The 67724-nt window shown below is 25.0% G+C and overlaps 2 protein-coding genes across 2 annotated transcripts; one reads left to right on the top strand and one right to left on the bottom strand.

Moving 5' to 3' along the window:
• Positions 1–16400: 16400 nt before the first annotated feature.
• On the bottom strand, positions 16401–18856 carry LOC145842981 (uncharacterized). Its single transcript, XM_082950453.1, has 2 exons — positions 18824–18856; positions 16401–16721 (listed from the first exon to the last, which is right to left on the bottom strand). Exons 1-2 carry the CDS (start codon positions 18854–18856, stop codon positions 16401–16403), a joined length of 354 nt encoding a protein of 117 aa, XP_082806579.1.
• Positions 18857–34937: 16081 nt separating this feature from the next.
• LOC145842980 (nitric oxide synthase 1-like) lies at positions 34938–63845 on the top strand. Its single transcript, XM_082950452.1, has 28 exons — positions 34938–35064; positions 36135–36245; positions 36684–36987; positions 41423–41543; positions 42919–43067; positions 43777–43939; positions 44965–45056; positions 48289–48436; positions 49111–49250; positions 50937–51108; positions 52973–53074; positions 53334–53528; positions 54184–54266; positions 54805–54949; positions 55479–55583; positions 55870–55910; positions 56107–56250; positions 57002–57176; positions 57310–57439; positions 58515–58593; positions 58854–58963; positions 60162–60331; positions 60760–60970; positions 62163–62250; positions 62482–62597; positions 62684–62826; positions 63028–63222; positions 63654–63845. Exons 1-28 carry the CDS (start codon positions 34938–34940, stop codon positions 63810–63812), a joined length of 3918 nt encoding a protein of 1305 aa, XP_082806578.1. The 3' UTR covers positions 63813–63845.
• The last annotated feature ends 3879 nt before the right edge of the window (positions 63846–67724 follow it).

Here is a 67724-nt window from a genome sequence, read left to right as displayed (position 1 = left end):
TATATTTAATTATAAATCCAAAATATTTGTATGTTTAATTTATTACTGACCTTAAATCACAATTCTCTCAAAACTAAACAACTACTAGGAGAATTTTATAATATTATCAGAAAATTACAATTGTAAATTTTCAATGTCTAGTTAAGATTGTATTTAAGCAGGTATTTACTTTAAAGCTATAAAAAAGTTTGTTTATAACATGTTTACTATAAAAGTTTGTTAAAGTAGATTTTTTATAACTACTATGAAGGAAAATTTTAGCTTTGTGCTTAAAACTGCTATAGTATAAAATGTGTTTTTTATTGTGTTATCATTTAGTTTTACAAATCTGTTTATCTTTAACTTTCGACAAAAAAAAAAAAAAAACAAGTGATTGTTTAAAAACTATTTGGAACTTATATTATGTAGTTATTATTGCTATAAGTTGTATTTAGTAATAGTATCAAAACATTTACTGCTGTTTCTTACTTTGTATTTTAGAAGACTTGGTACAGCTTTTAGTTAAATAACAGATAATTTGCACTTTATGATACTTATTTAACAAGCTATTTTTTATCGAGTTTTTTAGCTTGTTGTTAATCTTTGCTTAAAAACTTAAACTTATTAAATGATTGTAATTTAAAAGTAATTAAATTAAAGCTGAAAAACTTTTCTGTGTACAAAATTTAGACTATTCTACTTATTTTACTTCTTTAATGCTTTACCCTATTGCTTCTATTAATTTTACTAATTCTAAGATAAACAATATACGTATAAATAAATTATTTTGTTAAATAAGTACAATGAGTTTTGTCAGGTTTTGAAAATATAAACGGTAATTTTCAAAAAAGTAGTTTAAAAAAACATTTAATAATTTATTTCTTAAATAACATCAGGAAATTTCAAAAAATTGTTTAGTAAGAATTTAAAAAGAATATCAATAACTTAAACCCAAATTCTACAAAGTCTTACTTTATTATAAGTATTAACGTTAATTAAAATTTTAAAGTAAATTTTGCAGTTTTATGTTAAAGAATACTTTACTTATATGTTTTTTATTCTGCACCACTAAAAGTTTCAAAATATATACAACTTGTCATTTTTTACTTAATAATTTTTAGAAGGCTATTATTTCTACTAAAGTTCATCAAATTACTTAGGAATGTTTTTAAAAATGCAGCTACAACACGTAAGAACAAACGTAAAAATTACAATTTTATAAACATTAAAATAGTACCTAGTTTGATAAAAAATAATAAAAATGGATAAACAATTTTTCTCTGAACGGTTATATGACAAGTAAATCTCTAAAAAAATTGTTTTAAGGGCCACAACTCAAAAAGTTATATACAGTAACCTCTCGCATCTTTACGCACTTCTGACGTTACGCACTCTCGTTTAGTTAGGCATTTTAGAATTCTAAATAATTCAAAAAAAAAATTAGCTTGTTTTTATATTGCACAAATTAGGTTTATTGTATAATTTTTATTTAAAATATGCTTTTTAATGCTAACTCACCTCTCTATATCTTTAGACTTTGTAAATTAATGTTTCTTGACTTATTGATAAATATTTAGTAAATATATCTCTAATACAATGCAAGAAAAGTTTATCCTTATGTGGGCAAAGGTAAAATAAAATAAAAATTCTAGTAACATAAACAATTTTTATTAAATATTTTTCTTATATTTTATATATTTTTGTTCAAATGAAGAAATCTATTACAGCACCAAATGAATATTTTTGTAAAAGACTAGAGAAACAAATTTTAATATAGACATCACACCATTTCTTAGTTGTAAACAAATGCTTAATTATGAATTTGCTAAGTAGAATAGAATATTAATGTCATGTATCAAATAAGTCACATATAAATAAAGATAAAGCAAATTCTACTTATTATTAAAACTAGTAAAATTTTTCAACAAGTATTACTATTTTACATAAATTTAAAACTTTTTTTTTAATAAATGCATAGTTTTATCTTTTGTTTTCGTATTTATAAATAAAGTAAACCATGTGTTAAAAGTGAAAAAGTCCCCGGTCCGCTTTTAACTAGAAGTAATATCAAAAAACAGTCATTATAGTAAGATATTTGGTACCTCTCGTATCTTTACGATCTCTAACATCTTTACGCACTTTTTCTGTGGACACAATGTGCGTAAATAAGCGAGAGGTTACTGTATATATATTTTCTAATTTGAAAAGTAATATATGTATTTAGTTTCTTATCTACTAAAGTTTTTATAGAGTAATAAATGTATTTTTAGGTTTCAATATATTTGCAAAAGTTTGTAATTTATTCCGGAAACACAAAGATTTTTTTGTTTTTCTTGTTAATTACTTTCATAAATTGTAATAATCTTAAAATTTAAAATAAACTTTTGTATTTTATTTTCCTCATACAAAAATGTAATTGACTTAAATGTCAAGTTCTACAGCTAATGTTTTGCTTTAAAGTAAAAGTTTTTAATGCTATAGTATTTTTTATACTTTGAAACAGTTAAATTAAATTAGTTATATGTACCTTGATTACCAATTTTTTTCTAAAATAAGTCCACTGACCATAATTATAAGCATCAATTTTATTTTTTCTTGATAACAATTAAGATAGACTGTTTTGGTCGTATTCAATAAGTTTGTTAATAAATTTTTTGTTAATATTTTGAACAAAATATAGAGTAAACATTAGTAAAAGAAGGTCTTTTTTTAAACTCTGTAACATTAATTTATAACCGGTCGTTGTTTTCAGTAAAGGATGAGTAAATTATTTTTAAATAAAAAGTATTTAGTTACAAGTTTTATTAATTAAAAATTGCTATTCTTTAGTTTAGATCGTGCTTCTATTTTCTTACAACAGTTTTTTTAACATATTTAGAAAACAATTTAAAAAGTGTAATTAAAATTAAAACGAAAGCATAACGTTTCAAAAAAACATTTTAGAAATATTTATGACTTTAAAACAAAGATGTAGTAATATTTAATCCTTAACTAAACTCTTTTAAATAAATGAACATTTTTTATCATCAATCCAAAATATTTGTATGCTTGATTAGTTACTGACCTTAAATCACAGTTCTCCCAATATTACACAACTACCAGGAGAATTTTCTAATATTTGCAAAAATCAAAAATTGTAAATTTTTTGATGTTAAGTTAAGAGTGTATTAAAGCAGTTTTTTACTTTAAAACTATAAAAAAGTTTATTTAAAACTATGTTTACTGTAAAAGTTTGATAAATGTTAAACTTTTTAAACTACTATTGAAGAAAAATTTTAGTTTTGTGCTTAAAACTGCTATAGTATAAAATGATTGTTTTTCAAAGTGTTATCATTTAGTTTTACAAATCTGTTGCTCTTTAACTTTCGACAAAAAAAACAAGTGATTGTTTAAAAGTTCATCGGAATTTATTTTTAGTAGTTATTGTTATAAGTTTTTATTAATAATAGTATCAAACTTTACTGCTGTTTTTTACTTTGTATTTTAGAACACTTAGTACAACTTTTTTGTTAAATAAAAGATAATTCGCATTCCATGATACTTATTTAACAAGCTATTTTTAATTGAAATTTTTAACTAACTGTCAATCTTTGCTCAAAAACTTAAATTTATTAAAGGATTGTAATTTCAAAATAATTAAATTAAAGCTGAAAAACTTTTCTGTGTACAAAATTGTTGACTGTTTTACTTATTTACTTCTTTAAAGCTTTACCCTATTGTTTCTATTAATAGTACTAATTTTAAGAGAACTAGAATGTATATAAACTAACTTTATTTAGATGTACTATGAAAACTTTAAATAAACTTCTTTTTTTTTTTTAAACAAGCAAAGTTTTAAGACTTTTTGTTGAAACTAGTGAAAAAGTATAAACTTTACACATAATTTTGTAAAATAAGTACATTGAGTTTTGTTTAAAAATATATTCTTGAAAACATCAACGGTAGTTTTCATTAAAGTAGTTTGAAAAAAACATTTAGTAATTTAATAATTAAAGAACACCGGGAAACTTTAAACAAGTTTTTAGTAAGAATATGTAAAAGTTGAAATTGAATTAATAACTTGAATCCAAACTCTATAAAGTCTTACTTTATTATAAAAGAAAATAACGCTAATTAAGATTTCAAAGTAAAGTTTGCAGTCTTGCTTTTATGTTAAAAAATACTGTACTGGTATATTTTTTATCCTGCACCACTAAAACTTTCATTAAAAATACAACTTGTCATGTTTTACTTTATAATTTTTAGAAGGCTTTTATTTTTTACTAAAGTTTATCTATTTACTTATAAATAATAAAAAATGCAGCTATAACACGTAAAAATTACATTTTCATAAACATTGAAATAGTAATTAGTTTGAAAACATAATAAAAATAAATTAACATTTTTCAGAGGAAAATAAGTGCTTTTATATTAAAACTAAAAACATCGCAACTAAAAAAGAGTTAAAACAATGTGTAACGTTTAAACTAAAAAAATAATCTCAAAGTTTAAAAACAAATAATATAATCATATTTCATGATGAAAATGTAAGCATACAAATACAAAAAATATATAATCGATGTGCAAAAAAACTTGCATACAACTCGTTAACTTGACCGATGACTGTTACAGCATTAAAAACTAAGTTAATTGGAATTTTATTTTTGTTGCAACTTCTATTTTAATTTTGAGGTTTAAAAACAATAAGTTTTTGTGTAAAATTCTCTAAAACTACGTTTTAAACTTTTCTTATTATGTCCTAAAATACCTTTTAGTTTCTCATAAAATTATGAAATACTTTTAGATACTGAACTATAATACTTACAATACATAAAACTTTCAAAAATTTTTAAACATTTAATTATTTATTATGTTCAAGTTTAAAAGTTTCTGGGTAAAAATTTTGCAAGCGTTCGTTAGATGTAAACAAACAAATAAGTTTTCATTTCCAGCCGTAGAACCGCTAAAAACCGCAAAAAAAGTTTTCACCACACCATCACTTTATTACTGAGGCATGTTTCTCACATAAACAAACGATAGAGCAAAACTCTTTTTTGCGTATCTGGTTCTTAATAAAGCAACTGGCAACACGACACTTAATTTTTTCTATTTTGGAGAGTTTAAGGAAAAAATTCCTAATCCGCTATATAAAACAGTATCTTGGAAAAATTTATAACATATGTGTTTATCAACACAGGTGTAACTAAATAAAAGTTTTTTTTTAAGCTACTACATGTTATGTATACTTAGTTATAGCTTAAAAAATAGTTGTCAAAAAATATTTTGAAAACAATAACATTCGTTATTTTCAGTTCTATAAAAACTAAAACTTCGTGACTTGTAATGATTTACTTTACAACTCAAACTCAAAATGTTCACAAAAAGAAAACTTCTAAAGTATCATTGAAAGTTATAATACTTTTTGCATTGTCTGTTGAAGTCGTTAACTCTCTTACGTTTCTTAATGATTGCAACATCGAACCAAACAGCTGTAATTTCCACGGAATCTGTAAAGAAGAATTTAAGAGTATAGAGAATGCAAGAGGTCAGTATGATCATTACAGAATACACTCCTGCTCCTGCAAAATAGATTGCAGAGTACCACCAATAAAGTTTAAAGCCGACCGTATATGTGACAATCGACACCAAAAGTAAGCTATTCAAAAATTGTTTTTATTTCTGCGGTTATCTTATTTTTGATTTTTTTCAGAGTGTTTCACAGTCACTGTGAAGCAGCTAGGAAAAGTTGTTTCGATCAAGTAGACTACAGACCCACTAAAAGCCAGTGCGAAAACCGTAAGTTTGTTTTTGTTGTAGAGTTTGTGTATTAAGTTTCAAAAATAAAACTAGAAGAACATAATAAGTAGTTTGAAACTTATAAAGTGGAACTTTGATAAGTTGTAAACACTAACTTTTGTAAACGAACACTCTTCACCTACAAAATGAATGAAATACGCAATACTAATTTATTTTTTTTTCAGGAGAGGAGAGACCTTCCTACCGTTGTTCGAGACACTTATGTTTAAGAGGTCATCCAAAAAGTGATGGCTTTGGAGTTTGTTATTGCGAGTAAGTTTTTTTTTAATTCTTTGAAATACTGTTTGAATTACTCGAAAGTTGTTACAATACGTTTTTTAAAAACTAAAACACTTACTAAAAGTACTTCTATAGTTGTAGACATACTACTAATAATAGGCATCATTGTCAGCTTTAGACAACCTTTTTAAAGTAATATTTAATATGAAAATATTTATTTCCGAGAACAACTCTACAATACTTAACAAATTTGCGATACTTTTAATCTAATTTTAAAAACCAAAATCGTATTACTTAGTATTTTATTTGCATATTTTTAGTTATACATGTAGGCTATTTGTAACAAAAATGTTTGAATTTGAAAAATATAATATTAAAACAAAGCTCTGATAACTTTTAAAGTAATTCTGAATCTGTTTTACTGCAGGTGCTTCAAAGGCTATTGGGGTAAAAGATGTGAAAAAATAAATCCGAACCAAAAAAGAAACACCATATTTTGATAAAAAAATATTGCTATCGCTACTAAATACTCTGAAATTAACCAATTATTTTAATACTTGTATATTTCACTGCCACCTGGTCAAAATGTTATAAAAAATAATATATTAATTTTGAAGAGCTGCAAAAACAAAATGATTAATATTTTAACACTTTTAAGTTTGTTGGTACTAGTATACCTTATTCTTCATTTTAGTTAACTAATCACTGTGATGGTTAGATCAACTTTTTTTCTTATTAAGCTTAATAAAAATTTCATCGAAATGCTTATAATATTTTAATCTAAACTTGTTAGAGTAATCATTATATTGAATTATAATTGTTGTACTGTCTTCGTTTGTATTTTATAAGAATCGTTGTTTTGTCCAATTCGTTATAGGAATTTTTGCATCATAGTTAAACACAATTTAATCAAGGTTTACAGATAACTATTCATCATTAAAACTTTAACAAGATAAAAAGTTTTAAGTTGTGGGATTAAAACACAAGCTTAAAGTATAGGTAGCAGTGATAGATGTAGTTTGTGATAATGTTTTTATAAATATGTTGTAGTTTTGTCTTAATAAATACAAACTGATTCATTATTGTGTGGTTTATAAATAATAAAATCCTCAAATTAAAATAATTTTTGTACCTTAAACGATACTAAATTTTATATATTTATGATTTAAAACATTAAAAAACAACGTTTTTATTTAATTAACCTAATTTAAAAAAACCTTAAAATAAATACAAATGTTTTTGAATAAAGTACAAATGTTTTGGTTGTATTTTTGCCAAACTTAACTTTATACTGTTTACATACGTTGAAAAATAGAAGTTTATATTAATAAACAAGTGTATAAAAACATTTTATTTAATAAATTTTAACAACAGTTAATAAGTTAAAAAGTACCAACAAATTTTGTCTCGTAAAGTTTTGAAGATAGGATAGTATTTGAGCAATATAGTTTGTTACTAATAAATATTTCTAATTTTCTTCCATTTAGAGTTTAAACAAAGTGAAAATGTTTTTTATTTATAGAACTTGTAAGTGTGTTAATTAAAATTCAAAACTAACTAACTGTTTTTATTAGTTTTTATTAATTTGTCATTGTAACCTATCAACATACTTTAACATATATATCTACAGTAAATATTTATTTCAAGAATAACTATGTCAATAAATTTACTTTTAACATTTTTTTAGTAAAGTAGATTAAGTTAACACAAACTAAAAAATAAAATAAAATTAGAAAATAATTTAATTTATTTAAGGCTAGAAGAAGTCAAAATAGATGTATTAAAAAACTGAAAATCAATTAAGTTTCCTCAATACTTTTCATTATTACACATATTTTATTTAACAAAATCAAATCGACGAAGTTTTGCTTATAAGCGTCGTATATTATTTTGTATATACATAGAACAAATCTCTGATTTTTTTAATGGTATAATTACTTTGTAAACTTTTATTTGTTAATGATAAAAAAAATGTATATAAATTTAAGAACGTTTATTGTAATGGTAAGACTAAGTATGAGATATATAAAAAAATATAGCAACAGAATAATGATCCTTAAATTTAACAACTTTTAATTTTATTCTTAAAAATGTTGTTTTTAACAACGTTTTATGATAATAAAACTAAATTTACATTGTAAAATTTATAACTACGTCAGTTGAAATGAAGTAGTTGTACACTTATAAATCTAACTTAAAGCTAAATATTTTTTACAGTTTTTACTACCTTTTAAAAACCAATTTTATTTCGATCTAAATTAATTAATTTTAAGAAAATATTTTATGTGTAACTTTAGATAAGTGGTTGAATTTAAATAATATTTAATCTCTGTTACTTTATATTTTATATAAATTTCATACTTATCAATTTAAGATACAATAGCAATTTGATTCATAATTATAAGTCATTGCATTTTCTGAAATTTAGAAAAACATTACTAAGCACTAAACCTTGTAAATTAAAAAATGCAATACGTTTGTACTTTATGTATGTTTTACAAACCACTTGTAGTAATATTTATTCCAAAATATCTACAAACTTTTGTCAATGAGTGCAAAATTTTAACAAACTGATTTTTAATAAGATTTTCAAAATAAAAAGCTTACAATTTCAGTTAACAAATTAATTTACTTTTAATTTATTTGTGGCATAGAACACATACAGGTAACTTGATAAAACATTAACGCACACTTCATAAACTATATCGCGCGCCTAAAAAGCTCGTGAAAACAGCTAATATATTTTTCTATGGTTGCACAGGTATTAGAAATTAATTAAAGTAAATATTAAATGTTGAAAAAAAGTCGTGTGTAAAACCACCCTGTTTGTTTAGCTAGTTTCTTAAACGTTTCCAAATTACTAACAGTTTAATGTTCTGAAAAAGAAATCGAACCAATTTACTACTTACAACTTTTACAAAACAATTTATACTTTATTTATAAACGATTACATACGTATAAAACTTTAAAAAAAATAATTATAAATGCATTAGTTAGTTAAAATTATCTCACACTTCTGCATAAAAGACCACTTCATAGAAAAGTAAAACAAAAAGAGTAATTTATAAACCTAAAAACGATTTGCAAAAAACTTCTATAAATATAAGTATTATTTATTTAGATAAGTTTCAAACTGTTAGTAAGTATTAGTTTTCATGTAAACTAACGCCAAATCAAAAATAGCTTAAGATTTTTTATTAGACGTCAAGTTAAATATGTTAGGTTTTTTTAAGATACCGATTTTATTTGTTAATCAAGTTTACTAAAATGATATTTTAAAATTCTTAGGAAAGTAGTCAGTAGAAAAAAAAACTATAGATTTTAAGCTTGACAACTCAGTAGTTAAAACGAAGAAAGTTAGACACGTTTATTCGTACAGTAGCTATTTTTAAGCATATAACTTTACACTTTTAGGTAGTTGAATAAACTTTAAATTTGAAGTATACTTTAAACTGTTTAAGTGATGAATTAAAAAAAATATGTATATAAACTTTTTTGTCAAAAGCGAAACTTATAAACTGTTATAACCCAACACTTTCTTACACAATAGGGTTCTAAACGTTATGCTTGAAAGCAGCTTGAGTATCAAGCAAAGTCTTTCGCAGATCGTTGGATCTTTTATACAGTATTTTCTATATAAAAAAAAATTATCAGTAATAAAACAACAATAAGCAAACACTACATTTGCACTTTTTCGATTTAACAGATAAGTTAACAACGTAACAAATTAAAAAACTAAAGTAAGTACTAATTTAGGTGCTTCGCAGAAGTTGTTTTAATTGATAAATAAGTCGGATAGTGGAAACTTTTGCTACGTGGGGCGTACCCAGACACGGGTCTTAGCATGCAAAGTGGCAAAATTAAATTGTACTTGTATGGCAACAACCTAATCGTAAAGTAACTTTAAGATAGTTATTTGTTGAATATACTATTTTTTAAATATTTTTTGTTTGTTATGATACACTACTTAAAAAACTGATTAAATTAAAAAGAGTATAACTGTTTTAAACAAGCTTTTTTATTTTAATAAACAAATAAAACACGAGTATACATTTTTACTCCACGTTTCGTATCATTTAAATTTAAGTTGTCTCAGATTAAGACTTAAAAAGCAAGCACTATTGAAAAAACTTTAAAAAGTAATTTTTTTTTTAGAATAATAAAATGATGCAAATTATCAATTTACTCATTCTTTGTATTTACAAGTGAACTAAAAATAATGAATAATTCACACTTCTGTAAATTTTTTCCATGCTCTAGACACGTTTGCGTATATTTTTTATGACCCGTGAGGCTGTATTGATTTATTGTGACCTGATAACGTAGTTCATGTGTAAACGTCTACATTAGATTAGTCAAACGCATTAAAAAAAAACTATTTAAGGAAATTTGTTTGAGGGAAAGATATTAAAAGACCACATTTACATAATTATGACATGCAGACCCCAAAAACATCTTTTTAGTCTTGTGAAACATAATATTTCGGTATTAGTTCGCATTACTTTTTAAAAATACAAGTTCAATATACATTTTAACATAAAGACTTTTTTTTTAATTCCTTGTTATCTGCTGTAACCTTAAAGTTGCTGTTTTATTATTTTTCCTTGTTAATGTTCAAAAACTTTTAATTAAAGAACTATAAAATTGATGAGTCCTAATAAGGATGAAACCGGTCTCAGTCTACCGAAAGCTTGTGATCTGATGATCGAATTGACATGATCAACCCTTTGTTAAATAAACATAAGGTTCTCTAAAGAATGAAGATATTGCAAAACATTCAAATAAATTCCTTTTTTTATTTTAAGTTTAAATTATATACATACTCAACTACTCCAAAAAACTGCCAAGCACACTGATTTGTGTTGTATGAAATTACTTAAAACTTTACATGAATAAAGTTTTAGCATTTTACAATATCAATAATTGTATGGAAATAAAAAAAAGATATATAAGAGTTTATTATAAACTTCCTAATAAGTATAAAAAGAACTTTAAAATCTATAGAATTTAGATATGACAACACATAAATTAAAGCGCAAAGATTTAGATAAGTTTATTTGTTCAATAAGTTGTTTTAAATTATTTAACTTTAGAATTGTTATAGGGGACTTTAAAATATTTTCTTTTATATTTTTTGTTAAGTTTAACTAAAGCTAGTTTAAAATTTGTACATTCAAATAATAATCATTTAAAAGCTATATTCATAAACTATTTTAATCCAACACTTTTTTTATTAATGGGTGTTGATAACTTTTGTTTCAAACCAGCATAATTTTTAAGCGAAGTATGACGAAGGTTGCTGTTTAATTCTAAAGAATAATTTAAAAAGTATCAGCGGATTTTATTGTATCATGTTTAAATAATTAAAAACTTGTCATTATTTATGTAAACATTATTTTAATACAAACATTTGTTTTTTATAGATTTTATGAAATATGTAACTTGACACTTATGTAAAATAAATATAACTGTGTTTTTATTTACTTTTATGTTCAACTTATCAAACTAAATCAGGTCATTAGTGGTTGTCATTAGAACTAAACAAAACTTTACAGAAATTGGTATATTAATATATTTTAATTTAACACTACAATGAGTTAAGGTATGAATTTTTATTTGACTTTGGTTTATAAGGTAAATTAACCTAAAACAATTTCTTACTATACTTACGACAAATAAAAGCTGTTTAAGTAGATTAAGTGAAAAAGCTGATTTAAATATGTTTATAAGTTTTAAAGATATCTGAGTTTGTATATGGAAAAAAAAGTTAAGACTGTACATTTATATAAAAAAATTCAATAAAAGACCTTAAAATATCAAATTTTTAGTCTTAAAGTTATCCTATTTTGTATATAAAAACTGAATTAAAATTTCGCTTAATTTTCTAAGTGTATTTGTTTTAATTATATATAAAAATTTGATAATGTTTTATAAAAAGTAATCAGCCGCTTAACTTCAACTATTTTTAAAATAGTTTTGAACATTTTATTTAAAGAATGCCCGGTAAATAGAAGTTGCTTAATGGAAAATGTTGTATATAAAGCGACAGTCATAACTGAAAACCAGACCAAGTTTTATGTTGGCTCTACTGAGCTATCGTTCAAGAATCGCTACACAAAACACAAAATCAGCTTCAAACACGAAAACATAGAATTACGACAACTTTATCGCAGTACGTTTGGAAACTTAAAAATAATAAAGTTAACTTTATAATTCACTGGGAAATATTAACAAAAACAAAAAATAAATTTAGTTTAAAAAATGGATGTAAATTGTGCAATGCGGAAAAAATCGAAATTTTAAAAGTTAAAAAATCTGAATCTCTAAACAAAAGAAACGAATTACAATCTGGCTGTATACATTATCGAAAAAAATTTATCCACAAACATGTTAATAATTTTGTCTAAAATCAACTAACTATTCTATGATTACGTAATAATTAATTTTGTATAACTTTATTGCTGTACTTACAAGTTTGCTTTTCATTGAATAAAACTTGGCTGAAGACGCGTATTAAACGAAGATACCGTATATATATAACTTTAACCTAACTACTCAGAAGCTCGTTTAAATGTTTTTAATTAAAAACAAAAAAATTAAATTTTAAAATTTATTATTAAATATCTTACAAGTCTTTTTGTGGTTCTCTTTTTTAAAGTTGTTTATTTGTGTATTACTTAATAAAGTACATTTAAAACTAATCTTAAAAAAAACTAACTTTTGAAGAAATAAGACTAATTAAAAGTTTCTCATTTAATTTAGCAATGTAAAAAATCTCAGTTTTTTTACTATGTAACATGATATTTTATGTTTTCTTTTAAACTATTTAGGATTAAATAAAAAGATCATGAGTAATCTTAAACAAGCTCTACAATTCTAAAAAATAACTAATCCAAGCTCAAGTTTAAACTTTTTTCAACATGATCAAACTTTTTTTCTAATTAGTGTTTGTATAACTTGCGTTCAAATACTGAATTTTGAAATTAAAAAAAAATATTTCAAATGTTAATATAGCCTTATTAGTTTAATACAATACAGTAGGAGTGAGAAAGGTACAGCTGCAAACTTTACAAAAAAATATTTTTTTATTTATATATATTTAGTAAGTAGTATGAAACTTACTAAGCATTGTTCTTGTATAAAGTATAATTTTAGTAATACTATTTTTTTTAAGTGTATTTTAGTTTTACATATTAAACGTAGTTTGCCGTTTAATTTATAGTAAATACAAACAAAAAAACAAAATAACTAGGCACCAAGTTATATGAAGAGAAAAGCGAATTACAGTTTCGTTCAAAAACCTAAGTTGTATTTGAAAGCTAGAAACCTTTAGGTTAACTACTTTTATAAGTTTCCTTGTTAAAGTACATCTTTTTTAATTTTAAAATTAGGAACTTTAAAACTAACTTTTCTGTCTAACTATCTGCTTTTACTTTTATTTTTTTTTTACTTTTTACTCTGATCATTCTATTTTTTAATAATTGTTAAAAATATTAAAAATACTGTTGACGTATTGAAGTTATTCATTTCCAGAATAACTAAACTTACTCATACATCAGTTGACGTCTAAATCATTTAAAGGTTTTTAAATACAACTTTAGAAGCTCTCATAACTACGCACCTACGGTAACTAACGTTTCAACAACTACGTACTTTTTACCTCGATTCAACATGCATATCTCTGCGGTAGACTACTGTATTTATTTTTAAAAAAGAGTTTTTGAAACTTGTTGAACATTTTAAGGGAATTGCAAAAAAAAAACTATGTAAAACCAACAGTTTGGATGCATGACAACTCTAGTTCCATCAATTCAAATTACAAAAAATCGAGTTCTTTGAAAAATGTTTAAGAGGCTAAATCACTAAGAGTAACATACGTTTGAAAAAAAAAGCTCTTGTAACCTTAACAACTATCAACATTTTCTATTTGAAATGTTTTTATTATTTTTAAGATATGACTAAAATAAGTTTATAAGTAATATAATTTTCAAAGTTTTCTTTAAAAAGAGTTTAGTTTGTAATTCTTTTTAAATAACATAATCTTAATATTAGATCTAGAAAGCTTTTTATTTAATGTACTTTATTTATTGAGATATGGCCTCTTAACATTTTTCTAATTAAATTTAATTGTCAAAGTTTGAATTATCCGAATTTGTAGTGTCATAAGCAGTTCAATTTCATATAGCTTTGTTTTTTTTAAATAAGTATTTTATCTATTGTAAAAATATTTTAAATTTTGAGAACAAAATTCTTTTTTAAAGGAAATAAGTCTTTAAAATAAGTCAATTCGTTTGCTGAACACCTTTGTAAAAGTTTGATATGTTTTATTTATTTAAGGAATGAAAATTATAGAAAACTTTCATATGTCATAATATAATAATATTATGTTACAAAGATATTAGATTACAAAAAACCTATAATTATTCTTATAATAGTTAGAACAAACATATATCTACACTTAAATTAAGTAAGTTTTATTGCAAAAAATTTAACCTTATATATAATTAACACTACCCAACACACTTTGAAAACTAAGTTAAGTCTGTGATAATTGTATTGGCAACACACAAGTTTGTTTTTCTCAGTGGTTTATTTTTTATTTGCTAAAAATAAGTAGTTTTTTGTTGCATAACACTAAAAAAATACGACAAACACAATAAACACTGTTACAATCTAGAAAATATAAAAAATACATGATTTATTCAAGATAAAAAGACCGTTGCAAAAAATAATGCTTCTAATTAAGTTTTTTTTATATGCCGAAACATTCACGAATTAGGTAGCTTAAATATTTGATACAAATAAAAAACATTTTTTATACTACTATTTATGGCTTGTATATTTGAAATAATATAAGTTGCTAGTTCAAAAAGTTAGTATTTTGATTTCAGTATAAACTAGTTATAAAAAATTATAGAAAGTGTACCAAACGAAAAACTAAAAAATCTATCTAAAATTAAAGTTCGGATAACTTTTTTACATTTGAGTTGTTTTTACTTTCAACAAAAGTTATGTCCTTAAAATGGATTTAAAAATTTTTACGTGTTTTATTTTAGTACTAGAGTATTTAAAAAATATTTCAAGTAAAAAAAAATTACAATACTGTTTATTAAATGTTTTGTTAAAAAAAAACCATTTATGTAGTTTTGATGAACATATATCATGTCTTTAGTGTTTATTTTGAGTAAAAATCCATTTTTTAAATCTGTTATGAAAGTTAAATAAAATTTAATAGCTCTTCTTTAATGAATAATTTAACTTATCTTACATTTAAGTTTTAGGACAAATTTTTGTAACACTTCTTTTTTAGTTTTTATATAAAAATAAGTTTAGAAAAATATCTTTGCAATATAACATAATACTTTAGTTAAAAAAAATTATCGAAAAATTTGTAAATTTTAAACTTTTTAAATATTTTCCAAGTTGCTTTAAAAATTTAAAGACCTTATTTATCAAACCTTAAGAATATAGTATGTCTATGAAAATCTTTTCTTTGAAAAAAAATAAAGTTTCTCTCAATACAATTGCATCTGTTTTTTTATACTAAAATGACAACATTTACCATTTAAATAAGTATTTTTAAATTTCTTAATTGTTTTTATCTGATAAACGACAATTAGATTTATATCTTATCAATTAAATTTATCAAAATAATTATACCGTCGAAGTTGTAAAATCCATGTTTTAGCAAACTAAGGTTAAAATAAGTACATCTGATGTATTTACTAATGTGATCATTCATTAAATTTTTATGGAAAAAATATAACTTTTCATCTGATACTATTCTACAGACTACAGACTTAATACAATTTTTCTGGCTAGTATATAAAAAATGCGACTTACAAGCTTTTGAATGTTTGTTCCGAGTTACTTGAACTAACGCTAAACTATTGTTCGACTATATTGTAAAGTAAACAATTTTTTTTTAAAGTCTAAGCTGAGAGGTATCAAAGTTAGTGTGGTTAGAAAATAGTCTGCTGCTAGTATAGTTTTAGATAGAGTACTTTTTATTAGCTTTATTACAGTTTAATAAATATAATAAAAGGTTTTAATAAACAGTCTCTCGGACTTGAATAGATTTGAATATAATTTTAATCGGATACAAATTAACATTAAACCAAACTTGTATTGTGAAATATCACTTTAATAATTTACTCAAAGCTCTCATTTAGCATGAATTTTTCATTAAGAAGACTTTTTAGTATAATATGCACACATAAATTTAAGCCCTTCACATAACATTAAGATTTTACCTTAAATAAGACCTTGAAATAAGTTTCAATAAAAGAAAAATACTTTTTATCTGAAATTCAAGCTCAATATTTTTAGTAAAATCTGAACTTTATAAAAATTACACACTTTCAAGTTCTTTTGTTTATTCGACAAAACTTATCTAATAGAAAAAGTCAATTTTCAACAAACTTATGTCTACACTTGGGACATGTGTAGTGATTATAAAACCATGTGTAAGTGCAATTTTTACACAGCACATGATTTCCATCACAATCCAATTCAACAAGCTGGTTGCCAACTTCGAAGTCACCCAAGCAAATCGTACACCTGTCTCCCAAGTTCGATTGACTGGCTTCAAAATGTTTGAACTTTTCCAGTCTATCCTTTGAAAGGCCGTTATTTACCAGGTACGAGAATAAAGGGTCGTTACGCACCATCCTTAACAGTAAAAGCTGTTGTTCTTGTCGCAATGACGCAACTTCAGGATTTATACCCTGAAGAAATACTTTTTTAAAGTAAGAGTTAAAATATATTTTTTTGTATTTTGATTTAATCTATAACATTAATTAAATTTGTTTTGTTAGGATAACTTTTAGTACAAATACTGTGCAAAAAATTACAGTCTATTTTAAGTTATTCAAAAATATATGTTAACTCAGTTTAACTTGACGAGCGTGAGCTTGGCTTAAGTGACTTTTTTTTTTAACCAAACTTTAAAACCAATTTTTTTCAATTTTTATAATGCTAACTTGGAACTTTTTTTTTATACTATAGAACGTTCTTTTGCTTTGCTTTTCACAATAATTTCCATCAAATCAGGGTTTTACTTTTGTAGTGGGCCTCTTTAGAAATTTAAACGTTTTTTTGTACTTTTTACTTGACAACTATTTTTTCAGAAAATAATTATCTTTTTTTTAATTTTTTCTATTTAAAATACTTTTAAACTTAGTTTAATAACATTATTAATTTTTTTAAATTGTTTTCTCTAACTTATGCCTAAATAATTTTTCAGCAAAATGCTAAATTTGCACAATTTTCGTTCTTTTTGTTTCATAGTTTTATCGCAATAATATAATATTTTTATAATAAATTTTATTTTTAATAAACTTATATACTTAAGTTTTATGACATTATTATATTTTTTTCATAATTTATTATAATTTTTTTAATATATAATCCACACAAGTTTTATCTAAATTCGTAGCACTTAAGTGCTTTAATTAAGTAATTTTAGGGATAAAAAGTTGTATTGATCATATATTAAAAATACAATAATAAATTAAGAAAAAAATTTAATAACGTCATAAAACTTAAGTTTTCAAGTCTATTAAAAATAATAATAATTATAAAAATATTATATTTTTTGCGGTAAAATCATGAAACAAAAAAACGAAAATCGTGCAACTTTGGTATTTTGCTGAAAAATTGATTTAGTTATATGTTATAAAAAAAATTGAAAAGAAAATTAAAAAAAATAATAATAATGTTATTAAACTTAGTTTAACAAGTATATTAAAAAAACAAATTCGAAAAAAAACTTTTTTTTTTGAAAAAATAGGTGTAAGTAAAAAAAAAAAAAAAAAACGTTAAATTTCAAAGGGGCCCACTACAAAATTAAAATGACAATTCGATAGAAATTATTGTGAAAAGCAAAGCAAAAGAACGTTCTTTAGAAAAAAAAAGTTCCAATTTAGCATTAAAGAAATAAAATAATTGGTTTTAAAGTTTGGTTAAAAAAAAATTACAAAAAAAGCCAAGTTCACGCTCATATTAACTTGTACTTATAATTCAAGTTTTTTTTTTAAACTAAGGTATTCGAAAATATGTTTTAAAGTAAAAACCTTGCGATAATTTAAACTAAATTTAAATTAAATGTTGATACACATTAATTCAAATAAAAAATAATATTTTATTATCTAAATTTTTGCCCTTTTTTAAACAACTAACTATTAATAAATAAATAAAAAACTTAAATTTAAGTTGTGTTAACAGTTTTTCAATACAAAATTCCAAGTTTTATTTATAGTTAACACATAACGTTTAGAACTTATTTTAAATATAAACTTTTTATTCTTGTTCGGGACAAGGCAATAAACTGTACCAAGACAGTATAACTTGATAACCAAAATATTTTTTGTACACCAGGATCTTGGACTTAACTTTTTTAGCGTACTCTTGTCGTTTTAAAACAATATAAAGTAAACGCAATTAATTAAACATCAGATATCACTGTTATTGTTTTTAACAAAATAAGATTTCTAAATTATTTTCGAATTTCAACTCGAAACTACAAACTATTTACTTTTTTGTTGTTGTAAATTTTAAGAAAGTTATCTAAATTAAAATAATATGTTTAGTTTTATTTTTTAAAATTGTATTAGCTTAGTACTTCTACATAGCTTTTTAATAAAATATTGTATCAGTAAGATTCAAAAGTTAATCTAAGCAGTACTTTAATGAAAACAACTTTTAACGCTTAATAATAAATACTATTGATCTATTTCTTAAATCTAAATTTTTTCAAATAAAGGAAATGGTGTTGAGTAGGCATTTTAAAGAAATTGAACTAATTGAAAAAAATAATAATAAAGCATACCTGCAAAACATCTAATAATGAGCCGTCATCCATTTTGTTTAAAGAAAATTGCTGAAAAAAAATAAATATACAAAGTTAATTAGTAGAAGATAAAAGCTATCAAAACTTTTAGTACTAAAGTTTAGTACTAAACTTTTATTTCTTTATGGACTTCAAGTGAATATTAATGCTTATTTAATAACTTTTTAATTACCTTATTTGTTTAAGTCTAGTTAAAGTTTTATATAAACTTAAAATTTGTTAGTCCTTGAAGACTTTTCTTATAATTCTGCCCTCTAAATTTTTTCTATATTTATTCTCTTTGGTTACTAATAGAAGATTAAGTAAAACATAAGTGTATATAATTTAAATCAGTGATCATAAAAGTGTGCAAAGAATTTTTTACAGCTCATAAAAGAATTATTTAGAAGAAAACTATTTTAGATGACGTTTGTTTTGTCTATTTCTATGTGAAAAAGAAAATTTCAACATAAAATAACAGTTTTTAAACCGTTATTTATATACTAAGGCATTCAAACATATAAAATAGTATTGTTTAATAACAATTAGATATTTTTTTAGTCTAGTGTGCACGGAATTTATTTTCCTGTAATTTAGTGTGCACAGTTTTTGAAAAAAATGAAGACTACTGCTTTAAAAGACAACAACAATTTTGATGTTTGCTTGAAAGTTTGTGAATGTTACTTTACTTTTTCTTACTTACTGAAATAATCTATAAAGAAGACTTGGAAAAAATAACTTAGTATAATTTTATTTACCTTTTACTAAGAAAAAAAGACTTAAACTGTAGTTAGTAAGAATAATTTCAATTTTTTGTACAGATCTATTAAATAATAATGGATAACTTATTCTTACAGGTGACCCTAATATAAGCATAAAAAACTCCTTAAACCTTAAATAATATTACTAAGTACTATTAGTGTAACCATTAATTTTTAAGTACTTACTTAATAGCCTTTTTAGTTAAAACTTTGTTTTTACTTGATTCTTGTACTTAGTAGAAATTAGTAAGTAATTTCAGTTATATTAAGTAGAACTCCATACTTCTAATTTAATGTAGGGATTTTCAAACTGCAGGGGTAAAAGTACAGCCTACGAGAATGTCTTTATTACAAATGAGATACAGCCCATGGAAGCTAAAATTGCGGCTTCTAAAAGGTGAAATGTGGCTTACAAAACTTATACTAGATATCTTGAGGCTTGAAATAGAAATAAAAATAAAAAAGGTCATAGGTACCTCTTCTTACAAGAGATTTGAATCTTGAACAATTATTTAATATTTATAAATTTTTAAACTTACACTAGATATTATTAGGTTTTAAATGAAAAGTCAAAAAATGTTAAGAGTAAAAATTAAAAAATCAGCTGAAAAACTAAAACTGAGTTAAAAATAATAATAAGCTAGGTAAATTTTGATTTTATATTTATATGTGACCTAATACCACATGGTCTTAAGATCAATAACAGCTGTTAAATTATAAGCTAATTTATTTAACCTTCAGACCAGTATAAATATAAAAACAAGTAAAATAAAATATTTAAATTATATATAAAATAAGTGCTGTTAAATCATTATGAAGATTACACTATAATCAAAACTTTTGCTTGTATTTACAGCAACAAGTGCTTAATAGCTTTTGATTATTTATAAAAACTATGATACTTAGTTATAGTTAAATAATCCAAAACTAATTTGATTTGCGAAAGAAAGAGTTTTAACATAACATACTTTTGAGATGTTATTTAATTGTAACCACTTAAAAGTGCAAATAGTATTGGGTTTTTTAATTGTTTTAAATTGAATTTTTTTACACATTAAATGAAGTAGAACTAGTTTAGCAGTTAATTTAATTTGATAAAAGAATAACAAAAAAAAAAGTCAATTGAAAAAACAAATAATATAAACTAAACTAAAAATAAAAAATATTTGAACACAAAACTATTTTAAGTTATTTAAGATATAAGAGAGATGTTTAAGGTTTATGCCAGGGTTTCCGAAACTTTTTAAAAAAAGGCTCCCTTTAAAGAAATTAAAAATGCTATGGCCCTCTCTAACAAGATTACTCAAAAAACTACTATTGAGAACGCCTAAGACCTTTTTTGCTCATGTGTAGTGTAAGTATCAAATTGCAACCTTCATTGCCCACTGTGGCCTCTGGTTTAAACTATTGTAGTTTTCAAAACTAATTCTATATAGTCTAGAAAAAAATCATATGAACTATCATTTTAAAGTTTTAATTTATTTGGTATACCTAAACACCTTTTAAGAAAATAAAGCTTGCTTATCAAAATATTTATAATGTTTAGCATATACACCATATTTTGTAAAACTTATTTTTAAAATAGCTCATTTGGAATAAATGTTAAAGTAATCACTCCTCATAGTTAGATATCGCCCCTTAAATAGTTAATTATATATTTAATTTTTTTGTTTCTTACTAGTTATTGACCCTGATAACAAAATTTGCCCCGAGGGATATCGGTCACTTTTTGAAAACCTGACCAATACTTTATACAATAAATAAAAATTAATCTACTGACTTAGATATTGACGTAAAGTAGATAAAAAAAACTTGTATTTTTTGTCAAAATTAATGTCTAAAAAAGGTTTTGTTTTTATATCACCATTAACCTAATTCTACTAAATTCTTTTCAAAACGTAGTACTTCTGTTTTTTAGACTTTACTACATTTTTAGTGAAAGTGTTACTAAAATGCACAAAGCTAATACAAAAATGTATAGCTATTTTAAACTTAGAAGATATCAAAACTGAATTTTCTATGCAAACTAAATCTTGCATAAGTATATAAAAACTGTTTGAAAATTCTAAAAGCAACAGCTAGGACATCTATGTACAATTAATGATAGTTCAAGCTGAGTTTTTCAAAGCAAACACCCCTTCCTTCTGCCTAAAAGTGTTATTAGAAATTATATTAGAGAAAACTGAAAATGTAATTATAATAAAAAAAATAATAGTATGTGTTTTTTTACTTTAATACTGTTTGCTGATACATGTTACAGCTTTTAATTTTTTTTTGGTTTTTGAAAACAGATAAGTAATTTTAAAAGCAGAAGTACTTAATAGTTTTAATATTTTAAAAAATAATAATAAACTTAATTCAAGAAATGTTATAGAAATTCTATCATTATTTATGTTTATTCAGAAAAAAATTTACAAACAAAAAAAACTGATGTGTAATAAAAAATTGTAATGCTATATTACTTAGAACAAAATATTCTATAAATAGATAATACTTTGAAAGTAAACAAAAACCTTAATTACAAGATTGACTTTTATATTAGTTCATTTAAGTCATTTTAAAATGTAACATAAATTTAAAAATATATATTGTAAAACTTCAAATACAAGCTAACACGTATAATTTTTTAAAGTAACGCCTGTATTTTAATAAAAAAGTATACAAAACTTTAGTTATAGTTTAGTTTTATTGCTAACAGCTAAAGTATTATTTTTTGATTCTATGTTGAAATTGGTCATTAAAAGATGTTTAAATCATACGTGTAGCTGTAAAGAGCTTGATAGAATAAAAAACTAAAAAAATTTTTAAACGTTTAAAAAAAAATTAAATGAAAACTTTTAAGTTGTTTCGAAAAAAGTTAATCTATTATAAGCTAAAAGCAGAGTTGTGAGAAATTTTTTTTTTATAAGTGAAACGACTATAACAAGTAGTTAAATGTTTGTTTGTTTTAAAATAAATTTTCATGCTCTAGTAATTTGTGTCGAATTCTTAGATACAAAATATTGCAATTATTGTTTTAAGAACTAAACCAAATTCAGAACTCTAAACGTAGCAAACATATATATGACTAGTTTGATTTCATTTTGTTAAAGTATTAGATAAGTATAAGTGTGTTTATTTTTACAACAACTTTTGAGTTTCTGGCTGGAAAAAATTATGTTTAGCTAGGACTTTTACCCTAGCTCCAATCGATTTTCTAAAAACCACCCCAATGCAAAATATATAGGATTCAAAAAATTCGACCTTAAAATTTTTAACTGAATTTTTTTTTTATATGCAGCCAACTATAATACAAATATAATGTAAACTATTTAAAACGATTTTAAAAAGTTATATCGTAGCATTTCTTTTTTTTTTTAAAGATGGAAATTCAAAAAAAACTTACAAAAAGTGAAAAAAAACTACACAAAATCAAAAAAATGCCACCATTAAAATTATTTTTAGTTGTTTTAATTGTTCAAGTTGGCTACATAAAAAAATCATTTAAAAATTTTAAGGTCGTGTTTTTTAAATCATATTTATTTTGCATTGGGGTAGTTTTTAGAAAATCGGTTTGAGCCAAGGTGAAAGCTCTTTTAAATCATCTAAAATTTTGCACAAAGTGTTTTCATCATATTTCCAAAACATAAGTTTTTTTCAGCCAGAAACTAAAAAGTTGCTGTAAAAATAAGCACCCTCAAATATATTTATAAATTTTGAACAAAAAATTAGTATTGATAAAAAATAACTATTAATAAAAGTCAGTTTTTGCAACACATTGTTCGTTTATTGTTTAAAATTTGAATAGTAAAAATATTGTAACATATTTTGCTCAACAGCTTATAAAAGCACCTAAGTTTTCTGTTTTTCGATGATTTCTAAAATACAAATTTAAGTGTAAGCCGCCGTTCTAGTGACATAAACTTTAAAAGCTGTTTCATTGTGTTCTTTAAACGTAGAAGTACAAAAAGTATGATTAATTAAAAAAGATTTGTAAAATATTAAGTAGAAGTTTACTATTGAAAAAGTGTTAATAAATTAGCTTAAACTTTGCATCTGGTGTTCACTACTACTTTGCTGTTATCTACTGGTGCTACGCTTTACAAAAGGTGTCTTTTTATTACAAGGTGTGTATAAGATGAATATCTACACAAGTCAATATGTGCTTAAATTAATACTTATTGCAGTAGTTTACACCAACGATTAATATATAACATTCATTTACTTGTGAGGGCTATCTAACTATAAAATGTGACGCTTGAAGTTACTTTGTAAAAGGTGTAAATTTATAGTCAAAATAGACTTACTATAAAAGTTTACAAAAGTACAAAGACGGTTTATCTAACTAAACGGTTTTGAAACACCATAACAAACTTGAATGTTTTAGTAGCAGATATATTTCCTTTTCAAGTAAATTATAAAATTATAGTTTCACAGATTCACAAGAGTTTTTAGAGTTATAACTTTTATACTTTTTTAGCTCGAGAAAACCTTAATTTTAAAAACAGCAACTGACAGAACTTGATAAACGAAATGTATTTACCTAAACTATAAGTTCTAACTCCTTTCTTTTTTTAAACCATTTGTAAAGTGTTTAAGAACTTGTTACGGGAAAAAAATTGACGAAAAATCTTATTAGAAAAATCATGAATAAGTAAATTTTAACTGTAAAAAAATTTCAAACTGTATAAACTTTAAAAATAGTTTCTTTGAGCTTATTTTTATTATAACCTTTTAAGGCAGAAATAAGTTTTTTAAAACGGGTAAACCGTAAAAGCTTGTGGTAAAGATTGCTTTGTTTTAACTTAATAAAATGTTAGAACTGTATAACAACATATACTTGAAAATTATTTAAGCCAGGTAAAAAATAGGCAGTTGGTATATTAGCATCATTGTTTATTTTTAGCAATACAAACATACCCGATATGACTTTTTGTAGGTAATACTTCTACCGAAATATGATTTTTAAGCTGCTTAATAAGTTTTACATGCAGAAACAGTTAGTTAAATAAAGTAAAATTCTTTCAGATAGATGATTTGTTAATTTTCGTCTTAAAAAATACCGCCGCTTGGCGGCAATAGTAGCACAAAACTTTTTTTAAATAATAGACATTTCTTTTATAAAACTTAAACGGATTATTTAGGTTTTATATACTTATATAAAAATATTTGTAAAAGTAAGTAAAAGTAATGAATACTATTTATTCAGACTTTTAAAAACAATTCAAAATACAAATTTAAGTGTTTGTTAAAAAAAGATCCTAGAGAAACAAGTTCACTGGTATATAAAAAAAAACAAATTATACAGTATCCTTCTTTTATCGTACCGACATATGTTTCTGTGTATTAACGGACTAACACACTTCAACTGGGTTCTGTAAAAAATAAATACTGTAAAGAAGAAGAATAGAAGCTAAAGTAGGTGTAAACATGTATTCGTTAAAATAAAAACAATTTCTACAGATTTTTAGAAGTTAATGGTTAATAATAGGTAAAATACTTAATGTTAAACCCATCTATTATGAAACTATATATCATTTGTAATTTCTTAGCTCTTATTCTTTTTCTTTACAGTATTTATTTTTGGGTGCACGTCTATTCAAATTCGGACAACTCAAATTCTTTAAAAAAATTGAAACGGCCACAAATGAAAAGTAATGTATATTTGTCAAAAATAAAAAATACATATGTAGGTCATATTAATATCTACAAGCCATTTTTTCTTATTGAAAAAAAATAAATATTTTTTGTGATATGGTTTAAATAAAGTAAAAAACATCGTTGTTTTTAGTAATTTTAAAGGATTTTGAAAAGTATTTAAAATTTTGCAAAAAAGAAAAAAAATGGCTTGTAGATCAAAATAAGATCTACATATATATTTCTATTTTTTTCAAATTTAAATTAGTTATTGAGATATAGTCTTATAAATTTTTTTTTTTAAATTTGAATTGTCGGAATTTGAGTTGTCCGAATTTATACTGTCATGTAACCTTTTTTTTTACTGAACCCAGTTTAAGTGTGTTAATCCATTAACACACAGAAACACATGTCAGTACAATAAAAGGGGAGCGGGTCAGAATGACACAGCGACAAAATGACACGGTCGTCAAATAGACACGGTGCGTCACTTTGGCACAGCGACAAAATGACACGGTGCGTCACCTTGGCACGGTGCGTCAGTTTGGCACGGAGGGTCACTTTGACACGGCGACAAAATGACACGGTGCGTCACTTTGGCACAGCGACAAAATGACACGGTGGGTCACTCTGGCACGGTGCGTCACTTTGGCACAGAGGGTCACTTTGACACGGCGACAAAATGACACGGTGCGTCACTTTGGCACAGCGACAAAATCACACGGTGCGTCACTTTGGCACGGTGCGTCACTTTGGCACAGAGGGTCACTTTGACACAGCGACAAAATGACACGGTGCGTCACTTTGGCACAGAGGGTCACTTTGGCACAGCGACAAAACGACACGGTGCGTCACTTTGACACGGAGGGTCACTTTGACATAGCGACAAAACGACACGGTGCGTCACTTTGGCACGGAGGGTCACTTTGACATAGCGACAAAACGACACGGTGCGTCACTTTGGCACGAGAGTCACTTTGGCACAGCGACAAAACGACACGGTGCGTCACTTTGACACGGAGGGTCACTTTGGCACAGCGACAAAACGACACGGTGCGTCACTTTGGCACGGAGGGTCACTTTAGCACAGCGACAAAATGACACGGTGGTTAATAAGGGAGGGAACGATTTGTTGTGTAACTTCAATCTTCATTGGTATGGACAACGATCTTGTTTTTCTGGGAAACTTTTCGGTTTCCTGTCTTCTAACCGGTTTTGTAGAATCAGCATTAATCACATTGATTAACTTTAAAAACAAAGACCGCAGGAATTTTTGATTGTGACTTCATAAAATAAAGTGAAACACGTAATGTTTATACCTTCTATTGTCCATCGTTGTACTCATAAACAACATACTCATTTTTAAGCAGTAGCAAGGTGTAAGGTGTGCTTAAAAGCTGTGCTTAATAAACGACAAATAATTATTTCTATCAAACAAAGTTCACAAAGATGCAAAAGCAGCAATTTTTTTAACAAAATACGACTGCCAAAGTTAAAGGGAATTCATTTTTGATTTCTTTCGAATGGAAAAACTTAAACACAATTTTGTACTAGAACTTGATACGAGTAATAAAAATTAAAAAATGACTTGCCATTTTACGACTTAAAAGATAAAAACTCATATAAACCTATTTTTAAACTTCAGCAACATTCTGATTTAAAAAATACAATCTACATTTTAGATCAATCATGCAGCATATCAAAACAATAAACTAGTAGGTGTTAACACAGGGGATAATTTGTTTTATAAACTAAAACTCAGATGTATCGAAAACAACTTTTCTGCTGTTGTAATTCTAAATTCTAATGCGGTTCTTATTTTTCGATTTTATGCTTAAAAAAAGTGATACTTGCGCTCTTTTGACGACTTAATAGCTGACAATTTTGAACTAAAATACTGCGTTTCCTGACGATTTACGTTAGTAGCAACATCTTCAAAAAATCATTTTGCATTTGACTTAAAAGATCGAAATTTTACGCCTCTATGCGAATTTTTAGTTGCAACATATATCGTGCACTTAGAAGTAGAAGTATAATGCTCTTTCGCAAATAAAATTGTGCACCTAACACTAAAACTGCATAGATAAAAGTATAAGTACAAATAACCGCAAATAAATTAGTTTTTTTAGCAAAACATTCCCTACATCAAGCATCTCTTTAAATAAAACTCAATAAACCACTATTACACACTTGTAATAGACTATTGTAGACTTGCTTTAACAAAGTACAATTTTTCTTACTATTATAATACTAAAACTAATAGTATAAAAGCTATTTAATTCCTTAAATGCAAAAAAATACTATAATATCTGTCATACTCTAAGTTTAATTCTTTATATTTTAGGCTACAAAGTTTTGTAAAAATTAAAAAGACTTGAAGTATTAACTTTATTAGAATTAACTAAATTGACGATAAACTTAACATTTAATACACTATTTTTAAGAACAACTAATTTTGATTTATTAGGACTCAAGTTGTATAACCTCTAGTGCTTAATTTTCTTAAAAGTGATAAATTTATAAATGCGCATGAATGGTTGCATCAGACTCTTAATTTTCTCTCAACTGTTCATAATACTATTTTTAACTTTTTCAAAAATTTAGGCTCTAGGACCGTTTATTTTAATTATTTGCTTTTAGACAAGTTTATTATAAATTTTCAATACAGAGTTTTAAGTAAACATCCTAAGTTATTAACTTTTGTTGAATATTTTTTTTTGTATGTTTTTGGAAATTTAGGACTTAACTTTAAAAAAATTTATTTTTAACTGCACGTAATAGATTGTTAAAGCATGTGATTTACGACTCGATAACTGAAATGTTCTTTGGTATAACTTTTCGAGCGATAACCTTTTGTCGTTTAAAAAACAGTAATAATAAAACTTTTATGTTTAAACAAACTACTAGGTTAAAATATTAAACATATATAATATAACTGGCTAGATACTACAAAAGCAGCTAAACTCTGTATTTTCAAAAACTAGAGTTAAAACACGCATGACTTATTCATACAACGAATTAACACTGTATAAAATTAAATCTTAGTTATTTTTTATAACCATTCCTGATAATAATTAATTAAACGTTTAACAAAAATACTAAATTTTATTCATTACATAAATATGAAAAGTTGTGAAACGTAAAAAATAAAACTTAAGAATATTTTTGTTTTTATACTTGGACTTAAATTTTAAAGCATTGTATCATATATATAGTTTCAAATGTATCAAGCTACTATAGTTTAGAAAAAATATAATAAATCTTTTGTTTAACTAATTGCTATCAAAGTTTTAAAATTAAAAGTTATATTACTGAAAAAGTTTAGTTTTGCTTATAAGTTTGTTTATCCATGCTATGTGACGCACCGTGTCATTTTGTCGCTGTGTTAAAGTGACGTATCGTGTCATTTTGTCGCTGTGCCAAAGTGACGCACCGTGTCATTTTGCCGCTGTGCCAAAGTGACCCTCCGTGCCAAAGTGACGCACCGTGTCGTTTTGTCGCTGTGCCAAAGTGACCCTCCGTGCCAAAGTGACGCACCGTGTCGTTTTGTCGCTATGCCAAAGTGACTCTCCGTGCCAAAGTGACGCACCGTGTCATTTTGTCGCTGTGTCAAAGTGACCCTCTGTACCAAAGTGACGCACCGTGTCATTTTGTCGCTGTGCCAAAGTGACGCACCGTGTCATTTTGTCGCCGTGCCAAAGTGACCCTCCGTGCCAAAGTGACGCACCGTGCCAAGGTGACGCACCGTGTCATTTTGTCGCTGTGCCAAAGTGACGCACCGTGTCATTTTGTCGCCGTGTCAAAGTGACCCTCCGTGTCAAAGTGACGCACCGTGCCAAAGTGACGCACCGTGTCACTTTGTCGCTGTGTCATTCTGACACCCACCCCAATAAAAGAAGGATACTGTATAATTTAACTATTAATAACTAAATATAATTTTCAATTTATAGGTGTTTCAATGAAATAAAAATGTCCACTATAACTTTTTTATGAAATCAATAGTTCTTATGAAAAAGCACTTGTTCAAAATCGTATCATTTTTACTGTTTCAACCGTAAATACTCAAAAACAAACAATTATTTGTGTAATTGATAACTTTAAAACTTCAACATTTTCTAAACTTTAATAGATGCATTATATTCTATTTTTATTTTTATTACATCGATTAGTAAAATGTTTGTTACAAATAATCTATTAGTTTGTAACTTAAGATTTAACGATGTAGAAATCCTAACTTCATAAACAGAAACAATTTTTGTATCTTTAATAAGTTATATGATTGACTAAAATTATTTCGAAAATAATTTAGATTGTAAATAATTAACAAACTTGTTTACGGTTATTGCGTTTTATATTTAGAGTAGATTAAACATATGTTTACGTTATTATTGATTTAAACCGTTTTAGTAGTTTTATTATAATTTAAACAAAAAATATCATACCTTTGAAAGTCCGTAAGATACAGGTTTTTATAATAAATATTATTTTTTAAAAATAGTTATCATACGAGAAAACGAGAAAACAAGCATATAGAAAACTTTTTAAAAGTTTAGTTTAGTTTTATTAAAGACTTCAAATAGAACCTCGAAGAAAATATTTTAGTCAAACTTATAAAAGCATAAAAAGTATTCAATTATTTCAAGAGATGAACGATTGTTTAGCTATTCGTAGCAGTTGTACTTAAAAAATACAAGTTCGGATTAAGATAAACAACTCCTAAGTAAACTAAAAATAGTTTTTTTTAGTATATAAAGATAGTTTACAACGTTGTTTGACAATTTAAGTTTGTTTCATAATACTTTTGGTCGTCAGTTTTATTAACGTGTTCAATAAACTGTTTATATGCAATGCAGCTCTTTTTTTTAAATTCATTTTTTATTATGTTGAGTTCATTTCATAAAAAGAACTACACAGTACAATTTATAACGCGAAAAAGTTTGTTTTTTAAGTATGTTTATAATCCCAATTTTGAGCTTATTTAACTATGAACTTTTTTATTTTAGGTCTTGGTGAAAATTCAAACCAAATTAATAATGTAGTTGCTTGATATTATATAAAGTTAAAAAACTAACAATGCTTTTATCTACCAAGTTCTTAATCGACTAAATATTATATGTACATACAAATACCTTCAAGGTTTTCATAAAGATCACTAAAATAAAGACTAAAGTTGATGTTTTACGACAAATAATGTATAAATTTAACAACAAATTATGTGGTTATGTTTATTCTAAATTTGTAAACTGTTTGTTTAACAAAGTTTATAGCCTTGGCTAGACTTGTCTCAATAAATCTTTACAAACAAATCGTAACTATTTGTTGTTTACTTTACAACTAAAATCACTTATTCAGTTGAAATTATTTTAATGCTTCCTCAACAATGATGCTTACTCAGCTAAAAACTTTTAAATAGTTCCTCAATCCTATTCTAGGTTGTTAAAATTCAGTAAACAGTTGTTAAGCTAAACAGTCTTCGCTTGCTAAGGGCAAGGTACATAGTTCTAGTACATCTCAACACTTCCTCGTCGGTGAATTTGTTTTTACATTAAATTATAAAAATGCGACGGAGGCATCGTAGATGAAAGATGTTTATTCAAAATTTCGCACACGCAATTTTTCTTTCATCGTATAAATCTGAAGGAAAAATAAAAACAAGATTTTATTAGCGGAACTATGTAACAAAATAGCACGTTTTATTTGAAGTGGTATTAAAAATAATTTGATTTTTCTACGTAAGCAGACATTATTAAAGTACGTAAACAGATACAAGGTATTGTTAATATAGTTAATAAGTCTTTTAGCAATAAAAAAGAAATATTTCTTGCTTTTTATATAAAGGAAAAACCGACTTTGGAAACGCGCACTTGTTTTGAGATCTTGTTAAAGGCAAACATCGTTACTACTTTTCGAAAGTCTGACAATTTTTTATGTTACTTTAATAAAATGAATATAGCTTTTGCTGTTTAAAATTGTAAGATTTTAAAAATTGTTGAAACAAAAATGCATACGCATCTAATCGTTCAACTTAATTAAGTTTCTAATCTCTTTTTATGTCTTAAAGCTTTAGTTTAGTTTTTGTTTTGTATTTTTTATCAATAAGCTTTTGGACTCTACTTGGTTCTTGTTTATAAACTGTTATATCTCATTCCCATTAAGTTTTATAAGATGACTGCTTTAACCACGCAGACCTCTCTTTTTTTAACCACCCCACAATACTTGTTGAGCACACAGGACAAGATTTAAAATTTGCCACAAGATCATTTCAATTTTTTTTCAATTAAAAAAAAAAGTAATTAAAAGATAATTATTAAGTCATCTACGTTGAACAAAAACATTTTTTTCATGTAAATTAAGTTTTAAATATTATTTAATGTTTTTATATTGTAATGTAATAATTGAAAATGCAGCTAGTTTTTTGTTTATAAATTTTAATTTCAAGTTAACTACAACAAAAATGTTTTGTTTGAATGAAAAGTAAGTTGTTTTTGTTATGTATAATTGCTAAACCATAAACTTTATAACAAAATTAATTAATATCTTTTGTACTTACATTAAAAGTTGTATCATATTTTTACTTCCAGCAAAAATCATGTTCTAAATTTTTACCTATTCTTTTTTAAAAATGATTAAATAAAAGAGTTCCAAAAATTAGAGATAAAATTTTATGAGATTTTAGACTAGATTTTTGTTGTTAAGCTGAGTTAGTATTAATTTGGTATAACATTTCTGTGGAAAGTTAATATTATAGAAAAATTGAAGTTAGAGAACTCTTTTTGGTTTCTTATACACAGCAAAATTAATTCAAAAGTGCAAATAAAGAGCATATATACTATACAACATTGGTTTTATGATATTGACATCAAATTTAATTCTTACTTCTAAAGTATAAAGCACTGCAAGCATAGCATAAAGCTTTTAGTTTCTGAATATTCTAGTTGTAAATGTTAAACTGAAAATTGAAACTTACGTAAATCTGCAACTTAAATTTTTAAATACTATAAAGTGCACATATAGGCAATGATATTAAAAATATTAATATAAAAAAATCATTAAGTACATATTTTGGTTGTTAAAAAGTATTAAAGTAGTTTATCATTTATAATTTACACCCTTTTCAAAAATCATTCTGTTTTGCAAATTTACTTAATTATCTGGTATACCGTTTTGCAAAATGTTTTAGCATAATAGTTAATCTGTTTTCAAGAACAAAATTTATTTTATATGGCGCTATTTACTATAAAACACAGTCATTAGGAACTTAATTTTTCATTCATAAATATTTGTATTGTGTTTAAGACGTTTAAAGTTATTAAACACACCTAAATCACTATGACTAAATTGTTTATCAAACTTTAATAACCTACTGTATTTAAAAAGTCAAGTTAAATTTGTTGAAGTAAAACAAGAGAAATTCTATATAAAAGTTTCACAGCTTTTAAAGTCATTTTGATAGCTAAAAAATTTCTCACTAGTTATTTTGTATGAAATTAAAGTTGCAAGTAAAATAAATTATTGACAAAACCGGTTACCATATGAAGAATCTAGTCAATCAAAGACCGATAGAAAAAATAGTTTAATCTTACTGACGCGTTTCTCTGCCCAATAATTTCAAATTAATGCACTTGGTCAATAAAAATTTAAACTTTCCTGTTGAAAAATAAAAAAGACTGTTTAAACAGTCTTCATCTGTATATTTTAAACATAATTTTATTGCACACTTACTTTTTAACATCATAAATTGCAACTATTAACTCTAACTACCATTAATAAACTCTTTTTTTAAAACTAATAACAGTAGTCGAAACACGCTATGTTTTTAGTATTTAGTTTATAAGGTTATATGAGAATCAGCGCATGTTACAATTTCAAAGGATTCGCAAACATGTTTTTTTAATGATAAGACATTTATCAATAGTAAGTGTACTTTATCAAAACCATTGTATTGGCTAAGTAGTTTTTTTTTTTTTTAATTTTAGAATGTAACTTAGTTATTTCCTTTCAAAATAGTATTAAAATAAATAATCTAAAACAGCTAAGTGTGTTAAAGTTCAACAAATACACAAAAAATATACAATCAATTACCGCATTAACATTTTTGTATGTATTATGTTTAACCAAACAAATTTGTTTGTACAAATACACTAATAACTTTATGAACTTATAGTAGAAACATTTTTGCCAAGGTTGTGTAAAATAACCGCTGGTTATTTAACGATACACACAAACGTTAGTGTTTGCGACAATAACTAAGACAAATAATCGTATAAAAATCATACTTTGACAAGTAAACATTTGTGTAGAATATTTTTATAAAATTCGTACACACCTTAATAGATGTGTATTTAGCCTGATACTTGACAATTAATACTATTAAAGAAAATTAATACGCATGTTTGTTCTCGTTTGTCAAAAAGCCTATAAAAGACTTTCTTAACTTTTAAATTGATTTAAAACTCAAGTTTTTTAAGTCATTACGTTGACATGATTTTGTTTTCATATAAATGCGTAATAAGCATTTTTGTAGTTTAAATTAATAAGTTTAACTAAATTAGTTTCAAGAATTCATATAATATTTATTTTTAAATCTTTTACGTAAAAACGTTAAAGTTATCTAAAATTCGTCGCTACTTAAAATTAGCCAAAATATTACTAACTAATTAACAAAGTTGTCAAAAACAAAAGCAATGTATGTGATAGTTTGCGGCTTAATTATCTAATTGTTTTAGAAAATAAACTTTATCCAAAAAATAATGGAATCCACTATAAATGTTTTCAAGCATCTTCAAAACACTTTTTTTACAACTTTTATATAAAACACAGGTTCTAATAGTTAAAACAAGGTTTAATACGTCATTAAATTAATAGTTTAAATTTAAAGGTCTTCGAAATAATTTTGTTTGATAAGCAATTTTCTAAGGATTGTCTATAAACCTTCTGAGCTTAAATTATACCAGCGTGACAATGTTATTAGGAGATTTTTCTTAAAATAGGGTTGATCAACTATTTTTTTAGGCGGGCTAGATTAAACAAAAAATATTTTGCGGACAAGACTTAAATAAAAACTTAAGTTAGCAGCGTAAATTTAAAAAATAAACTAATTTATTTTTTGAATTATTTGTTTAATGCGGATTTTTACGTACTAATAGTCATATAAAAAGCACATCTCAAAGTATTTGTTAAAAAAAAGTTGAATTTTATTTTATTTATGCAGTATGCTTTTAAATTAAAAAGTTTAAATTTTTTGTTTGTACGCCGTACGTTTCCATGCTCTACCCTACTTATTTTTATAATATTTTTAGTTTACACGACTAAAAGCAAATATTTTTTTCGATCGAATCAATAAACATGATTCGATGAAAAATACTTTTTTTAAATATTCGTTTATCAACTTTTTGTTAAGAAAAATCTAAAAATGGATATCATTATTTTGATAAAAATTTTATGTTTAAAGTTTTCTAAATAACTAAAAACAAATGATAGTCTGCAACTTATTTGCATTAAAAAGAAAACCTAACTCGATAGGTATTTTTTTAGTATTAAAAACAACATAATGGACAAGTAAGTTTGGTGTTTTCAAAACTAAAAGCTAAATACCATGGAATATTTTTCAGTATTGTATAGGCTATAATAAAAATACTAAACGTACCTACACTCACCTAAAATAAACAAAAAAAAGTTTTACAAAACTATACTAGTTAATTAAACTTAAAGCTGTGTTAAAAAACATAATTAGAAAAATGGATAGGAACAACAAGTCGAATAGTTTCAACTTGTTGTTGAAAAAGAAAACAAGATCTGGTTTGGGATTTAGCGTCAAACAAAGAAGAACGATGCCGTTTGTTGAAGTTTCTTATATTATGAAAGGTTTGATTAAACACATTCCTTTAATTTAATACTGTATATAGACTCAATTTCAAACAATTTAGAAACTTTTAACTTATTTTGTTAAACATACTTAAAAAAGCATTTAAACCTTAAATAGTTTTTTATATTTCGAATGTCTCCATTACTTTTTTACCTTTGACTCAGCTTTTTATTTGAAGTAAATTTATTGTTTATCTTAACTGTTTTGTATTAGGCTTTGCGAAATTATATAAACATTTTGCAAAACCAACTTCAAATTATAAATCCAAAAAATCAGTATCGTAATGAAAATTTTGTTTAGTTAGTTACGATAGTTTCACATTGTGACCACACAGAGTTTATGGTTTGCTTAATTGATCGGTACTACTCAACATAATTAAATACTGATTTGTTTACTTACTATCTTATAAACACTAGATGCTATTTTAATTTACTTTGTATAAATCAGACAGTAAAGTTTAATCAATGTATCTATGATAAAAACTAAGTTTCAAAAGTATGAGTCACTTTATAAATCACTTGAAAATAATTAAAAGTTAACAATCTAAGTTTAAGTAAAAATACAAAAAACTTTAACTATTGTGAACTATGAACAATCTAAATCTAATTAAAAAAGACTTAAAGTATTGTTAAAATAAAAACTCGTCATAATTAAATAATAAAAATCAAAAGTTAACAAACATGCAAAACAAGGTGGTACCTCCAACAACTATAATGATAACTGTAACTAAAAAGAGTCTTTTATTCAATGTTATACTTGACTGCATAGAGTTGCACTCCATCTTCCATATATGGTTATTTAAAAGATAATTCCATATATATATGTTTACTTTGTTGACTGACTCTACATACCCGACATTCGAAACAACGAAATAACATACAAAAGACGCCATTTAGTTACAACATTTTTTAAAAACTGTTATTGTGAATATTCTAGTATGTTTTAAATACTAAGTTTTCATCAATAACACTATGGCGACTTAATTAAGACTTGCTCTTATTAAGTTGTTTTTTTTTAACTCAAAACTTAAGTTCTTAATAAAATTTAACTCGAGTCTTTTTTGTTTTAGGTGGTTCTGCTGATCAAAGCGGGTTATTACACGTGGGTGATGTCATAATAGCAGTCAATCATTTCAACATCGAAACTATGGAGTATTTCAAAGCTCTGAATCTACTCAGAGGTATATATGCTTTGACTTAGCACCGTCATTACCTATAACGTTTTTAGAAGTTTAAGACTTTTTTCATCTAAAATAAATTATTTTAACAGATCAATTTTCTAGACATGAGAGACCTTACTAAACAAAAGTACAAAGATTTTTTTTTAATTTTCCAAGTCGCTTTAAACTATATACAGCAATTAAGCTTTATCAATAAATAACGATTGCGTTTTAAATTTTTAGATATATAACTTATTTTCTACTCAAACTGTTATACAAAAATAACTTTAAAAAAAGCTTACACAAACAGCACAAATAATTGCTTTCTGTAAAAAATTATTGTTTCAAAAAAGTTAAACGAGATATCATCAATTAAAAAAATACACTACAAAATGAAACCAATTGAAACCTAAAAATGATTAAGTAAGTACGTTTAAATATCAATCAGCATTTTTTCAGAAGTAGCAACCGGCGGAAGCGTACTACTTATGGTTCAACCGTCCAGTCCCATTGTTGAGTATATTGATCAATCGGGCAATTTAGTGATGTCAAGAGATATTTTTCAAGAAATTCGTCCGGTTAATGGACGCGCGATAAGTTACGGAAGCAAAAACGGCCTCAACAAGTACAAAAAGCTGCAGCCGATTTCTTCAAACAACATGAGCTACAGCAAAGTTACTTTTCCTGAAAAAAAGGTACCTAAAACTGGTTCGGGGGAGAAAACAGAAAGCAAGAAGCAAGTGCTTGAAAATACCACAAAAAAGTATGTAATATTAATCCTCTTATCTATTAGATAATTAAGTTTATAACAATGATTAGGAAATGAACTGAAACTTTGTTTCGACAAAAATTCACTTTGTTTTTATATTACGCTTTCCTTACTACTAAAACGTAATAAAGTAAAAAATAAAAACTTCAAAAAATGTTTCAGTTATATAAAGTATTCAAACCTTATAAAATATGAAAAATAAGTATTTAACCAAAAAATTATTTTTGAAATAGTATTCTGAGGTTTAACTAAGGACTTTTACTCTTTAAAAATAAGAACAAGCAAACTTTAATCTTTAAAAGATATAGAATAAACAATAACCAATAATGTTCAAATGATACAGCACCTTTTTTTAAACAAGAGTTTACATCACAATATTTGTATTTATTATCGTTAAGTAAAAAGCTTTAAATAGTATTTAAAACAATGAATAATGATGGATTAAGCGTTCTAGTGCAAAATGAATATATGATAAAAAAAGCGAAATGACTTTAAAAAATACAAAATAGTATATTCTAAGTACAAGTTACGTCTTAGTATAAGGTATGTAGGTTGGCGACATACAGCTTGCAAACTGAATCTGGCTTGTAGTTAATTTTACCCAACCGTTGTTTTTTTTTTATTAACAAAAATTTATATTAATTAAATGAACTATAAGATAATGTATTTTTGTGCAGGTATAATATAAATTTAATAGTAAACAAACTGTGTAGCCAATTTCATGAATTTGTTCTTATAGTTTAATGGTTTTAAAGATTAAAAAAATATTGTTTTACTACGAGTTTCCTAAATTAAGACGGGTCGACTACTTCTCTAAATATTAAAAAATATGTTTATTTAGTTCTACTAAAAACATTTTTTCAAGACTAATTTTTTTTCATTTGAAGTATGTGGTTGAATTAAAACTAAGCTGTAAGCACAATAAGAAACTTTAAGAGAATAATTGGTGATTTGATAAGAAAAACAATTGTAAAAACAAACCGTATTAAACCGTGCGTATTTTAAAGTAGACAAATATTTAAGAATCAGAAAAGATTCTTGCGAAGTTTTTTTTCGATAATTAACCTGTACAATTTTTGATAAAACTTACTTTTTGTTGATTTATGAATATCTTTTATACCTAATAGTTACATAAAAGACTATCAAACTTGCTTAAAACCTAAACTGTAATTTTACACTCTTTTACGCATGTTTGCCGACTTAAGTATTCAAATTTTATGCCAATAGTTTGTTAATACAGATCCTAGCGAACAAATTCGCTGGAATGTATAATAAACACAGTTTGAACTAAATAAAAATTACTTTTTGGATCTTTATAACTCATAAGAACTGTGTTAACCCGTTTTACATAGAGAAAAGTGTGTAAACTCAATAAATAGTGTGCAATTGTTATTATTATTTGCCAATTTAGAAATTTTGCATCAGCCTATAACAGAAACATAAAAAGTTGACATTAGCCCAGTTTACATAAAAACAAGGATAATGTTTTTATATGTATAAGGAGTAGATTGATAGTTCTTCTATGTCTGAGTATAGTCATTTTTGTGTGTATTTATTGGGTTTAAATAGCATTGGTTTAGTCTAGGTTGTAGAAAGTTGTAAAATGTTTTCTTTTTTGTTTTAGTTTATAAATATGTTAGTAAAGAATTTCTTCGTGTATCCAACACTTTATTTATATAAATAAACTTACTAAGCTTTATGTATATATTATCTAGAAAAGAATTAAGTATTTAAACGATAAGCTGAAATAGCTGACAAAACTTTAAAATGATGATAGTTTGACTTTTTTAATTATTATAGTTTTTTGTGTGTTTTACAAAGAAAATTGTCATACAAAGTTATATGCTCTTTGTGCCCGTTTAGATTTTCTTTTTATTTGTAGTAAAGTTATTGACTTTATGTTTATTTAAGTTTATATAAACTGATATATTTATATGAAAGCATTTATTTACTTTCTTTTTTTATGCAAAGTATAGTTTTGAATTTTGCAGCTTTTATTTTATTTTAATAGAACATTAGGTAGTGATCACGATCAGTTTTGTTAAGTATTTTTGTAACGATTTAAATGACGAATAGACTTTAATTTTTATCGATAACTACCTACCTAATATCTAAAACATTAACACATGTAATGTCTAGATATGTGTACACAAAATTTTAGTGGAAAACTTATGCTGTCTGAATAATTTATGTATTGATATGTATTAGTTATATCATATTTAGTTAAATGTTAAAAAGTATTTTGTGAGTCTATGTTTAGTTTATTGTGTGTTGTAGCACTTATGTTATCTATTTTTTATTATCTATTTACAACGTTAAATATTTTTACTGCGTACAATTTACTATTCGTAAATGAATTAAACCGAACTAAAATACAATAGTAGACTAGCTTTATTTTCCAAAATAAACTTAATTTAATTGCTAACATTAATAGTAACTCTTAATATTTTTACTAACTAATTTTCTATATCTTAGTGTACACATTTTTTAACTTTTAACTAAAAGCTATCTAAACCTATAAGCTAAAAAATCGATAAAAATTTTCATTAACAATGAAAACATTTGAAGTAAAGTAAAAGTTTAAAAAAATTATACAAAAGAAACTCAATGAAATAAATCAAATACATATTACGATATTTTCATCAGTGGGTATATAGCAATAAATAAAAAACAAATTTAAATGTATATAGTGACAGTAGTAAACTAATGAACATATTTTAATTATATATAAATTAAATTTCTAATTATTAAAAATACTAAAAACAAAGTTACTTAAATACAAATAACATAAACCACCAAAAAAAATTACGTAGAAAACCTAACCTTTGTAGCCAAATTAAGTTTGACTATAGTGTTGCTTTATTTACTTTATACTTTTTTAACGTTTATAATTTTGTAAATAGCATTTTGGTTATTTTTTGGTAATTTACTTTATTTATTATGAATATTACTACTACTACTATATAAATCCGAATTTATCTTTTATTTATTACTATGTTTCCACTGACGAAAATAGCGTGAAGTGTATATGGTTTATTACGCTAAGTGTATACTATTTAAAAAATACTTATTGTAAAAATTCTAGAAAAAATTTGCGAGATTGCACTGATACTTAACAATATTGAATGAATGAAAATCGATAAGAAATTTAAATAAACAACTTTTTTAAAAAGCTGTTCTTACGCAAACTTTAGAAAACGCGTTTGAAGTACCTTAAGCTTTGCTTTCCTTTTTTAATTCTGAATACGTTGGTATATCCTTGTTTACTCTAATAACAAGAATTATTTTTTTCACTTACTCATGCCTTCGTGTCGTTTTATTTTTGAGTAGTTGTGTACGATCTATCATGGTTGCGTCAGAGAAACGTACGTTTCAGACACATTTAGATAAATACAACATTTAAATAATATTTCTGTTTTTTGTTTCAAAAGTACCAAGTTTGTATCAGGCAAATGTTACAAATGTTTTAAATTGGTGAGGTTGAACAGAAAAAAGGATTTTTTTTCCAAAAGTGAGTATAAATGCTAAGAGAAGTAAGAATTGCTTGTTGAACTTTCTTGGCTGTTTTTGTTTTTTGCAACCGCTTCTGTTATTGTGGTTCTTGTAAAATGTCCATGGAAATAACCTGTTCTCCTGATAATAGCAACAGGTATATCATGTTAAAAAAAAGCGTTTAAATGTATCTAAAACTAAAATTGCTATCAACTAGATTTTTATCCAAGTTAATTAAGTGCATTCAACGTTTTGTAGTTTTCAATTTTATTTAAAATGTACTTTTCTACTTTTAAAACTTTTTAGTGTAAAATTCAGTCTATGCTTAAAAGCATTTATATAAAAAAAGTTATTTTTCTTTTAATGGAAAATATATGTATACCGTACCAACGTCTTATAAATTAAATGAATTTTCAAATAAAACTAAATTTTGAAAAACACTACTTTCACATAAACAGTCTACTTACCAAAGTTGCTTCATTAAAGATGACAAATTATTAAACTGAAAGTTAGTTTGTTTATTCAGCCGGGATTAACTTGACTCACTATTTCCAATTTTAATTGAAGAAAACAATTCAGGAAAACTAAATATAAATGTTTTATTTTAAAGTTATGCCTTTTATTGTACATGTTGTTTTATAAAACTAAGCTTTAATTTAGCAAATGTTTATTTGATATAAAGCAAACGCTTGAAATTAAAAAAACTAATAAAAGTGAAGTCAGAGTTCGAATAGCGTATAATTAAATTATTTTTTTTTATATTATTATAACTAGCTCCTTAATAAGTTAAATTTCAAAGATAGTCTTTATTGTATATTTAAGATAAGTAACATATTTATTATAAGTTATAAAAAACATAAACAAGTTTTTTTTTTTTTTGAGAGTAAAAACGATAAGTTTAGTTTATATATTTTGAATCACAAGCTATTTTCAACAGAGAAAAGAACACCGTTTTAAACGAAAAAAAAGAAAATCTGAAACCTTCTAGTTCTACTTTGTTACAAAACTATGAGTCAGGATCGAAACACAAAGAAACTCTTCATGAAAAAGCAGAATCAGTAAGCATATATATAGAATTTTGAAAAGATTTATAAAGTTGTTTTATAAATACTGTTGTACTTTTAAATTACAATAAAACTTTATAATTAACACAAAAAATTATTTTAACACTTAAAAATTTGCACTAAGATTTATTATCTGAATAAAAAACCATTATTTTTAACTGTTTTTTTTCTATTAGTAGGTTTGATCATAAGCTATAACGAAGTTTTTCTTATCAATTTCATAAGTAAAAAAAATAGTATTAAGTTGGTTTTTAGTTACAAAATGCTTGTCATTTTATTTAAAAAAATGAAATATTATTCTTTTAAATCATTTAAAAAGTTTTTGATCGTTTTTGATATCTTGAAGCTTTTTCAACTCAAAAAAGGCTTTCAATGCGTTAGGAAAGACAAATGTACAGGAGATTTAAAAAAAAGAAAACTATAAAAACAGTTGTCTTAGAACTTATAGGTTTTTCAGTTTATTGTTTCCACAATTTATTTAACTAACTTTGAAATTTTTATTTTCCTTAGTAATTGTTTTTTCATTTCGAAATAAAAAGAGCCGAAAGTTCTAAACTGGACAGTTAAAGTTTATATTGTTAGCTGTAGTAAATAAATCATCAAGTATGTTAAACTTTAATTTGTGTTAGAATTTTTTTTTTGAACTTTTTTCTGTAAAACTCAAAAATTAATAGCAGTTTAGTATTAAAACATTGATTTCGACTACTTTAAACTAAAAAGATGACAATAAGTTATGTTATATAAAAATTAAAAGTTATAATAAGGCTTTTAACTTCGGAAATCTAAATCAAAACATTAGCGCACTACAATTTTTTGCTCTAAATTAATAAATTATTACCATCAAAATAAAACATAAATTATTCAATACTATTTATACCTTTGACAGAATGATTTAGCAAAACTACTCAAATCTTTTTTAAAATTAGTACACTGAAGTTTATTTTCTTTTTCTATAAAATGAAAAACGAAAACAGTTAAACCAACAATGTATAATTAAGCATAAACTCGATTACCGGCTTTGCAGTACTGGTTTTATTTTATTTTAGCTAATCTTAATGCACTATAAATTAATGAACATGAGTATAAGAACTAAATTATTTAAAGTTGATTTAAAATCTAGTTATTAGACGTTAAAAATTTTTAGAGTAACAACAACAGCGAAAAATTCTAAGTAAAAATGCTTTCTACTAATGTTATAGAAAGCAAATATTGAAACTTTCATCAAGTATATATTTAATAATAAAGTGCGTTTAATCAAGTTTTTAGTACAACGTTTCAAAGCTTATTAAAGCTTTTTTTTAACTTAACAAGTACTACAGTTAAAGAATGTTTTAACAAATTTAATATAACTTTATTTTTACCAAAAAAGGTGAACATATGCTCATTAAACGAATGTCGTGGAAGTTTAATGAACCCACCAAATATGACGTGTGACCCATCGAAAGACAAGCAAACAGCTGGTGATGTCAGAAGACTTGCTAAGGGATTTTTAGAACAGTATTACGAATCCACGAAAAGGTAGCAGAAAGTATTAAAATAAAAACTAAAAATTTTGAAAATAAATACAACATGCAGTTTTAAGTTTTACTTTTTACCTAGGAAGTGTGTATACTATTCTTTCTACACTCTTAAACTTCCAAAAAAAAACTATAAAGCTTTCATTTAAAGTTTATTTATATTAAAATTGTAAAGTTTCAAGATTTCCAGCTAATTTTTACTTCAGTAAAAAAAATCTAGTGATTTGTTAAGTTTTTTACACAACTAATGTTTAATAAGAATTATAAATTCAGATTTGAATTTACTTATTTGTTTAAACAAACTGAGAAAGTATTTTTTTAAAGTTGTTATAATTGTTTAGTAGTGATCTAATTAAAAAAAGTACTATTTATCAGACACAATTTTTAGTTTAATTTCAATCAACTTGTATTAAACTTCGATAACTTTCTAAAAAATTATTATGATTTATTGATTTAACTTGTTTTCACATTTTGTATTTACTGTTTTGGGTAAAAACACTACTCAAAAATGTATCTATATTTAGACATCAATTTGTCTTTTTGACGAAGAGGCTTTTCTTTATAAAATAAGCACTAAGGAGAGCATACATTCTCATCAAAAACAATAAAGTTGATAAAACTAAAAAGATAAGCTTGAAAACAACTGAATACGTAAATATAACATAACGGAAACTAAAATCAACTTTGACTTTTGTTTCTTGGCAACTTAGGTCGGGATCTGAAGCACACCAGAATCGTTTAAAAGAAGTCATGAAATCAATTGACCTCACTGGAACTTACGAGCTCACATACAATGAGCTCAACTTCGGGGCTAAAATGGCTTGGAGAAATGCTCCGAGGTGCATTGGACGACAGCAGTGGAACAAACTGCAAGTTTGAAAATTATTGTAAATCATAACTTTTCTAAATAACTTTTGTTGAATGGGTTACTATATGTATCGAAGCTTGAAAAATAAAATCTAATCAGTTACAAAAATAGTTAAAACTTAATGTTTTTGTTATTAAATTTAATTTTTTAACTTTTATATATCAGCTTTTAAATGTTATAGTTTAGGCAAAAGTATAATGCTATTACTGTCGTTTTTATATTAAACTCGTGAAAATTACATAAAATACTAAACAAGTTATTAACCGTTTCGCAGGTAAAGCAAACTAAAAAAAATGAGATGATTTTAATTTATATGAAAGAAACTAAAACTATCACACTTGACTGAACAGAAATAAATATGAATGTTGTTAAATAAATTTATAAATGTTTTTTTTTTTTATCAACAGACTAGTTTTGAATTTCAAGAAATTTTAAAAGACTATTAAAACTAATTTTAACACTATTTAGCCATTTTTCATTATTAATTACTAAATTACTTATACGGCAATAAAAGTTTTTCTTTACATAGCATTTTAATGTTTAAGCTTTTTTACAAAAAAAATATTTAAAATTAATCCTTTTTTATTTATCTGTTTTAGATATTTTCTAAAAGTACAATTTTCAACATTAAACTAGTTAAATAAACGTATACCAGTAAAAATTTTCTGAAAAACTTAATTCTAATTAAATTGTTACTCAGATTCATAAGTTTTGTTAGCATAATAATGAAGTTGACAAGACTTATTTTAAGCTTTCAAAGTTGTCTATAAATTTATACTTTACTTCCATAATTTTTTTAGTTTTCAGAAGCTTTCGTAAACTTTATTTTTTACTGTTAGAAAAATATTAAATATTTGTAGCTTACTATTAAAGTTTAAAACCATTTTCAACAGTATAAGTACACTTATTTTATAGTTTGCAGAATAACAACTCTTACTTTAAATTATCAATAATAAACGATAAAAAATAGCTTAACTTTGTTTTAGTTTAACAACATGATCTTTTCAAATATATAAAACATAAAAAACAGGTTTTTGATTGCCGACAAGTAACAACAACGCAGGAAATGTATCAAGCTCTCTGTAACCACCTAAAATTTGGTACTAACAAAGGAAACATTAGGTCAGTTATTTAAAATATAGGGTATTTATTTTGAAACTTTAATTTTGATATTCAAAACACAATGACGCATAGCGAAGATATTTACAAGAAATTTACAGTAATTAGTAACAAATATTCACGTCATAGACTTGTATAAAACCTGGTCTTGCTTAAATTTTTTGATTAATAGATACAATTTAAAAACTCATAAACTTCACATAAATTTTTATTTATAAGAAAACTGTATTAATGTTTTTTTAATCAAATTCATATTTTTACTTAATTGAACTAAGTTTGTATATAAGTAATTTAGTTTAAACATATCTTCAATTGAATACACGTTTATAGTAAACTGATTATCATCTATTTTTGAAATTAAAGTTAAATTTAAACTTAATAATGAAAATTAAATTTTAGATATGAAGTAAAGTTAATATCTAGAAACTTTTAAGAAAAGAACTTTTTTATCTAACATATTTTTTACAAGTAAGCTTATTTTAAAATCAATTCTTAATTTCTTTTATTTTGTCAATTAGATAAATTGCAAAAAAAAAAACTAAGTAAAATAACTTCGAGTTTTATAAAGCTTTTTGACAAGTTTTTCTAAGAGCAAGTATTCAACTATATGTATGCAACTATATGCAACAACTATATAATTTGATTACGTCGTGAATAACATCAATAATGCTGTCTAAGAAAACATCTGAACACCTAAAATTGTATTTTTATTTTCAATGTTTGTTTTCTGAAATAACTAAGAGGGGTAGCTGTCAAATTTGCACGAGCGTACAAAATTGCACTAAGATAAAATTGTACGAAGAAACTTTTGCACGAGCAGACAATTTTACACGGAAATATTTTTGAACGGTTTGATTTTTTTAAAAAATTTAATTTAGTTTTTTTTTAGCTATCACTGTTACTCCTAACCCTTACCCTCGGTTGGTAACTTATTTTTTTTTATTAATAATCTTTTTTTTTTTTTTGCTATCACTGTTACCCTTAACCCTTACAATAACTTTTTTTGCACGGGTTGAATGTTTTTAATTTCTTTAATTAGATTGAATTTTTGTTCTTTATTGTTTTTTTTTATTTTACTATCACTTTTACCCCTAACTTTTAAGCTCGGTCAGTAACTTTTATTTTCTTTTTGTTTTTTATTAATTTATCTAAAATTTTCTATTCTGTTTTTTTTTTATTTTTTCTTTTCTCTCTCATACATTTTTGTCTTAGTGTAATTTAGTCCCCTCGTGCAATTTTGTCTTCGTGAAATTTTGACCCGTTCCCAACTAAGAGAAATGTGTATTCGAACGGAAGTTATAGCGTGCAAGCGATAAAGGTTGTATAAATTTATAAAGATCACTTTATTTTAAGTTTTAAGTCACAGGTGTAAAATAAGTAAAACACTGTTATAGCACGTAAAACAAATATCAATATTACAGAAAAATAACATTTTTTATTTACAATCAGTTATATTAAATAACTTGTTTTGAGATAATGTTAAACTACCATGGTAACAAAAGTTATTATCTAAAGGCTGTTATAGGAAACAGTTTAATTAGTTGTTTTAAATTTAATTGTGTACACAAAAAACTACCTATATTTGCTTAAAAATATATCTTGTTTGCTAACTAATATCAAATGTACACATTATATTTACGTAAAACCAATTTATATTAATATAGGGTGTAGTTAAAACGGTGCTATAAAGTTGCATAAACAACTTATAAAGCTTAAAGCAAACATTATAATGATATACTGTTTCAATGTTTATACATAGTGTTTGAATCTCTAGGATTTAACGTCTTATTACGCTGTATATTTAGTTATGTAACGTTCTTCAAAATTAGTTTTTTCTGTAAAAACAAGGATAAATGCTACAAAAGTATTTTTATGTAAATGCATCAGCAATTAAACTTATCAGCGTCTACAGAAAGTAAACACATCTGCTTTGTAGAAGTTTATATATTTTTTTTCAATTATTTAACAGTACGTTATAAAAAACATAAAGTGTTGAGATAGAAACACGTTAAAAAAACAAACCAGTAACGGTTTTATTAAGTATGTTTATTAATAAAAAAAAATGAAAAAAAACAAAAGTTTCTGATAAGTTGTAAATATTGACTTTTTCTTTATGGTTCTGCAAATGTTTAAATTATAAACAAGTTTTGTTAATAAACAGTTGTTAATCGTTAAATTTCAACAAATTCAGAAAGAAAAGTTAATTGAGATTGGAACATAAACAAATGTTATATATTTTTAAAATTCCGTTATATATTTAAAAGTTAAACCTTTTAAATTAAAAATTTTCAAGCTGATTTTACACGTTCAAACTCTGATATAAAAAGGATGTTTAAAACATAAAAAAAAATTCTCAAAGATTTTGAGCAACTACTTAAAATTATGAAAAAATAGCCAAATCGTACAAAGATAATTTAAAACTGAAATTATAAATAACTGAAAAATCTTTTTTTTAAATTCTACTTGATTTAACGTGATTTTTTAAATTAATACAACTCCAATTGTTATGAAAATTTTAAGAAGCCATTTATATCTAAAAATAACATGAAATTCAAAAAATAAAAAATCGAGTAGAAAGTTCAGTTTATAAGTCTATAAAAAAAAAAAACTTTAATTTATACCTAAAGAAAAAAACAATAAATAATAGAAAAATCCATATTTCAGTTTTTTAAAAACTTTTTTAGCCATATCTATCAACAAACTTAAAATAAATGAAAAATTCGGAGGGTCTAACTAATAAGATTATAATGGTAACTAATATATTTATGAAGTACAAGTTAACTACTAAGAGTTTATCAAGCTGGATTTATTCTTTCAATTTTATTTTAAAGGTAAAATAGTTTAAAGAATTTTTTTTTTTAATTAAACGAATGTCTACAAGTATAAACATAGATTACAACTTAAATAAAATTGTCATCGTAATAAATAAAAGAAATACAAACTTACTACTATTTTAATACAACTGATTACAATTTAGTATGAAATATTACTAACTGTAAGTTATTTGTTTTTAAAAAGTTGTTACAAATATTTAATTTAAAAAAAAACCTTCTAATTACTACAATTTTCGAGGTGTTTTATTTAGCAGTTGGGCTTAAAATAAAACACATAAATGTTTGTATAAAATTTTCTTGAATGTTAACGTTGAACACTTTTGACCTAATTCTTAAAGAGCATATAGAAACTGAACTATATAGTTTTATTTTAAAAGTTTAACATCTGTCGAACAAAACAGATCTGCCATCACATTCTTTCCCCCTCGTAAAGACGGCGACGTTTCAAAGGAGTTCAGAGTTTGGAACAACCAGATAATCAGGTATGCGGCGTACAGACAGGACGATGACAGCATCATTGGCGATCCAGTAAACTTGGAGTTCACACAGGTGTTTTAACAATCTCTTCAGTTGCGAACAAAAAGGATAAAAATCTGTTGTACGCTTAATTTTTAACTAAATTGATTTTTTACCAAAGGGAAGAGTTGTATACTTATGATTTTAATGTTCAAGTTGTAACGCTAAAACCATTACAAAAAGTAAGAAAAGAGTGAAGTTTACGCGTGTTATAAAAATACAGAATTTGAATACTGTTCTAACTTTGTAAAAAGCATAAAACGGATTTTGAAAGTAAGTCCAAATAGACACCCTAACTAAAGTCTATTTTAAACTAAACAATTTTAAATTTCTAAGAAACTTATTTGAAATTAGATATTTAGAATTCAGACTTCAATTGGATGAAAAATAGTGTAAAACAAAAATATTAAACTTGTTCTAAGTTTAAAAGTTTAAATAAAACATCTTTCTTTAAGAAATGTAAAAGTTTTTTGTGACTCTATTTTATTGATATCTAGCAAATAAATTATAAACAAAACTTTATTATAAACTAAGATTTACATTTTTTTGTTAATGAAGCTTAACTACAATAAAAAAGTGTTGAACAGTTTTAAAAAAACAAGTTAAACCAAATAAAAACTATTAGTTGTTTTTTTGCTATGCTAAGGTTTTCATGAGAACAAATAGACATTCTTTAATTATTTTTTTTATTTTATACATTGCAACAGATATGTGAGAAGCTCGGTTGGAAGGGTAAAGGTGGCAGGTTTGACGTGTTGCCATGGATTTTGCAAGCGAACGGGGAAGACCCGGATGTTTACGACGTTCCGGAAGAGCTTGTTCTCGAAGTGAAAATAACCCATCCCGAGTTAGTATAATTTTACTTAACTTTAGAATTCAAAATATTTTTTTTTGTACAATAGAGTTTTGATGCGTTTATGTAAAAATATATTTAATCTAGAGTCTTTTTTATTCTTTAAATAAACTCTTTATGGTGTAATTATGTTCAAAATAGCTAATTTAGTATGGTTTGTTTTAAGAACTTTCTAGTTCTTTAAAGGTTTTTGTCTAAAACTTATAAATTTTAAGCTAATACTTTACTTAAGTTTAAATAGTTCTGTGAGCTAAGTATCCGACCTTCTTTTTTGAATTTTTTTTTGTTCATTGACATTGGAAAAACATGTAGGTTTTATTTAAATTACAACATACTAAATCGTTGTTGTTTTAAAGTTTAGCTATTAAAAATTCATTATTGTTACATTTAGTGTGTTTTATTCTGTACACAGTGTAATATTAGAAAATAACGCTAATCATCAGTGGTCTTACAACAGCATTTATTCTGTCTGCCAAATCTTTTAAAAGACATTGCAAATGTGACTAAGCTTAGTTACGTCATGTGGTGTGCTTTGTTTAAGACTTGCAAGTTTTTAATGGATTCCTTTGGATTCAAATAGTTGTTATTTGACGAATATACTTAGTCTATCGAAAAATATTTCTGATCAACGTTTAATAACTTTGTTGATTTTTTAGACAAAAAAAGAACAACAGTTGTTAACGTGTGAAACACTTATATTGAAATTACAATAAACTATACTATTGCAGAAACTGGTAAGATAACTTACAAAGTTGTTTAAAGTAATAAATAAGGATTATTGTAGTACTTTTAATTAGCCATTGCAGATAGAGTAAAAAAGTCTATAAAATACTTTTAAACTTCAAGTAAATTTTAAGTACATATAAACACAATAGACAAAAATTTATAGTATTATAAAATAGTAAGGTTTATTAATAAACATAGGAAAAAACATGGGTGACATATAAACTAAGAAAAGTTTTATTTCAAAGGCAGCTCGAAAAATATTTTAGCCAGTAAAGGCTCGTGTTTATAAGAGTATGAATTATTAAATTAAGTTTAATCCTAAATATCAAAAACTTTTATGAACACCCTAATCCTAAATGCATGTTTTTAATTAAAATTAAAGTTTTTTTCATTCAACTTTATGATTAACCTTTAAATATGTTTTGAAGTTCAAGAACTTACTTTATAAGTTTTTTCAATATTTTTTAACCGTTACACCGTTGCATCTAATTACACTCTTTTAACCGTACTTTAGTCTAGCTTTTGCGTTATTTTAATCAATTGTTTTTAATTGTCAATAAAAAGTATTTAGTTATAGTAATTATTATAAAAAGATAACATAGTACTAAAATATAAACATTTAACACCTGTTTTTTAAAATAAAGGTTTTTAAAAATGTGTATATTTCTAAAATGTTTGAATTTTCAGAACTTTAAAAAAAAAAGAAAATAGCAGTATTATATTTGCAAAATGTATGCTATACTTTTGTCATTCCAGCAAAACCGTTTGGTTATAAAATTAGTTTATTTTAAAATAAAACATCAACTTAAATCTAACAGGAAAAGTTGATACGCTTAGCTACTTAATCTGCGTAAGCCAAATTCACTTGAAAGTACCAAAAAAAATCTTAAAGCTAACTCGTTCAAACTTGTCTTGTAATTTTACTTTATAAATTCATGTAAAGTACATTTGCAGCTACAAATGTTTTGAAGAGCTCGACCTCAAATGGTACGCTGTTCCTGGTGTGAGCAACATCATGCTGAATATCGGTGGTATCGAATTTTGCGCTGCGCCGTTCAACGGTTGGTTTATGGGAACCGAGATTGGCAGGGACTTGTGTGACGAAGCCAGATACGATTTGCTACCAGTAAGTTCTACCATAAACTGATTTGTTAAAAAGCCTTTTTGGTAATTACTTAATCTTGAAGCATTTTGTTTTTATAGTAATAGCTGAACAAAAATAATCAAAATTTTTAAAGTGTGAAAAATTATGAAGTAGAAAAACTAACTGAATCGTGTTTTTTTTCTGAATGTATACTTTCTACTTTTTAAAACTTAAATATAAAATTAATGGCTGTTAAAGACAGTTTAAAGAAAAAAGTTTTTTAAAGTTCTGGGTACAAAATAAAATAAATTCAAAGCTAATTTACATTGTACTCAGCAAGCAAAAAATAAATGGTTAATAAAAATATTTCTAACAATTGTTTCAAAATATAACAGTTATAAAATTAAAATATTTTATCATCATAAAAATCTAAAGCAAACAAAATACTATAATATATATTCTTCACTTAAGTAAAAGAAAAATATATACTTTATCGAAATTGAAATAATTATATATATATATAGTTATATAAGGTTATAGTATAACAAAATTCTTTTGCCTTAAACAGCTGTTTCACTGCTCTAAACGCTTCGCTCAGCAAGGTTTTTTATTCAATGAAAAACTTATAAGTGCAACAACAAACTTATTTTAAAGTAGGTATTATGTAATTCTAGCATAAGAAGAACATTTTAAACAACATTCAACAACATTGTTAACACAGTTTTTAAACAAATTGTTTTTGGTTATGCAAACAGCCACTTTATAAATTGTTCTTTTTGCTTAAAGATTCCGTTTTTAAACATTTCAAAATTCTATTTTTCCGCATCACATAGTTTAAATCCATTTTTCAAACTGTATTTGTTTTTCGTTCTTGCTAATACTTCCAAATAAGTTTTAAAGTTAATTTTATTATTTTTAAGTTGTAGTTTTGCCATGCTCATGTTTATAGCTATAATTTTAAGATATACTTTTTATCATTACAAAAATCTAAGCAAAAAATAATAATGATTTAATTTAATGTGCACAAGATGTCGACATATGAATATTCTTCTCTTAAAGTTCAATAAAGTTTATTGTTTAACAGAAATTTGTTTGCGGTTTTGTAATTTTAGTAGTTTGCTTAGAACAAAGTTTAGTTTCTACAAGATTTCTTGTCTTAATCTATCTTTAAACTCTTACAAAACATTTCAAATACTGGTTTAAAATTTTGGTTATCTGACACTTTTTCATTAGTTTATGATAAGTTCATGGGCAAAGTTCAAGTCCTAGAGTATATAAACTTCCTAGATATGTTGTATGAAGCACGTAAAACTAATATTAAAAATACACTGAAACAAATCAAGTTATTGTGTTTTTTTGACATTGCCTCACCTAAAATATAACAGATTACAAAAAGTTCGTTTTTTGACTTCAGTAAATTTCCGCTTTGTTTTGTATCACTTGTTTTTATAATTTTTAATTAAATAAAACAGAACAGTATCGCAATTGTTAATTTATAGTCATTTTAATTTTTGTTTTGCATTTTGAAGGTCCAATACAAAAATCAATTATGAATTGTTGTAAAACTACATAAGTAAATATATTGAAGCCGTTTACACTACTAGTAAACGAAAGTTCTAGTAAAATCTGCGTGTTATTGTTGTTATTCAAAATACAGTGAAATTTAATTGTTCTCCATTAGTTAAGAACTATAAAAACTAACCGTACATTGGCTTTTAAACTATTCTCAAAGATACTAAAAACTTATTCAAAAATAACTTTAGTTGTATATAACTATTGTGATAATTTTGTTGTTAATAATAATAAAAATTAAAGGGGAAAAATTCTGTCATTTTATTTTTTGTTTTAACGTAATCAACTTTGTTTTTATTTTGGTTTTCATACTTTCACACGACTTAATACACAGCAAATAGCGGAGGGAATTGGACTTGACACGAAGAGGACCTCTTCGCTGTGGAAAGATACCGCTCTCCTTGAGATGAACGTTGCCATTCTATACAGCTTTCAGGTGTTTTTGATTTTTTGCAATACTTTGTAAAACGATAGATTTATCAAAAGGGTAAAAAATATTTTTTCATGCGCTTTATATCGTAAGTAAATGCTGAAGAAAATATTGAACACAACATGTTAAACTTTTACCTTTTTTAATAAATCGACACTCGAAAAATTTGATAAAATATCAATTATGCAGCTTAACGAATAGAGCTAAGTTTTCAAAGTAGTGTTTAAAATTTGTTATTCAACTTTTTTTTATCAACTTTCACTAGTCTCAAAATGTGACAATAATGGACCACCACGTCGCTTCTGAATCGTTTATGAAGTTTTTTCACAACGAGTTGAAAGTTCGTGGCGGGTGTCCGGCAGACTGGGTGTGGCTGGTCCCGCCCATTTCTGGTTCAGCTTGTCCGGTATTTCATCAGGAGTTCTTCAACTACGTCATAAACCCCGCTTGCTTGTATCAGGTTTAGTTGAAAAAATTAGTTTGTGGAATTTGCAACTGGTGTTGATTTTTTTATTAAACTTTTTATTTGTCTATGTATTACTAAGTCGGTAATAAAAAAAATTCTATAATGTTTTAAGTTCATTTATTTAACATTCAGCCTTAGCATTTAAAGTTATTTTCTACTGTGCAACAACATTTTGCAAAAACTATAATATATATTTTTTACATTTCTGTATAATTAGAAAAATTGAGTAAAGTTCTGTTTTGATATAAAAAAGCTCGTAATTCCACAAATTCATTTGATTTAAGCTGACTTCAAATGAAAAAGCATAAGTTTTTCATTTTAACGCATGATTATTGAATGGTTAGATAAAATAAAATTATTACTAACGCTTGTATGTTTACCTAAACTTTTGTTTTGATTTTGAAATTAAAAATTTATCAATCTTTACGAATTCGTATCATTTTAAGCATTTAAAAATAGTTGTTAGTTTTTATTACAAAATTTTTGTAAGTAGTTTTCTTATAAATCTTGTAAATAATATTTTACTTGCTTTTAAAAAACATTAGTAGGTTAAAGATAACTAAGTAATTCAAATTTTGAATTTTCTTTTCTATAAATTTTTTCCTTTTGAATTAAATGAAAGTTTAACTAACATAACATTAATAAACAGCCTAATCCCTGGCGTTCTTATAAATTTAAGAATGTTGAAAAATTGAAGACTAAACGAAAAATAGGATTCAAAGAACTAGCAAGGTAATTTTTTCTTTTGTTTTTTTAAACGTTTATAACTTAACTTATTTTTTCTTTGTATATTTTACTCATTTAAATAATAATGTTGTGTTTCAAATACTTATAAATTTTATGCGTTTATACAGTAACTCTTTTATCATTATGAATGTTTAGTTGACAGATTTCAAAATGAAGTTTAAACTTAAAAAATGCCATAATTGTTTAAAGTAATTTAAAATACTTTTTTATTTTATCTCAAAATATCAAAGCATATGTTTTTTATAGAAATGTTTTTTAAATTATAAAATTAGATTAGTCATTGGCTATTTTCATTATGGTTTACCGTTCTCTGTTACACTTTGTTTACCTGTTACATCTTAAAAACTGATTGAAGCAATTTTTTGAGTTGTATTTGTCTTAAATATCAAATAAAAAATGTTATTAGTTAATAGTGAAACTTTTTAAGGTCTTTTTTTTTTAATTTGTCGTTAAGCGCAAGTAAGCTTAAAACTTATAAAGTTGTAACATATACTAAAGTTTGACATTTTAAACATTGTAACAGATCAGTAATGATGACATCAAACTTCATGAAAACAGCAATGTCAAAGAGGATTAGAGCTACTATTTTGTATGCTACAGAAACAGGAAAGTCATTTGAATTTTCTAAAATGCTAAAGCAATTATTCGACCATGCTTTTGATGGAAAGGTTGTGTAAATTTTTTAAAAATGACTTGTTTTTAACTTTAGTAAAGTACTTTATATTGAGTTTTATGTATCTTAGTACTTATTAATAGGTGGTAATAAGCCTCAATTTTGTTGTTTTCATGATTTTTGTTTCTATTTTTTTACATATAAAATATTTCCTTGAATCAAACTCTTCAAGTATTTCTTTGTTGTAGACTTACTTGAATTTTGAATATAATAAGTAATTATAGTACAAAATATGTTTAAAAAGTTATTTTTTTAGGTCTTTTGAAATACTCTTAGTTTTTTATAGTTTAAAGGAAAGTATTTAAAAAAGACGCTAACAAAAAATTATTTATTTGTAAGTAAAATCGCTATTAACACAAACTGATAGAATACATATGTACTTTTATTTTTATGTCAGCTATAACTTTTCATCTAAATACAAAGATCTATAAAAATAAAACGTCTAAAAAACTGAACATGCTTGTATTAAACACTATTTAAATACTAGAAAAAACGCACATAAACATCTGAATTGGTTTTTTTAGATTATTGCAATGGAAGATTATGACGTACGAAATCTTGAATACGAGTCACTGGTACTCGTCGTTACAAGCACTTTCGGAAACGGTGATCCACCTGAAAATGGAGAGGTATTATAGACTTTATTGCTTACTGATTTTTGTAAAAGTTTTCAATGTTTTTTCAAATGTATTTCATTCAAAACACGATTTAGTGTGAAAAGAACAATTAAAGTTTATTGATACTTATAAGATTATGTTAAATACATATTTTTAGTTTTTAAAAAGTTATTTAATAATCTTATAATGTCTCCTAGCGGTCATTTATAAAACAAATTCATATATTTTGTTACAGAACAGAATGAACCTTTTTCTCCATCATTTAATAATCGACTTAATACTTTTATCTTTATTTTAGGAATTCGCAAAAAATCTTTCAGAAATGAACTCAATGTACAGGTAACTTAATCTAATTAGACTAAACATAAATCAAATCATTTGTGTACAATATTTTATTTTAGTACCTTTTTAAGTGTTTGAATAATTCTAAAGTATGTTAAAATAGAGACTTTTTTGACCCTAAACTAAAGTTTTATTTATATCATAAACACTGGGTTAATTTTAGTATTTATTAAACCAAGTTCAAATTTGTCAGTGGAAAAGAAAACCATCAACAAAAAGCTAGCAAGTTTCATTGCGTGGCAACTGCAAAACCGATAGTAAAACGAGCTTCTACGTTAAACTTGTCTTTCGGAAAATCGAAGACAACCGCTTTTGTCGGTCATCTTGCTAATGTAAGGTACGTATTAAGTGCTTATAATGATTTTTGTAATACTTTAAATTGTAAAAACTAAGTTAAAAGCATGTTTGACTTGTTTTATAGATGCATATAAAATTTTTTAAAGTATTTAAAATAATACGAATAATGCTAATACTTAATTAAATTTTAAATAGTACTAATATAAACTTATGCCTTAATGAAAATAATTTTAAAACATGTTTTATTTGATGTAAACAAATAGATAGTTTTAAAGTATATATTTTTTGTTAAGAAAAAGGAATTCATTTTTTTAACTTAATTAACTTTAAAGCTTTTCTATTGTTATGTTTTTTGAAGGAAGAACCTATAAAGTCTTGTTAGCATAATTAAAAACATTTGTGTTTTTTAGCTTTAATATAATTTTCTAAAAACCTGTAATTTTTTATACTAGATACTAAGTTTTTACGTAATTCAAATTAAAAATTAGATGCGTAGTAAACATGAGCATCATATACATACGTGTATGCAGTATGTACGTACATAAAATAACTATATAAATAATTAAACTAAGATTATGCAATAGTTAATTTAAATTAAAGGTATTTGAATTAAATATTTATTATTATATAGACAAAAAAAATTGTTTTCTAAAAAAATAACATATCGTAATTTTAAATTAAAGCTAGAAAAAAATTTAAAAAACAACAGTTAAAAACAAGTACCAATTTCTTTTAATTGTGTGTTCAATTCAGTTTTTTATTTCAAAAACAAACACTTACTACTAACCCAGATTTTCCGTGTTTGGTCTGGGTTCGCGTGCCTACCCGCACTTCTGCGCTTTCGCCCACGCGGTCGACACACTGTTCGGTGAACTGGGAGCCGAACGCATGCTCGAAGTTGGCGAGGGAGACGAGCTTTCCGGACAAGCTGAGAGCTTCAGAAAGTGGTCCAAAAGCGTGTTCAATGTTAGCCTTGAAATTATTTCAGCTTCATATTAAAATTATTTATGCTTAAACTATGCATATATAATATAATTAAATTTATTTATATTCTTAAGTGTTATATTATACAGTTTTCAAACATTTTTGCTATTTGTAGTCAGCGTGTCAAGAGTTTTGCGTGGATAACTCAAAGATCTACATAGATGATTTTGAAGACGATTCGTACGACGAAAAAAGACATAAAATAAGGACCGTCTCTACGATCGGCCTTGAAGATTATGTTTCAGGTGAATAATATAAAATTTTAAACGTCTAAAGTTTTAATATTAAAAATGTTTAAAAATTAATTACAATAGTTTAATTTAATCAAAATTCAATTATTTTTTCTATTTACTTGTTGTAAATCATAGTCATTAAAAAACTAATGGGTAGTAATAAAATCAATTATAAATAAAAACTAACAATATTTTCTAAAGTAAGACAGCTATAGTTTAAAAATAAATTTTTCAGAATCATACAAATTGTTAGTTATATTTACTGATATCTTCAGTTTGAAATTTATTATTTAAAACTAGCTAACTTTTAAATAACACATGCTTCATCCCACACATACCAAACTCGAAAATATATCATTTTATCGTGTGTCTAAATATTTACTATTGTAGCAAAAGAAGACTAATAACTATTGCACCAAACATTTTTTTAAATGTCTTATTTATGAACAATTCTAATTTTTTAGTGTTATGTCACACAACTATATTATCTAACAAAACTACTTTTTTTAATAAGTTTGTTTTTAGTTTCAGCTCCTCAGTGTTTTTTACTTATTTTAAATTTTGCAGACATCAAAACACTTATCTAAACTAGTAACACAAATTTTTTTTTTTAATTTTTACAATGCCTCTTGTTTAATAATTATTTTCATGTAATATTTTTACTAGGTATTTTTTCGACGTCTAAGCTACAAGAAGGTACTTAACTTAGAGTCAAAACATTTTATGGAAATAATTAATTTTGACTTTATTAGTCAAATTTTATCTTTTAAAAATGTTTATGGTTATTGAGGCACTGCCTTTTATTATTAGTTTGTTGTATTTTAAATAACTAGAAGTAGAGCTTTAGACATAACTTTAAATTTTGGTTAGCTCCTGGCTTATGTTTAAAATTTTTATCGTCACTCTTATATTACTGTTGAAATACTTTTTTCTTGGCTTAATACTTGAGATAAGTTAGAGAAATTAGTTAGGTTAGTTAAAAGAATATTATAAAAGTTTTATCTTACTATTAGTACTTTATTAAACTTTTTTCGTTTCTACGTTAATAAAATAACTTTTAATTAACATTATGAAAAAATAATTACAGCCCTTTCAAAACTTCATAAGAAGAAAGTAATGTCTTGCAGACTTAAGGACCGGACAAATTTACAATCTCCTAATTCAGGGTATTTGAATACATTGTATTTTAATTGTCGTACTTAATGTAATCTATTAATGTATTTATATAATCAAACACTACTCAAACTAAATTTATATTAAATCTATAAAAATACTAACGAATTCTAAACTCCAGTCAACATTTTTTAAACAAATAAGTTCTATACAAGTTAAAAACTTGTAATTATTTTACGATAGAAAAAATTCACAAAACAAAACAAAATATCTCAGTTAAGTGTAAGGTATAATAAAATATTAATTTTGTTAGACGATCGACTATTTTAGTCAAGCTAAAGGAGCAAAGTGAAAAATCTTTAGATTATGAGCCTGGTGATCATTTGGGCGTTTATCCAAAAAACAATTCTAAAATTGTGCAAGGTAATTTTTTATGTACAACAAAGTTTACTAAGTTATAAGCTTCGCTTAATAATTGTCTCTTATGTTCTTAAAACTAAAACAACTTTAAACTTATTCTGTCTCATTTTATAATCCGTAAATCGTTCTTATTATGTTATAATTGAAATCTTTAATAACCAACGGAAATACTTAGCAAAAAGCTTCTACTTATTAATTTTCGAATAAAATGTTTAAAAAGAAGTTGTTTTTAAAACAACTGTTTCAAGTAAAGACATTCGACTTGTTGTTCGTGTTAGTTTTACATTTTTTTCAACGGTAGGAAAATATATTGTATATACAATAAAAATGTCATAGAAATGAAGTTTTATGTAAATTGTAAAAACTTACATTAAATTAAACTATAAAAAGTTGTTTCTGGTTTTATATTTTTACAAAATGTTTCTAAAAACATAAAAAAGTAAAACAAAAGATAGTTAAAATCCAAAACTTAGCACAGTATTTGCATCAGTTGTTTTTTAATGAGCTTGTTTTTTTTTTGTTACAATAATTTAGTAAAATTAGAGGCTTCTAAAAGCCTTTTAAATCTTAATTTTTAATAAATTTTTCGAATAAGTGTAATATATTCATGTTTTAGTTCTTAGTTATAAACATTAAAAACGTTCACAATTTTTTTGCAAAGCCGTAAGTTATATTATGATAGTTTTTTATTTCAATATTAATAAACATTAATTCGTTACTTATTTGTTTAACAAACAAAAACTGTTTGAAACGATTACAAATTTAAGTTAACAAACTCAATTTAATTGTGTTTATTATCAATTTATTTATGCTTCATTAGAAATCATCGACTTGCTTGGAGATGTGCCAGATGATAAAACTCTAATTGAAATAGAATACCTTAAAATCAAAAAAACTCCAATGGGTTATTGAGTTTAATATAATTTTTATAGCTTTTTGTAGATTGTAAGACTTTTTATAAATAATTTATTGTTAGTACTTTTGGTTGTGGTTTAAACCACAAACTGACTACAAATTATAATTTATTAACCTTATGAAGTAACGGTGAAAAACTATTGTAGAAAATAGTTATTAGCTTGAAATTAAAAATTTGTATTAGAAAAGTATAACACAATTTTATAAATCCAATGCTATATTTTGTACAAGTATCTTTTATAAGCTTTTTTTTTCTTTTTAAGAACAAATGGTTTTTCTGTTACAGCTGAAACGAAAAAATGGGAGAAACTGAAAAGACTCCCTTCATGTAGCTTGAGAGTTGCGTTGTCGAGATATTTAGACATTTGTTCTCCACCATCTCAAAGGCTGCTTGAAGTATTTTCTCAAAATACCACCGATACAACAGAGAAAAATAAACTTATTGAGCTCAGTCAGGTAAAATTTTTGATGTTTATTTATTAGTAAGTTATAATTACAAATCGGCTTTATATGGGTTTTTTTATATAGTTAGTAAAATAACTTTATAACTAAGTTATGTTTTAAAAGCAAAACAAACAATAACTTAAAACATAAAGTATTTGAGTTCTTTATCTCTATTAACAAACATTAAGTTTAATTTATATATATAACTACTATTTATTTAAAAAAAAGATGGGAAAGTTGCTTCAAATTTATACAAAAATGTCAAAATTCAGACAGTAAATTTGTGCAGCATTTTATATCACAAGTATAAAAAAAAGTTTACTATTTAAAACAATGTTTTCGATTAATTATTAACAAAAGAATTAAACTAATTATTCAATGATTAAAAAGTCAAAGCTTTGTTGCGTTAATATTGAAACATTTTATCTTTATTACAACAGGATAGTACAATATATGACGAATGGTGCATAATAAAAGTTCCGAACCTTGTCACGGTTCTGAAAGAGTTTCCTTCAATTAAAGTGACGATACCACTGCTGTTCACTCAACTACCGCTGTTGCAAGTCAGATATTACTCTATTTCTTCTTCGATACAAGTTCATCCTGGCGAAGTTCACGCAACGGTATCAGTTGTCAAGTATAACACTCATGGTAAGCTGTTACTTTTGAATTTTATCAATAAGAAACTGACAACTTTTTCTATAATTAAATAAGCACAAACATACGAAAAAAAACAAAGGTACTAGTATTGTATTGGAAATCCTTTAAAGGTTTAAAGGCACCATCTTAATGCAAAACAATAAACTTTTTTCATCATTAGAATTTATTTAAATTTAAGCAAGCTTTAGGAATTACTTATTCCCTTATCAAAAGCAACTTTATACTCTCAAAAATAACTGAAACAAGATAAACAGAATAAGATTTAATAAAAAGTATAAGTTTTAGTCTAAACAAGTAATTAGCACAAAACGGATTTTTAAAATAAAAAAATATTCAAAAAACATAACGGACTATTTAAAAATGTTTTTAATAACTCATGATCGTTTATCAGGACCAAGTTGATTGTATAAATTGGTTTAAGTCTTTTAATTAAAAGAGCTTCTGTAGATAATTTTTTTTAGAAGAATGATAAACTTTAATAACTTCAAAACTGTTATAATAATCTTACAATTTTTGCAATATGGACAGTTCTCAATGTGTTTAAAAACTGCACTGTTATTTGGAGTTATATGCTCCTTTATTCTTACGAAAAGTTGTCATTCAGTCTTACCAATATACTGATTGTTCAGATTGCCTGGACACGTGAATTTATAGACCAAGCATTTTTCATATACACGATCAATTAAATTATTTAGCAACAAATATTTTCCTTTTTTTTCTGTTTTATACACAACACGTATTTCTACCCCAGTGTCTTCGAAAATTTTCGTGGTGTATCTAGAAGATTTTTAGATGTCTTTTTTACACATGGTATTGTTATGAGTGTTGATTTTGTGGGGGATCTTCGTTTTTAATTAAGTCAGATTGAGTATAGTTTATTTGTTGTATTTGTTCATCAAAAGGCTTTGTCGGGAAATAATTTTCTGATAATAGTTCTTTTACTTTTAGCCATTTATTATTCTAAAACTTTTCTGAGACAGGACTTAATTTTAGTAAATTCGTTTGTATAAGAAGACGTAAGGTATAAATAAAAAAAAATTGTTTTTTATTGTATATACTATATAACATACATTTTATTTATTAAATTAAACTAACTTTTTTCAACTAAAATACCTTTTTTACATAACATAATATACATTATAATGGTATCTATTTTTATTCATACGTGATTAACTTATAAAAGGGGGACAAGGCGAACCAAGAGAAGGAGTTTGTTCAAATTATTTGAATGTTATTGACCGAGATGAAGATGTCGCTTGTTTCATCAGAAGGTACTCATCTTTGTGCAAACTTGAATATTTTTTCCTTTTTTTATGTTTACAGAAATCTACTTAAATAAATAGTAAAACTTGAATCAAAAACCACGAACTAAAAGAATATAAAAAAATAACGTATTACTGCTTTTACTCTAATTTGAAAACAATAGATACAAAAAAACATAAACAATTAACTTTATTGTTACTAAAAACTACTACTTTATAAAATTTAAAAAATAATTTAAGAGCTCCGGCCTTCCACCTTCCTAAAGATAGCACAAAACCCTGCATTTTGGTCGGCCCAGGAACTGGCATTGCTCCTTTCAGAAGCTTCTGGCAGCAGCGATCACATGACAAAATACGTGAGTTAACAACTCTAAAGGATTATGCTACTAAATAATACCTTGTAATATTCTATGTTTTAGCTAGCAATTCATTTTCATAACAGGTAACTCTACGATGGCACTGTTGTTCGGCTGTAGGTATTCCGAACAAGATCATATTTACAAGGAAGAAGTTGAAGAGTGCTTGAGGAGCAAAGCTCTTTCACACGCGTACACCGCTTACTCTAGAGACAATAAGTTCAAAAAAGTAATTTGTTTTATATAGTTTTAAACATATACAAAGTTTATTGTGAGATTATGAAAGTTCATGCAATAAAATATTGAGTAAAGCAAATAAAAAAAGTTTTTTTGTTCAAAAAAAATTGTTGTGCTTGTTAAAAGTTTATATATATTCTATTTTAGTTTTACCTTTTATTATATAACTAAGAAATGTATGATTTTGTTTCAGAAATATGTACAAGACATCATTGAAAATGAAATTGCGAGTTTTGTTGTAGAAAAAATAGTTGAACAAAATGGTCATTTTTACGTTTGTGGAGATGTTAAAATGGCTAATGGAGTTAGTGACGCGCTGAAAAAAGTTCTTGTAACTCATGGAAAAATGAACAAGCTAGAAGCTGATAACTATGTTACAAAAATGAAGGTTACCATCAATTTTAATTTATCTATTAAAAATAAAAAGTAAGAGTCTACTTCAAATTTAGTAAGCTTTATTTGGCCTTAGAACATGTAAAATTTTATGTTTATGTCAAAGTTAATTAAAATTAAATAGAAAAGTAATTTTTAAACGAAAAAAAAGGTTCATACTTAATAAATGCAAGTACAACTTTTAACCCTACAGAAAACTATTAGTATATAATTGTAATCAATAAAAAACATGCACATTTTTACACATACAAATTAAAGTTAACTAGCATCTTTCAAAAACTGATTTTTTTATATCTTATATTTTTCAATACATTATGAAAGTATTTACTAAACCAAAAATAAAGGTTAATTGTATTTAAACTTATGTTTACCTCTTCTTAAAACAAACTTAGCAATAATCACTTTTCTAACAACCTAAATTTTTAGTTTGATGGACGTTACCATGAAGACATTTTTGGTATAACACTGAGAACTTTCGAAGTCAAACAAACTGTTCGAGAAAACACAAGAAGGAACTCCATCGCTAGCAACAGTCGACCATCTACTGCTATGAGCGACTCATTGCTTAATATAGTTACTGAGTAAACTCAGTTTTTATCAAAAATAAAAAAAAAAACACTCACATATATCTATGCACAACTTTACAAACTTTTTTAAAGCACATCACTTTTTTTAACAGATGGTTTCAAACCTTGATATGTACATTTTTAATTAAGAAAAACTATGATTTTTCGTTTTTGTTTTTATTGCTTGGTTGGTTTTTAAGGATATCAAAAAGTTACAAAGATATATGTCATTATTGTGCCTATGTAGTTTAAAAAAAATCGTTTTTGTTTTTCTAAGTATATGGGAAGTTTTTTAAAATTTTGAACATGGTGTAAAAGTGATTTGGTAATTTTTAGTTATTATCATGGCTTCAATAGTAAAAAAAATTGCATTTGAAATTTTTGACTTTTTTGTTTATTAACTTAACTAAAAAAAATCGTAAAAATATTTTTAAGATAGAAAAACAAAAACTTAGTTACAAATGTAGTTTAGATTAAGCTTAAGAAGTAGTATAGTATATACATATATATGTCTATTTTTAAGTTGTTTGCTCCTCACTCATTGCTATTAAACAATTAAAACTATGTATATATATTAATTATAATTGAGTCAAATATACGGAAAACATTTTATTTTATTTTAACACATAAATTAATTTTAAAAAGGTAGTTTAAGCTGTAAGTGTATTTTATCGTGTGTTACAGCCACTATTTTAGTGAAAAACTTCAAAGTTTAGCATTTTACAATGTAACACTAAAACTGTTCTTTTTAAACTAGGTTGCAGTATTAAAAATTAAAGGTTTGTTTACACTATACCAATATAATATCAAACGTTAAAAATAAAGAGGTTTTATTAGAAGTCTTGTTTTGATACTTAATTATAAAAAGATGTTTAACCAGTACTTGAGATATACCAGTAGAAGTAAGTTATATATGTTCTACTGGTATAAATTTCAAGATCAGATACAACCAGAACAATCTAGCTTCAAGCCTAACAAATCCACCAAAACAACGTTGTCAGCATGTATGAAGAGAAACAATTTAGATTACAGAAACATTCATGAACAACTATGTACAAAACGGCATGCAACAAATCTCCAGAAACCAGAGGCGTGTACAATATGTAACTTGAAAAGAACTGCCATTGCAGAGTCTAACAAAAAAAAATATTGAATCAAATAACAAAGCTTACTGCCCTGTACAATCACTTCAAGTCGTCCTATTTATAATATTATTTTGTTGTATCATAGTTTTTGTCCTCAAATCGTCATTTTTGCTTATTTTGAGTTTTTTGTGTTTGTTTGATTTCGTTGAAATACTTAATTTTGTTGAATTTTATTAAACTTTGTTGTAATGCTTAATAATACTAATAAGTACTTAAAACTTTTTAGTATTACTAATAACCTTTTATTACCATTTATTTCTATACATAAGGTGTTTAAGATCCTCTTTTATTTATTTCACCTGAAGATCTGCCATTCATTACGTAATAAAACTTTACTCGTACTTATAAACGTTTTTTATCTGAACTTTTTGTTGATCCATTTACTATATAAGTTTATTGAATGACAAAAACGCGCTTTAAATAAATGGTTTTAGGACCTGGTGTACGAAAAAGTCACTGGGTTGTTGAGTCGTATACTACTTCGATACAGTATAACGTCTTGTCCAGGACTTAAGGGTTTGTAAATGAGATTATAAAAGAAATAAACAAGATAAAACACATTAGGTTTGCTTTTAAAAAGGTGACCACAAGTTATAGCTCAGAAAGAGCATACATTTAATTACTCGTAGTGACTTTGTTGTTTTAATAGAAAATGTTCTGAATGAACTTTTTAAAATCAAGTGACTTTAACAGTATTTTTTATTAATCAAACCTTCATCACGTTCTGACTGCTTAAAACCTTTTCTTATTAACCGGTAGGTTTATAAAACTTTGTTATGCTGCTAATCTTCAAGAAAAATAAACGAAGGTAAAGCATATTTTTTACGTTGGTATTAAATTTATCAAATAAGTCATTATTTAAATACTTAGCATAGTAGCAGAAACTTTTTTTGTAACCGCGTAATTCATTATTTACCTAAACTACATTTGACTCTTGAAAATGTGACCCAAATAAAAATAAGTAGCTAAGAATTATTTATTGTACTTCTTCAGTTTATCATGGTCAAAAAGTAGTGTTTATGTTTCTTTAGTAAAAGTATTTTCACATTTTTTAATTTATTTTGGTAGTCTTATGAATCAAAATGGTTTATTTAGTGCAGGGTTTCCCAATCTTTTTTGCAAATGGCCCCCTTCAAAGAAATTTAAAAAGCAATAGCCCCCTTCAACAAGATTACTCATAAACTACGATAAAAAAAACCTAAGACCTTTTTTTTTTTTGCTCTTCATCTGCAACTCAAGAATATCTAGTATAAGTTTCAAGTTATGACCTCATGCCCCCCCCCTCTTCCCCCTTTGCTGCTTGTTGCCCCCTAAGTATCTGTCATGGCCCCCTAGGGGGCCACTTGGCTCACTTTGGGAAACCCTGATTTAGTGCTTAGGTTAAGTAAATGTTTGTTTTCATTTTAGACTACAAACTTTGTGATTATAAGTAATAAATACAATGAGATGAGCCACAACTAAGGTTTTTCCAAAGCAGAGCCGTTTTAATATGACTAGTAAATCTATACTTTTAAGTTTTTTTAGCTTAATTTGGTAATAATAATTTTATGACAATCTAAGTGTAAGAATTGAAGCAATTACAACATCTAGATTTATAAATATTCTAAACATTTGGTGTTACGACAACCTTGCTATAGGCCAGCGCCAGGGTACCTAACTATCCCAGACTTTTTCAATTTAAACTCAAGTTTCACTGTAGTTATGGGTAATCTATAAAACTAGTATTGTATAAGTTTTTGTTTAACTAGAGCTAAACCAAAAAAATATGTTAAAAAGAAAATTTAAAACAACATTTAGAAATATAAACTTTGTTATTAAGTATCAACAAGTTCGAAAGTTCAAAATAAAAAGTTTATAAATTTAAAAAAAACCGGTTTGTTTAATTATTTCATTTAAAATTTGTTTCAAAAATTACACATATACAAAAAGTTTCTTATTTTTTAACAACTTTATTATAAACCTAAATCACAAAATTTTCACATAACTAAAAAAAAATTAAAATTTGCACTTGCGTACAAAGTTGCACGAGGGCACAAAATTTCACGAAGATAATTTTGCACGAAAGGTCACTTTTACACAAAGATACTTTTGCACGAGCAGACAATTTTGCACGGTGACATATTTTCATGGGTTGAATTTTACTTTATATTTATTTCTTGTTAGTATATGTAAATATTTTTTTTAGATATTTATTTTTACTATCACTGTTACCCTTAACCCTTACCCTCGGTCAGTATCTTATTATTATTTTTAAATTAGTTGTTTTTTGTAATGTTTTTTTTTTACTTTTACTGTTATCTTTATCCATTAATTTTGGTCGGTCGCTTTTATTTTATTTTTATTTTTTTTTAATTATTATTTTTCTTTTTTTAAATTTTTTTAAATTATTCTATACATTTTTTTAACTATCATTGTAAACTTTAACCCTTACCCTCGGTCATTAAGTCTTTTTTATTTTTTTTTTATTTGTATTTTTTTTTTGTTTTCTTTTTTTTTTTGTTTTTTTTTTTACTTTGGTGCAAAATTGACCCTTGGTGCAAAATTGTCTTTGTACAATTTGTCCGCTCATAAATTTATCTTCGTGCAAAAATATATTCGTCCAATGTTGTGCCCTCGTGCAATTTAGTAACCTAGTTAAATTTTGTCTTCGTGCAATTTATACCCGTTCCCGTGTAGATAGGCTTCATTTAAACTGCTCTAACTGTTTAATAAAGTTGTTAATTTTTGTTTATTTTTTATAAAAAAAATCATTTTAAGTTTATTAAAATTTATTAAGTATAAGTAAT

Source organism: Thalia democratica, chromosome 8 (assembly GCF_965202585.1).
Source record: "Thalia democratica chromosome 8, ktThaDemo2.hap1.1, whole genome shotgun sequence".
In the NCBI taxonomy this organism is placed as follows: domain Eukaryota; kingdom Metazoa; phylum Chordata; class Thaliacea; order Salpida; family Salpidae; genus Thalia; species Thalia democratica.
This window is presented reverse-complemented; position numbering and strand designations above follow the sequence as displayed.

Excerpts from the sequence above, each read along its gene's own strand:
- LOC145842981 (XM_082950453.1), bottom strand. The coding sequence starts at position 18,856 with ATGGATGACGGCTCATTATTAGATGTTTTGCAG. Across the intron at positions 16,722-18,823 it reads CATTATTAGATGTTTTGCAG|GGTATAAATCCTGAAGTTGC; the intron begins GTATGCTTTATT and ends GTATTTCTTCAG.
- LOC145842980 (XM_082950452.1), top strand. The coding sequence starts at position 34,938 with ATGGATAGGAACAACAAGTCGAATAGTTTCAACTTGTTGTTGAAAAAG. Across the intron at positions 43,940-44,964 it reads AGCAGTGGAACAAACTGCAA|GTTTTTGATTGCCGACAAGT; the intron begins GTTTGAAAATTA and ends CATAAAAAACAG. Across the intron at positions 57,177-57,309 it reads GGTCCAAAAGCGTGTTCAAT|TCAGCGTGTCAAGAGTTTTG; the intron begins GTTAGCCTTGAA and ends TGCTATTTGTAG.